At 37.3% G+C, this 72089-nt stretch overlaps 3 protein-coding genes across 4 annotated transcripts in view; 2 read left to right on the forward strand and 1 right to left on the reverse strand.

Moving 5' to 3' along the window:
* The first annotated feature begins 8765 nt into the window (after positions 1-8765).
* ppm1ab (protein phosphatase, Mg2+/Mn2+ dependent, 1Ab) lies at positions 8766-20312 on the forward strand. Of its 2 annotated transcripts, XM_058378740.1 has the most exons (6): positions 8767-9169; positions 9609-10472; positions 10628-10745; positions 15342-15453; positions 16343-16400; positions 16765-20312. In XM_058378740.1, exons 2-6 carry the CDS (start codon positions 9615-9617, stop codon positions 16810-16812), a joined length of 1194 nt encoding a protein of 397 aa, XP_058234723.1. In that variant the 5' UTR covers positions 8767-9169; positions 9609-9614; the 3' UTR covers positions 16813-20312. The 2 variants fall into 2 exon arrangements, with proteins under 2 accessions (XP_058234724.1, XP_058234723.1); XM_058378741.1 differs by lacking the exon at positions 15342-15453 and having other exon boundaries at positions 8766-9169.
* Positions 20313-47801: 27489 nt separating this feature from the next.
* six6b (SIX homeobox 6b) lies at positions 47802-50899 on the forward strand. Its single transcript, XM_058379344.1, has 2 exons — positions 47802-49077; positions 50145-50899. The coding sequence occupies exons 1-2, from the start codon at positions 48506-48508 to the stop codon at positions 50299-50301; spliced, it is 729 nt and encodes a 242-aa protein (XP_058235327.1). The 5' UTR covers positions 47802-48505; the 3' UTR covers positions 50302-50899.
* Positions 50900-70491: 19592 nt separating this feature from the next.
* The window catches only part of six1b (SIX homeobox 1b), a 2764-nt gene continuing 1166 nt past the window's right edge, over positions 70492-72089 (reverse strand). Inside the window, exon 2 of the mRNA XM_058378589.1 lies at positions 70492-71049. Within this exon, the coding sequence (XP_058234572.1) occupies positions 70770-71049 (280 nt within the window). The 3' untranslated portion in view covers positions 70492-70769. The remainder of the gene's footprint in view (positions 71050-72089) is intronic.

Here is a 72089-nt window from a genome sequence, read left to right on the forward strand (position 1 = left end):
CAAGGGCCAAATTGTGATGGCTCAAGGACTGTATCAGAGCATCTCCAAAACTGCAGCTCTTGTGGGGTGTTCCTGGTCTGCAGTGGTCAGTATCTATCAAAAGCATCCATTAAGTCCTGTAATTATGGAGGCCCCACCTCGCAACTTACAGGACTTAAAGGATCTGCTGCTAACATCTTGGTGCCAGATACCAAAGCACACCTTCAGGGATCTGTTGGAGTCCATGCCTCGTCGGGTCAGGGCTGTTTTGGAAGCAAAAGCGGGACCAACACAAAATTAGGCAGGTGGTCATAATGTTATGTCTGATCGGTGTACATATAATGACACATGTAATCTTTTATCTCAAAATATTTATGTCTTTGTGTCTGACTATTAAAAATAATTCAGAAAGATGATGAAATTGCTTCAAAGTGTTTGTTACTAGTAATACGTTTTCTGTGAATTATACTTATTATATAAATGACTCACTGCTTAAAATATGAGGTCAGCACATAAGTTGAGGCCAGCCAACACTACTTATCTCTCTCTGTAAAGGGTCATTCCTGTGCAAATGTGCAAAACATCAGGTGAAGTTAATAAACAACAGTTAAAAAAAAGGAAAAAATAGAAACTGGCTTAAAGGTCATTCTAAGGAGAAAACAAACAATTACCTCAGATGAGTTGACTGTGTTTTTGTACTGACATGCTGATTACTCACTCGAGGAGGAAATGAACAACCCCATTTGATGCAATCGTTTAACATTCCTAGTGGTAAAATCTAGCATAGTGTTTTTACTATTAGAATGAGCTATTCTCTATTAATTTCCTATTAATCACATCATGACCTCAGTGGAACATTGAATATTTATTTCTTCAACCATTTTTCGTAATGCAAAATTTGTCTTATGATGATTCCATTCAAGTTACCTTAAACTGTCTGTATATTCCCCGGGTTTGTAATCTTGATACATTTACAAAAATTAGACGTTATACACTTTTAACAGTCCATTTTGTGAGAGTTTATATATATATATATATAGATAGATACAGGAGACTGGAATACAGGAAATCTTATTGTAAACCTTAAACAGCCAAACAGGAAAGACTTCCTATATTGTGACAACAATGCTCCAGGCTCAAATGAAACTATAAATAGCCATTAAGTCCGTTGAGTTTTAATAAATAATTGAGTAATTAATCATTACTTAATTAACCATTAATCAGTTGTGAGGGTTTTCTTTTTCATTTGTATGAATTTAGGTACAAAGCAGAATCACAGTGTGTGTGTGTGTGTGTGTGTATGTGCAGTCAGTTCAATGTTTCCTGAAGCCTGTTGACATTTTCTAGTCTGTAACAGCTCAGTGTCTTGTACCTCAGCACTCCAGTAGCACACAGAGAAGTAAGGAACTCTGATACCGTAACAGTAACAGTATCTCTGTCATCTTTTCTGTCCTGATGTTTAGCTATACATTGTGCACATGTTATTTTAGTGAGATCACTATAAAGCGGTCAGTTTAGGAGTAGGGATGCTGCATTTTGAAGTCTGCCACAGGCTTCAGAAATTCCCAAAGGTCAAAGTCTCTTTCTGCTCCAGTTACTGCCAAGGAAACTATCCATCAACCCAACTATTATTCCAACCAGGAAAGGGTTTCAGTATTTACTGTTAAACAACACAAAGCAAAATAAAAAAAAGGAAGCAGAAAACGGAAGCTGTTTTGGTCTTGAAAGATTAATGTCTGAAAGTCATTTAATTAAATACTTCATGATACATATCTTTTGTAGTGCTTTGTAAAGAAAATTTAGAGCTATGTTTAAACTCTGTTTATTCTGTGTATCTGCAATCCCGTCAGTTTCAGTGATATTCACTGCCTTCGCTGTGGACCAAACAGTGAACAAGAGAAAAATAGTTGCTTTTGACGATTTCATATACACTATATTGCCAGGAGTTTTGGGACACCCCTCTAAATCATTGAATTCAGGTACAACTAAGGTGCTTAGTTCCAGTGAGTTCCAGTGAGATCCAGTGAAAGGAACTCTTAATGCTTCAACATACTAAGACTTTTTGGACAATTTCAGTCTCAGAAAGTCCGTAAAGACATGGATGAGCAAGTTTGGTGTGGAGGAACTTGACTGGCCTGAGTCCTGACCTCAACCTGATAGATCACCTTCGGGATGGATTAAAGTGGAGAAAGTTAGGAGCATGAAATTGTCCAAAATGTCTTGGTATGCTGAAGCATTAAGAGTTCCTTTCACTGGAACTAAGGGGCCAAGCCCAACCCCTGAAAAACAACAATTTAATGATTTGGAGGGGTGTCCCAAAACTTTTGGTAATATAGTGTAATTTATGTAACTCCTAGTGTTATACAAAACTCTCAACATCACAGAGCACAAATAAGTAGTTCATTTGAATGGCATTTTGTCAAATCTAGCCACAGATGCTGGGCACTTCTGTCAGATAAAGTGGCCAACCAATGATTAAATAATCCAGCTTTAAGCTCACCTCTTGGGACGCGTGCAAATCTGTCCAGATTCATATGAGAACATAAACTGGAAAGAGCTCCAAATGGATTGGCAGCTACACTGAGATTTCTGCACAGCTCAGATCTTTCAGTGCAGCACCAACAATCAGTAAATATAGCTGCTATTCTTCTATTCTACTATTATTCTATATAATTGCTATTATTCTTGCAGATACCTCGCAGAATTTTCAGTTCTCATTTTGTCAGTATTTCTATAGCAGCAGCTCTGAGAGTCATTCGGATTGCGAATGAATATAATCTAATCACAGATTTATATTAATGACCCTGCATTATTACATTAACAGCTAATTCAAATGGTAAACAACTTGTATGTAATGTACAGTCATGGACAAGGTGAAGCTTTCTGTAAGGGACTCATTTAGCATTTATTTATCAGTATCAGTAGTACAGTTGTTTAAGTTTTCATCTTAAAAGCTTCAGAATATAGGACTCTGCGGTTTTCTAGTAAAAATGACAAGCTTCATTTTTTTGTCATAAAAGAGGAAATAATTGTCCTATAGATGCTGTAAGTGATAACAGGAACTAATTTGGTTTAGCGACGTTCTAATGGTTAAAATCTTTGGCTTGTCATTCAGTAAAAAACAAAAATAAAATAAAAATAATTGGCAAAATGTTGTGTTATAAGAAGAGTAAATGACTTTGAGATGTTATGTCATTGGGAATTAATAAACTTTGCTCAGTAATGTCCCTCAACTTCATTTTTCTTATAGCAGCATGCTGTGTAGTATTTAATACCTTACATAACATGACACAACCCATATGTTTGTTATAATGATTTAATTTTAGATATTTGATTTGAAGAAAAATTCATGTACTTTTCACTTTTACATACAAAAATAAATGAAGGAGCTATAACTGTTATTAGCATTCCAAAAACACAACTTACAACATCAGGACCACTGGCATCCTGCATGGGTTGTAAATTGTGCAGTGTGAAGCCACTAGATGGCCCTCATATCTAATTTTGCAGAGTGTGAACAAATCCTGAATCACAGCTTAAACCATCATCACAGCTTAAACCATCTGGCAGAGAGGTTATTCTCTGGCATTTATTAATATTTACGGCACATAATGACATGAAAAAGCCTCTGCAGTCTCTTTTTTAAAATATTCAATGTTTTCATGAACATCATCAACATGTGTTGATGTTTTTTTATTTATCAAAATCTGGTGATAAACTGAACTAAAAAGTATTTAATGCATATAGGAGATATGGCTTAAGAATACATACACTCTCTCTGTAACCTGATTTGCATCTAACCCCCTTGCAGTAACCTCACATAATGGCTGTGTTTGCATATATTTTTTCTGTATTAATGCAAAGGAAAAAAAAAAAAAGATCCAGTTTGCAGAGGTAGTCCCTGATTTTCACAGAGTGCTGATTATGCAGATGCGAAGGGGCAGCCGGCCACGTTAATGGCCAATGAAATGAGAGAGCTTTGAATTAATTCATCTAGGCATTCCTGCACATAATGCAATCCCATGCTGAGAGTGCATGTGTGTGCTGCAGAGCTACAGTTTCTCCCTAATTTAAATGTCATTTGCATTAGGAGCATGAAGTGTTGATTGGAAGCATTCCTATTCCTATCCCTCCCTGTCTCACCCCTCCTACTCGCACTCTGATGAAGACACAAATCTTTGTGACCTGTTTAATGGTATGGAATTTGACAGGCCATATTTACATCTGCAAGACATTAGAGGCTTGATAGGGAGATAGCGAGAGAAATCAGAGTAGAAAGAAATATAGAAGGGAAAGCATTCCTCTGCCATGAATTATAGCTTTGTAAAATATTTATTGCTTCTCATGTACTGATTTCTTCTTATTTATTGACAAAAAATAAGAATAAATAAAGAAATTTCTAATACTTTTTTTACACTATATAAACTGCCTGCCAGGCAAATTATTATTTTTTATATTATTATAAAATTTTGTTTAACAGACCAATAAATGTGAAGTACAGAGGTCCTTTTTTGAGACTTAAAGCCTTGTGTCTAAGTCGCTCAGTGGTGTTGCTTTGCTAAATAATTACATACAAATAAAAATATAATACGAAAAATGCAATATTACTGTTTGACATTATAAAAATCCAACTGCACAAATCTCTTATAATTATTTCATTTCAAGAGATTACAATATAATGTTAAGAATAAAATGTAAGATCCTGTTGTTTAGTAAATTAAAATATTAAAGGAGACAGTGCCATAAAGTCAAGGTCAATAAAGGCCAAAAATTCTATGCACCCTAAATTTGTGGAGCAATATCAGTGCTGATTCTTCAGATAGTAATCTCTTTGGCATGAAGAAATATGTGTTTTTGCTGTTATGATATGATATTATCTTGCCTCTTTTAGAGTTATTCCATGCAGGCAGCGATGTCGGTTTCATCTTAATGGCAAGAATGGCAATATTAACAAAATACTTGAAGTAAATGTTATTCTGCTACTGCTGAAATCACAAAACAGAACACGAAATGTCCAGCAAAGATGTTTAGATTACACGCTAGCACCAGCTTTGGAATCAAATTTATCAACTATATGCTGTAGATTTCCCCAAGAATCCAGTTTACGCATTACACACAATCTTTTTTGGTGGCACAGACCTATTTGAGAACCTGACAACAAACACTCAACAAATGCTCAACGGAAAGACATGCCATTAATAATTCAATAGCAGCTAAATAAGGCATTGCTTACCAACCACAGCAGGCAGTTATTAGCCTTGGAGAGGCAATGCATGAAGCAGTCTTTTATCATGCAGAGATTTCAATGCTGGAAAAACATTATAATATTTAATACATTCTGGCAAATGTCAGTATGATGGCACAGTGTATACAATTGTGGCACAATTATATGTCCATCAATCCATCCATTTTTCCATCCATCCATCCATCCACTAATCCACCCATCCATTCATCCATCCATCCATCCATCCATCCAATCATCCATCTATTCATTCATTCATTCATTCATGCATCCATCCATCCATCCATCCATCCGTCCATTCATTCATTCATTCATTCATACATACATACATACATATACTGTATACATACATACATACATTCATTTATGCATCCATAAGCCAAACCACACCCATTCATCCATCCATCCATCTATCCACTAATCCACCCATCCATTCATCCATCCATCTATTCATTCATGCATCCATCCATCCGTCCATTCATTCATTCATTCATTCATTCATACATACATACATACATACATATACTGTATACATACATACATACATACATACATACATTCATTCATAAGCCGAACCACACCCATTAATCCATCCATCCATTCAATCATTTATTCATTCATTCATCAACCCATCCATCCATCCATCCAACATCTACAGTATAAACTCTGAGAACTCTTATTCTCCACTATTAAATTCTCAATTCTGATTGATCAGGTTTTTCTATAACACAACACTCTCAAATCTTTATATTGATTTGCTCATTCTAATACATTCTACTATTTCTATTGTTTCTATATTATATAAAGAGATAAAAAAACATTGTTGTTTCTACTTGTTGACACAGACTTGAGACACGTAACCATACTCCTCATCATAGCAAGTGCAATATCACATTTTATAATTACAGGATAATTGGTACACTTTGTATTAGTACTGGATTCACAGCAAATCTTTTTTTTATGGCAGAAAAGCATTAAGCATTGATTTTGTGTCAGTGCAGTGATTAAGTTGAGCAGGAAGACTCTGCTATAGTGGTGTATTTCCTTCCTGTAGCTGTTGCATCAAAAAGAAAAGCCCAAATACACTGTCTGCTTCACAAAAACATTGTGTGACACTTTGTCCCAGACATTTAGAAGCCTTACACGTGACTGACTGTCTGCAGGCCATCTCATGCTGCAGTGTGTAGGGGATGCTGGAATCACTGTTATCCATGATCATTTGTTCTCTAGGTCCTCACAGAAACAACCAGACTACAGACTAAATAAATAAATAAATAAATAAATAAATAAATAAACATAATTTAATATCATTTAATATTATATAATATATATAAACTGGAAGGTTGCTGGTAGTTATTCATGGATTTGCTTCAAACATATTTGTCCAGGTCATCAGAGGTGGAAGAGAAGTCAAAAACCATGCTGAGATGATAATATTATAATAATAAAAGTCTGTTGCAGTCTGGAGTCTTTTTTATTTGAAAGCTGTGCTGCTGTGGCTCAGGAGTAAAAGCTGATCATATGTGAAAGGTAGAGAGTGGGAGAGAAAGAGGTAGATAATGTATGTTTCATATAATAGTGGAAAAGCAGCATCTTTTATGTTTCCCTTGTTTGGACATAATGCATGTAGTGTTTAAAGCAACAAGGTACTTAGCCTAAGTGCAGACCACATTACGAGACATAATGCGGTCAGCCGGCAGACAACTGACCAGTCTTTAACATAAGATGCTTTTCATTTGGACCTCCAACCCAGGATGAATTATTTACTCCTGTAATTTACGTAAAATTGCAACAGTCTAACTACAGGGCACAAAAGAAGACCCCTCTTAACTGTACTATACATATACATTCACTGTCTACTTTATTAGGAACACCTGGATACCTGCTCATTCAGGCATTTATCCAGTCAGTGACTTATGTGGCAGCAGCGGCACAGTGGATAAAATCAAGTCAATAGCTTTAATAAATGTTCACAAAAAAACATCAAAATGGGAGAAAAAAAGTTTACTCAGTCATTTGACCATGACATTATGGTCTGTTTTTAATATTTCTGAAAGTGCCAAACATCCTGTGAGCAGCAGTTCTTTGAGCTTGTTGATAAGAATGGTCAAGGGGGAATGGTCAGACTTGCAAACAGGAAAGCTAAAAGGCTGTAAAGAGACGGCATTCCAATCTTTAATTTATCTGGATTTTTCTAGATTTCATAATAATATACATAAACAAATGACAAGCAAAGATTTATCCCATGTTTAAAAATCCATCCATCCATTTACTGTACTGCATGTACTTGCAGAGAACCTGAAGTCTATCCCAAAGGGGACTGGGGGCACAGGGTGGGGTCACCTTGAGTGGAGGGCCAACCAATCATAGGGCATAATCACACACACACACACACACACACACACACACATTTCTGACATACAGATTGTAATGCTGTTAGCAAATGGCTCAAAGTGGATTACTTTGGATTTTTAAACAATAGTAACATCAATGGTCTAAATAAAACTACTCACTTGTTCACTTGGTGAAATGTTCCCTAGATGTTGTGCTATAAGTCTCAAACATAATGCTTTCAAAATTGTAATGCTTGAGTGTTGCTGGTAGATATTACAAATATTATAAGATATTCTACACCTATTCCTTGTCTTAGGATGCTTTCACATATGCAGTGTTTGTCCACTTATTTAATTATCTAGTAATTTCCTGAGCACTGGATCTAAGTTATCTCGTCCCAGGTGAGATTTCTTTAAGCTCATGTGACCAATAAAAGAAAGAGTAAGAGTAAGGCTCTCTCTCTCTCTCTCTCTCTCTCTCACTCTCTCTCTCTCTGAGCACTGAGAGGTGAAGTGAATAACACTGATTATCTCCTCATCATGGCACCTGTTAGTGGGTGGGATATATGATGCAGTAAGGATTTTGCACGGATTTGACAAAAGCCAAATTTTGATGGCTAGACGACTGGATCAGAGCATCTCCAAAACTGCAGCTCTTGTGGGGTGTTCCCGGTCTGCAGTGGTCAGTATCTATCAAAGGTGGTCCAAGGAAGGAACTTTGGTGAACCCGAGACAGGGTCATGGATGGCCAAGGCTCAATGATGCACGTGAGGAGCGAGGGCTGGCTCGTGTGATCCGATCCAACAGACGAGCTACTGTAGCTCAAATTGCTGAAGAAGTTAATGCTGAAAGGTGTCCGAATACACAGTGCATGACGGGTCAGGGCTGTTTTGGCAGCAGAAGGGGGACCAACACAATATTAGACAGGTGGTCATAATGTTATGCCTGGTGGGTGTATCATGTGTTATAGTCAAGTGTCCACAAACTTTTGGTCATGCAGTAAACTACTAATAGGTGTGAAAGCAACCTGAAGGAAACCTGACAGCACCCTTAAAACGCGGTTCCAATGACTTACCCTTAAATACGGTCTAATATTCCCCCTCGATGACGTCACTTTGGAAGCAGAAACAGCCTACTGACATGGGCGACTTACATCCGGGGATCTGAGCGCGTCGCTGCGGAGATGTGCTGATGTGAGGTGGGAGTCAGCGGACAGGATCCCTCCCTCCCTCCCTCCCTCCGCGAGAGAAAAGACTAAACCGCAGCGAAATAACACACAGGTGCTAAAATGGACCTTACTGTAGACTTACCGTATTAGATTACAGTAATGCACTTTCGTATTTCTCTTTTGTTGCTATAGAAAGGGAGCTCTCTTTTTCCCAATTCCGTTCTTCCACCTATGCCATTTCGCAAGCTAGTGAGTAAGAGCGCTAACACGCTAGCCAGCTGATTAGCTAATACCTGTCTTACCGTTTACTTTTGGAGCTAGCAACTAGTGACGTTAGTTAAGCTGCTGGTTAGTCTGACCGCTGATCTGTGAGGTGTTGGCAGAGGTCATCTCTGCAGTTTTTTTGCATTTCGGCTTCACGTTCAACAAAGACCTTTAAGGAGATTGGTGAGTAACGTTAATATAACTCTTCATGTATTAGAATAAGTCAGTCGGGTTAGCTAGCTTGAATCTCTTCTGTATTAGCATGTTGGACATCAAGGTTAATTTAGGAACAGAAAACAACCTGGCATTTTTCGATGTTTGTGGCTAACATTTATGTTTTTTTGTTTTTTTTTAATATTTCACTTGCGGTAAAAACAAAAAAAAGTTAACTAGTTAAGTTGTCAAGCCAGTAACGCAAATGTGGGCGTGGCTGTCTGACAGGTGTTTATTGTTGCTGCTGTTTTTTTTTTTTTAACTGTTTGTGTATTCCAAATAAAATCTTAATAACACCGTTTTAGGATATTTTATATTCTGTTATCATACATCTAAGTTGTGCGAAATAGCGAAAATACCTAATTAAGTATTTCTGGTTGCGATCTTGGTTCGTTTTTGTTTAAAACAGACAAAAATGGGTGCTTTCCTGGACAAGCCAAAGATGGAGAAGTTTAATGAACACGGTGAGGGAAACGGTGTGCGCTATGGCCTGAGCAGCATGCAGGGATGGCGGGTCGAGATGGAAGATGCACACACAGCGGTCATTGGCCTTCCTCATGGCCTGAACTCGTGGGCGTTTTTTGCTGTATATGATGGGCACGCCGGCTCTCAGGTGGCACGGTACTGCTGCGAACATCTGCTGGAGCACATCACCAGCAACCCTGATTTCAGAGGCGGAGGCCCAGGTGGAGGCAGTGAAGTTTCTCACCCTGAGCCATCGGTGGAGAGCGTGAAGAATGGCATTCGCACAGGTTTCCTGCAGATCGACGAGCACATGCGGGCTATGTCAGAGCGCAAGCATGGTGCCGACCGCAGTGGCTCCACGGCCGTGGGAATCATGATCTCTCCAAGCCATTTTTATTTCATCAACTGCGGTGACTCACGGGCTCTGCTAAGCCGTGGTGGTCGGGTCCATTTCTTCACTCAAGACCACAAGCCCAACAACCCTTTAGAAAAGGAAAGGATTCAGAATGCGGGCGGCGCCGTTATGATTCAGCGGGTCAACGGCTCTCTGGCCGTCTCTCGTGCTCTTGGAGATTTTGACTACAAGTGTGTGCATGGGAAAGGCCCCACAGAACAGCTGGTGTCTCCAGAGCCGGAGGTGTACGAGATCGAAAGGTCAGATGAGGATGAGTTTGTGGTATTAGCCTGTGATGGAATCTGGGATGTCATGACCAACGAAGAACTATGTGACTACGTGCGCTCGCGGCTAGAGGTGACGGAGGACCTGGAGACAGTGTGTAACGAAATAGTGGACACCTGTTTGTACAAGGTATGGCCTGACAGATAAAGTTGCTAAGTAGTTTCAGGTCCGATAGATGTATTAAAAAAATGAGCATGTCATTTCGATCAGTAAACAGTGAGTCAGTGTGTATAGTTGGCATTGCGTGACTGTTTCCTTGTCCTTCTCTCTCTGTTTACGAACAGGGTAGCCGTGACAACATGAGCGTGGTACTGGTATGTTTTCCAGGTGCACCCAAGATCAATCCAGAAGCTGTGAAAAGAGAAGCAGAGCTGGATAAGTACTTGCAGAACAAAGTAGAAGGTGGAGCATCTAAAAAGGCTAATAAATAAGATATATTACAACCTCGAACATTAAAACTCATATAGGAGTTTTAGCAGTTTCTACCCTTAATGCCGGTCAGTTGATGTCTTTAAAGACCCAGATGTGTTTTATTATGTAATATGCCATAATGTGGTATCCCAAAAAGTGCCATAGAACCAAGGTCATTGTAAGATGATCTCCACATTGTGATACTTTTCGAAGCCCAACTCTGACGATTCAGTTGAGAATAAAAAACCTTTGATAACTTTGTGCCAAAGGCATTCCCACAGTTTGAATCTGTATTCCTGACAAAATGATTGTGTGTAGTGCAATTAGATGTTGATTGGCTTCCTCCAGGGTTCACCATGACTCTTCACTGAGACAGTCCAGTCATATAACAGGGCTTCGGAAAGCTGACTCGACTTCTAGCTCCATACTTACCTATAAAAGCTGCTATGTTTAGAGGTGTCTAATATAGAAAACAAACCAAAATTCAGATCCACATTATTTTGTGGTAGCTATATGTTTGAGAAATGACAAACTGCGTAGTGTAGTGATACATTTTGTTCGTGTTTCGCGTACTCCGATGGCCTTACAATGTGACATTCAGATTCTCTTGTGTAAGCACGTCTTTGAGTTTGGCACCATCTTTATTCGCACTTTCCTGAGTTGATGTGCTGAATGAATGAAACGAAAATGTTAAGAGATTTATCGCTGTAGCATTACTGAATTATTACAGACACAGAATGATGCGTCAGGTTCAGGGGTGCATTTTTTTGTGCATCTGTAGCTGTGATTGCTTTGGGTTGCCTTGATACTCCTTTTCTGCATGATTCTGGTTTCTGCCTGTAACAAGGAATGCCGTTGCCTTATCGCTAGTTGTCAGAACTAACTAGCTGGCTCGAGAGTTAAGCTATTTCACAATAGTCCATGGGCATGTACAATACCAGTAGCATGATTTTAAAGCATTCCTGCATGCGAAGCAGAAGACGTTTCCCTAAAAAACATTAAGCAGGGGACTGCTCTTGATAAGACCCGAGTTGTGTTAAATTAGCCTGAAAGAACTTTCTGAATGATGTACTATTCCTATATTTATTTTACCATTTCTTAGACCAGAGCAGAACACAGTATTTAATAAACTGCTATAAGAATAGCTCATCTGTTTACTAATTAATCCAGCAATGCCGACATTTTATCAACACAAGTTTTGCTCATTATTCTATACAGCTTTACAACAACAAAAAGTTTATTTCTGGAAATTCATAATTATAGCTTTTCTATACAGGTGACACAACCATTTAATGCAAATGTTGAGATGACCATATCATGACTTTAACCACACAAATGTGATATGCTCTCCTAGTTTCTCGAAGAACATACAAAGAAATCGTGGTTCGATGTGTATTACCATGTGATATTTGGTAGCACCTGCCCAAAAATACAGTGTTTGCAGGTAGATCTAAAACTACAGCTTTATTACTTTTGTTATTGCTAGTATTATTAATATTAACATAATAATAATAACAGTATCGATAAAAGTAAGGATCTTCGTGCACTCCCTCTCTGTTAGTTAATTGGACTGAGTGGAATGTGAATGAAGTGAAGGACAGAAGTGTGCCATCTCTCAGTATTTCACATTAACGTTGCTTAGACTGGCTTGTGCCTCTGATTGTTTGTTTTTTTTCCCCCCCATTCTTTCACTTTTTCGTAACTTGAAGCATGTGTTATTCACTTATTCGGTTCTGTTATTCAGGTTATTCAGTTTGAGGTTGTTGTTTTTTTTCTCCTTCCGTTAAGACCGTGTCTGTTATGGTTAACATTCGAGAATCAGACATTATTTATTCACTCTTCCGGCTCGTATGATAATGTGTCGTGTGGAATTATGTGTGGAGGTGTGTCTGGAATTATTATATGAGTTTGTAGCATATAGCAAAATAGTGCACTAATACTTACGTGAGAAAACAAGGATTTTACATTCATTTACACACACACACACACACACACACAAATAGTACTAGTTAATACAAAAGCAGGTACTAGTAGCTTGACTAAAACAAATGGTGATATTCACCTCCTTTGATTTCCACTCTAGGGCAGTTGTTCCTTTCGTGGAAGTGTGCTAAGTAGGAGACTAGCATTACCTGACACGTTACAGATAGCAGGTCTCTAATAACTGGAAGTGCAGTCGGAAAACTCATATTTGTTGAGTGTGTGTACAATCAGATTTGATTATGATTTCAATTTCTTCTTTGGCATAAGAGACAAATGACTCTTCAGCTCTTCTGTCTCTTATGCCAAAGCACAAGTGTATGATGAGATTTACTTCATCTGGAAAGGATTTTCTAGTGGTTTGATGAGATCGTCTCGTGTTTTGTAATTTATTGACGTGAGCGTGCGATGCTATGATTCGAATGTACAACTGGTCATCAGTTATATCATTAATGATGTGTTGGTTGGAGGTTTTTGTAAGTAGACAAATCCTCATTTCCACTAAAAAAAAATAAACGGACTTCGTAGTGCCCTGATCCATGGTATACAGATATGTCATGAAAATATCATTTGCGCTCATTGCCAATGAGTGCATTCATTCTAACCAGTCATCTAAAACCTATATTTCAGTAGACCTACAGTTGATTGATTTATTTGGCCGTTGTATGTGGAGTTAAATTGAGACTGTGCACTGAGATGGCACCCTCTATTAAAACTCAGGTCACACCATTAAAAGGTCAGTATGGATCCACTGACTTAAAATAAAATACGTAGCATTTTATGTGTTGCCGTGACCCTTTTTTTTCTGCCTTTCCAACGCCTGAAGCAGTTTTCCTTTGCTCTCACCATTGTGCAGAACTACCCATAGCTGAGCTTTTAAATAAAAGCTAAGTAAATGGATTCATGTGTCTAGTAATTGAACATTATGTATGTGCCCATTCCACTTAGGCTCAGGTGAAATTTATCAGATTTATCAGCAGATGAGGCCATTTTTGCACAAATCAGAGATTTATATGCCTTTGATAAATTGTATTTGAGATCTTTTCGTACCCTTTTATAGACATAGATAAATAAGGCCCAGTGTATTACAGGTTTTCTAAACTTTAAAGTTATTTTCCAACAGTTACAGTGATTATTAGAGAGGAAACCACCTTGGATTTGTTAGGTGTGACTGGTTTAAGACATTTTAACCATAGAACTCCAGTGTTTTCTGGCTGGACTCGTTGGACAGGTTTTGAACTGTAAAACACTGGTTAGGTAATATTATCTAAGATACATACCAAGTGTATTACCTTTAAACATATCAACGTAGAGAAATTTTCTAAGAGGTGATAGAGACGTTATTTTCCCATTCAGTAGTGCGGACGTCCCTAACGTTTCATATTTTTTGTCTCTCAGGATCATGACTGACGAGCAACCGAGGACACGTATTTATTTGAATTATTTATTCTAACAACATTATTTACCTCTTCTGAACCGAACCACCCAGGCATTCCAATTTATTCAGCCAAAAAACACTATTTTATGAACGATGCTATAATTCCTCCCTGTATTTATTGTAATTATCTGTAAGTTGTGTACCAGTGTCATGAAGCTTGTTTATTTCCTTGTAAACTGAAGGTTTTGTGAGTTGATCAGACATGTCTACAGACAATCCATCAGTCTTGAGTCCATCACCCGAATACGATTGCACACACTACATTTATTTCCAATGACATCTCAGTATTTTATCTGATCAGTTTTTTTTCCCCCCCAAGGGTGGTGACAAGTGTTACAGTCTTCGAGTCTTTTCTTAGCCTCAGCATTCTGTGTGTGTGTGTGTGTGTGTCTGCATTCGTTCATTTCCACTGAGTGGGTAACTATCATATAGCACTGGTTTCAAATTATTTTACCAAACTATTTCTAGAAGGGAAATTCGATAGAAAAGCATTTCATTAAGGGGGATGAGCACTCTATGCTTTATTTGTTTGATTTCTATTTTTGTATGTTAGCACCCGAACACTGGCTGTGTAGAGACGAATTGTGATGTTACTCTTAGATGTTACTGATGATTCAAATAAAAGTTACTTATTGAACTCCTGAGATTGTGAGCTTTCTTATTTAGACAAAATGCCTTGTTTCCTGTTTGTTTCCTCAGCATATCCTGTTATTATTACATCATGAGATGTTTATATTTCATGCATTAGCACTTCGAAGTAGGCTGGGGCACAAATCTAGTCATCTGACCTAAAGGATATGTAGATGCGTATCAGGGGCAATGCCAGGTTAGAATTATATCAGGGGGACTGATTATTATTTTTAAAGTCAAGTATTTGTTCTATGAAAACACAGGTAACTTAAGTATAGAAGGAAGCGTCTTCTAGGAAAAAAAGAAAACATTTATTTATACCTCGATTAGGGACACACTGGGATCGTCTGAGTCATAGAAGACAACCTTTGACAGGCTGCCTGCAAAGATGACTCACCCACTGAGTGCAGTTTTCGTGCAGTCTAACATCATTTCATTATGATATCTAGATACAAATAAATCCTTGTTGTTGTGTAGACATATAACATGCTTTGCCTGGACTAACCTGACTTACCCCAAAAGTCCTTGTGATTCCTCAGAACTCATTCAGAAGCAGGGTGTGGACAGCATTCCAGACTTAGCCCATGTGATGTGTGTGTTAGCGACGGAGAGCATCCCCAACCTTCCGCCTGGGGGAGAGCTGGCTAGCAAGTGAGTGCATTTAACACACACCCTGCAAAGAAATAGTGTTCAAACGACATTGTGAAGGTTCAATTTAAGGTGAAAATTTTGTTTTATTTTTTTTAGTTTTTAAACCTGACAGAAAATAAACCAGCAGATCATTTCTTTGCCCCTTTCATTTTCCTCATCGTCTGTCCTCATTACGTTCCTAACTAAATTATTTATGCCAAGCTGATGCATTTTTAAACTCTGTCCAGATGAAGAGTCATTTAGATTTATGGTTTGCATAATAAACAAATGACTGCGTAGCTCAGAGAAAATTCTCATCAGGCTTCTCAACACTCTCCATATCCCTATATATACCTCCATATCCCTATATATATTAAATTTAATAAAATAATAATAAAATTTGAATTTGTATATAGATATAGATATATACATACACACACATATATATATATATATATATATATATATATATATATATATATATATATATATATATATATATATATATATATATATATATATATATATATATATATATATATATATATATATATATACACACATATACACACATATACACACACACACATATGAGAGTGTGGTGTATGTATTTATATAATATGAAAAGTGCAGGGAGACATTTATCTGAATCATGCATCTGTTTGGCCCAGAACCTGTTAGGGATAGGCTGCTGAAATGTAGGTCAAGAGACACACTGCAACACAACACTTTACACAGTTTATGAAATGTTGCTGTGAGAATGCCACTGTCACTTTACTGCTTAAAGCAAAATGGGCAGATCTCACAATTAAAAGACACATTGTGTTAAAGATTGCTGTTAAAATACATACAGTATAATGGGGAGATATGTATACTGTAAGTCATGCCGTTTCCTGTTATGTCCCTGTAGACGCAGCGTTGTGGAGGAAATGTACAATAGACTCAACCCAAACCAAAGTGACAGCACAGTGAGTATCCTCAAGGCCAGCATTATTTTTGGTGCTGATGTAACACAGTTCTATACTACTTCTTCTTTTTTTTTCTTTTTTTTTTTGCCTGTTGGGGCTTTCTTTAATCATGTCTCTTGACTAGGAATAAGTAAACAGATGCATATGAATGTGTTAACATTCATATAAAAAAAAACGTGGATACTTTTTGATTTGAGATGTGTCCCCTTTTGCTATTGTAATCATTTTCATTAGACAGCACCTCTTTTCTACTAAGCCGCACTCATGTCATAGCACGCATTCATAGATCTGCACTTATACCTAGTGTTAAGGCTAGAGAAACAAGTTACCCCTGCACTAACCATGTATTAAACATGTTTTTCAGTGTGGAGCCACCAACTGGGGCAATGTATGCGGGTCCTCCAGGCTCTAAACAGGATGCTTTCCCTTCCTCATATAATTTTTACACACGTTTTGAAGAAAAAGATGCTGATATCATGATCCAGCAACACCAGGGGCTTCCAGTTTTACGACTGCTGTAAGAAGACCTACTGCTACCTCTAATTACACACTTTGTATACTGCCTTAAATACTGTCTAAGGAAAGACAGATACAGGTATAATAATGAGGAAAATGGAAGTCTGTGAACATGTGTATATGTAGCATGTGCTAAAAGCAATTCCTATTTAAGAATCAATGACTATTGATCAATGTATGGGCCTTCTTATAACCCTCTTTGTGAATATAATGAACAAATCCCTCACTGATGTATGGTGCAGTTGCTCCTACTCTTTGCATGTTAGACCTGAAATGATCCTATATAAAGTAAGATGTTTTGGTGAATCAGTGGGAAGTTTATATTTTGCGACCTTTCATTTTTCCCTATTAAGATATTGCAACTAAGGACAACTATATATCAGTTTTCGTTCAAATATAGAAAAATCAATGCAATGCCAGTATACATGAGGTGGCTCGGGAAAACCTGTCAGATGGCTGTGTGGCTGAACTCAAGTGGAAAGAATTTATGCAAATTTTTAAACATGGTTCATGTTTTATTTTTGATCAGCTAAAAAAGAAATTACAAAAAAAAAAAATCACTGTGGCCTGTGTACAAGTTTGGACTGGTTGTTATATTAAAAGATGTCAAAACAACTCACATCTCACAACTCACATCTTCTACTGTCCATCATGTCATTAAGAAATGGCAGTTAAGGGGAGATGTGAAAGTCAGGGCAAGATCTTGAAGACCACGATAGAATTGTGTAATCATAGTCTGCATGGAAACCTTTCCAAACAACATCTAAATAAGCTGGACTGATGAAGTAAGAATGGAGCTCTACGAACGCTACAATCACCAAAGGAGCAGTATTTGATGACGAGAACACCTTGCCAACTGTTGACATAGGAGCAGATCTATTATGCTTTGGTGTTGTGTGGCAGTCAGTGGCACATGCGATTTAATCAATCATCAAGCAGAAACTGTAAAGAGACTGGCTTCTAGAGAATTGAGGTTGCAGACATGCCTAAACTTTTCAAATATCCCTCACAATCTCCTGACATAAACATCACTGAGGTACATCTACATATTGGGCAAGATGGCACAGAAAACAAAAGTGTAAGCAGACTGTCATATCTGCTTACAGTAGAAAAATAGATTAATAGTACTGGATTAATAGGGTGTTTCAACTTTTGCACATGCCACAATGACTATTTTAATGTTTTCTATTTTTAATTTTTTATCAGATTTAAAGTAAACGTGCATTAATGTTTGGAGATTTCTTTAAAAAAAAAAAAGAAAGAAAGAAATTGCTTGCTGCAATAGTCTTTTCACTTTTTTTTCACAAAGGGTGCCCAAACTTTTGCATACAATTATATATGCAGGAAAAAAAAAACAGGACAATTCTCTCTATGCCATCCGATACGGTGCTATCAAGTCAAGAAATAAGCCATTTTGGGAAACCTTTACTTTATATCCTTATTTAGCAGTCTACTCTTATAAATTCTCTACCTCAGCTGACTTACCTCTTTTTATTAAGTGGTGTTGGTTACTCTGGTTTGATCGCTCAGATTTTAAAACGAACAATAATTAGCTCTCAGCAGTAAACATCAGTATCAATGATTTCTCAGTCACTGTATTTGTGTAATATCACTGCAATTGGTTGTCCTGTGTTTCTGCCACTCACAAACCGTTGTAGATGTGTATTGGTCAGTGATCATATTGAGGCTGTTTGCTTACCCTTTGCTTTGAACATCAAAGGAAGAGACTTTGACCGTCTGTGGCTAAAAAAAAGCTCCACTTCCCTTTGAGTGTGTCAGGTATGCACACCCCTAATTATACGACACTGACAGTGTTTCTCACAGTGCCTAATAATGCAATGCAAATTGAATAGAAAACAAATATAAGTGATTGATTTCTTGTGAACATGAATAGACTCCAGTTATCACTTCAGTAGGCTGTTCATTTACTTTGCTCTCTTGTATTTTTTCGGTGCACTTGTTTAACACAGTGGTGGTTAATCCATAGAGGCAGGTGGAGGAAAAACCCCAGCATATACAGGTATATCAACTGTAAAACAGATCTCCTCATTCATATCTCCATAGAATTAAATTCCATTGAAAGACTAATTACTCTTTTGATTGACCAAACCATTGTTCCTTTGATTTGGCTGGCTTTGTAAATGTTGCACAATTAAACTCATTGCCCCTTTTAGTTCCATAAATTACTGTTTTGTTGCACCTAGTGGTCAAAAATGAGAACTGCAACAAGTGCTAATAAAGGTTCATTGCTGCAGGTATCATCATGCTGCCTCATGCTCTCTCTCTCTCTCTCTCTCTCTCTCTCTCTCCAATGGAAGAGGAGCAACAGTTAATAACATGGTTGCCAGGGGGACAATTTAGTAATGCTCTGTGCTATCTAATTAAGTTCTGCAAGCAAAGGCAAACTGTTAGTTCAGGCAGTGTTTCTATGATGCACTGAACCATTTCTGTTGTGAGATATAGTGCAAAGGTTGGGAGAGGATTAATCTGCTTGACTGTATGACTGTATGCTGTCGACTGCATATTACATGGTTACTCTAAAAATGTAGAGTACTCTAAAAAACAGTCATGTGTGACATCCTCGTGACGTCCTTCTGTTTGAGGCTATGTAGTTATTAATATCATCCCACCCCACCAAGCCAAGTCACTGCTTAATAAAAGTAAAATGTTCTTTATTATTGTAATGGGCGGGGTAGTTTATCATACATTTTGTGTATTCTTTATGTAATATTTTTGAACATGTTCCTCAGTACCACTGTGTAAAGTATTTTTTATGAGCATTAATGTTCCCACTGATGATGCCAGTTTGAACTGTATAAACTTAATAGCAAAAGCTATGTGGACACCTTACCATCATACCCATATGTGTTTGTTAAATTTCCCATTTTCCCACTTTGCTGGAAATGCTTTCAACTACATTTTGAACATGGCTGTGGAGATTTGCCCATTTAGGCACAAGAGCATTAATGAGGTCAGGCACTGATGCTAGGTTGAGGTCAGGGCTCTGTGCAGGCCACTTGAGTTCTTCCACTCCAACCTTGGCTAACTATGTCTTAATAGATCTCTCTTTGTATACAGAGGTATTGTCATGCTGGAACACATTTGGGCCTCTTACTACATTAATCTTAAATCCGATGCATGCAAATATATTCTATACAACTGTGTGTCAACAATTTGGATAGAGTTTTGAGAAGGCCCACATATGGGGAATGATGCTCAGGTGTCCACATACTTTTGGTTACATAGTGGTTATATCATTAGACATAATAATCATTTTACATTTTGTGAACCCTGTATGTGGGTGTGTGTGTTTGAGTAATGAATGTTAAATATGTAAGTTTGGTATGACCAAGATCAAGATATTTATTCAAATATATAACACTTTTTCTCCCACTGTGTTTGGCTCTTCTGTTATTGCTTTGTCAAGCATGAATTTAATAGACTAGAGGAATTTTTCACTTGAGCTAATGATGGTTTTGTTTAAGTAATCATCTAGAAGAAAAAGCTAGAAGTGAATTTACAGTAGTAGTGACTTGGGATAAATGATACTCATTAGTTAACTTAATCAGAAGAATGTGCTAAACATTCTCTTTATGTGTTTCTTTTTCATTCAGCCAAAGAATACCATCCCCTGACTCACTGTAGTCTCATTTTGTTCATCGTTAAGAAATTTATCTTGTCTTCGCTGATGCCTACATGGTTGGTACATATTAACCGTCATATTTGCTGTGGAGTATTTTAAAATACACAACATTGAAGCTTTTTCTCAGTACTGAGATTAATAGTAATAAAATTTACACAACGGCGCTCATGAAATGAAGAATTATGTGAGTTTATCATTATCTGAGTTGCCCCAATGGGCATGGTAACAACCAGGGAACAAGCAACAGTAATTTTAAAATTAGAACTATCTGTATTAAACATTATTTCTTTATACGGTCAGTCAAGAAGTGGAAAATTTCAATTCTTCTGGTTGAGGAAAATCAAGCATTTTACATATTTTAAATAGTCAGCTTTACCGAGGATGATCCAACTTCCACTGTTTTCACTTTGAAAAGATTAAAAACCAGAATAACTTGGAAATTGAAGCTTTTCATTTTCCTGTCTTTGTTAATTGGTGTGTCTTGCAACAAAATGATTGAATTAGATATTTACCTCTCTATTGATTAAGCTATGACTAGTCAAGGCCATATGATTTTTTTTTTCTTCTTTTCTTCATATGACACCTCTATGGATTGACAGATTATGTGCTTTAAAATATATTAAATAGATAATTTATGTTTAGTTTTTACGTAAAACCTGCACAAACATTACACAATACCAAAATGTATGTGTGGCATTTATACACATATTTAAAATGTACATCATGCACAAGATCCATGTAATAGATTTAGCTCATCATTAACATGCGTGATCAGTACTGGTGGTAGTGGTTTACTGTCATCAAAGTCTCAGTCTGATTAGAACTGCTTTTGCTTTTCTTATTGTATAACACATATTGCAATGAAATAAAAATGAATGAAGAAAAAAAAGAAGCAATAGTAAAGGTCTGACTATACTGGAGGTGGCCTTCCATTATTTGTTGAGAATATATTGAGAGTATGCAAATGAACCTTACATGCTCATGCACACATTGTGCTATGATGTGAGGCCTCTATTGTTTTGGGTATGACTAATGAGGCTGCAGGATCACTGGGAGGCTGAACTCAGCAGGTCAGCTGACCTGGCCCTGTCTGTCTAATTACAGCATTAGTGGCCTCGCTGATCACCCATGCATGATGCTCAGCTCTATCTGGAGCACTGAGCTGCTGTTAAAGCCATATGGTGGCTTAGTGCTGGGCTGCTAGCTCAATGTGCTCTTGCCCTGGAGCAGCAGGCATGGGGTAAGAGAGAAATCGAGAAAGTGGGAGGCTAGTGCTAGTTTTGGGTTGTTCCCTGGCACGCATAATACAAACAAACATGTGTACACATCTGGTGATGTGAGATTGGCTTATTTGATTTATTTTATCATCTGATGGGTTTGAGGTGCATGTTGAACACAGCAGAGTATATTCTCAAGCTATAAATGCTCACATGGCTCTTTAATAGCAGATTCAATTTAATTTAGACGTCGAACAGCTCTCTCCGCTGTGACACAGCATTCACACATAATACATCAGCCTCTGGAGATTAACGATGATTTAATTGTGTTTCAGTGTTTTGGCTCCTGTTCCTGAGGGAAGAAATCTATCTTTGTGTTTTGTTTCCAGCTGTACCTCAGGCTGACAGTAGCACAGCTGAATGCCATGGCTAGAGGGAGCCAGAGATTTTCAGTTTTCTGCTTCAGTCATTATCAGGTGCACTCTTTCTGTAGTCCATCAGATAGGCTTTGGATTACTGCTCACTTCAGATGTATGACTGAATACGCTGAATCAAATCAAATGATTAATTCATTTCTGTACAGAATAGAAACTCTTTGTGTGTGTGTGTGTGTGTGTGTGTTATAGATTAATTTTTGAGATATGGCATTGGTTTACACACAGTGATACTATAATTACACAAAAAGAATAAATAGTGTACAGTCAACTGGCGGTTTTATACCCAAAGGCAAAACTGAATAAAATACAGTTATTACGCTACTTTTCTTATAACTCATAATATAATTGAGGAATAGTACTGAGCGGATACAGAGAGATGCTATTTTAACGTGGCTGTTGCTCTAAAGTTGTTTGCAGACAGGCTACAGTGGACACTGTCTGCTCTCCACAGGCATTCTGGCTGGCTCTTTGTTGTATACTGGTTTCAATAGCACACCAGCCTAAGCATACCCTGTATAGCATTTATTGTATACTGCATTCCTATAGCACACCATACTCCAGGGATAAATACACACTGTAACAGTTACCTGCCATTTAGCTTTATTTTTCCAAGGCTGCACCATCCAGGCAGCTTAAAGTGTGAATAAAATGGACAGTTTAAGAGACTTAAAGAGACTTTGTTAATTCTAAGAATTTTTTGTGCATATAAATGCCCACTCATAGTTGCATTTCAGGTCAATATGAATCAGAACATATAAGGAAATCAGAATTATCTACTACTGTACATTATACTGCATTATATTATATACATGTTTTTCATCTTTATAGCCAAAAGAAATTTATTTCTGACATGAAGAAATATTTATGAGATTATATTAAAAAAAGAAAGAACTGTCTTTTTTTAAGCTCCAGTAAATTTTTCACTTCACTCTATTTCCCAAATCTCTTATTTGGATTTTATGCATTGCAAGTTATTATATCCATAAATGTACAAGATTACTAGAATGGTCACAGTTTTCCCCAGAAGTATGAGCTGAGTATAGCTATGATGTGATACTCTCCAGTCTGAACCCTGCACTTTAAAACCAGCAGGACTCAGGCCTAGCCGTGGCTGCTTACGCTATCTAGTCCATGTCCTCATGCTCTGTTTGGCTTGTTGAGATGCTGAGACCATTAAGTGTGACTAACAAGACTGGCAAGTCTGCACAGCAGTTAGCCTGCTCAGTTCTGGGATCTGATGTCAGCCCTTTCTCCTCCAGTTGACTTCCATTCTCAGGATATCTTTATTTAATGAAGTACAACATATTTCTCTGTGTCTCTATACATATCTTAACCCCCACCTCTGCCCCGCCCCTTCCATAGAGTTGGCATAGCTCTATGTTTTATTGATTTTCTGTAAGCCATCTCCCAGCTTCAGAGGCAAATACATGCAAGGTCAAATCCAACAATTGCTTCTTACAGTGAAAAAAATGCCAGAGTCATACAACCTTTAAGTAAAGTACTAACAGGTTGATTGCATTACACATTGGTTAGATTCTTCAATCGTATTTCATGGTCACTCAGTAAAGAGAAGTCTCTTCATTAAAACTGTAAATTAGTTGTTTTGCGTCAGTATTGCCCTGATTGCGCAAATTCTCTGGCCTTTCCAAATCCTATGAGATTGCTGACCTCATTCTGGCTCAGTCGACACATAGACTTTACACTTCCATTTGGTTAGCTTTTTTATGTCCACTCTTTTAAATTAAATATCTGACTTTAGGATAGCAGCAGCTTTTCTTCCCCTTAATAAGATTGCATGAAATGGAGCATGTTGTTTTCTCCAAACTTTTATTTTCCTTCTCGCACTCATTTACTCAATAATAACCATATCAATATCAGCTATTCCAGAGATCTCAGACTCTCCCCTGTAGCCACCTATCTGTCTGTCATTTTCATACAGTGATGTTTCTGTAGACATGCCCAGTGATTTGACGGCAGGCCATCACTGCAGTTCTTGCTGGGTCAGGAAGTTACCCCCTCTGCTGTGCACCACACAAGGTAGAAAAGTTAGCATTTCAGCAAATCAAAGAATTCAGGGTCACAGACTCCCTGCTTGATATCTTTTCTTCTTGCATGTTAACAGCTTGTTTGTTATCGGTGAGACGTTCTTAAGCAACTTTGTTTTGCATTGTGTTGATTGTGAATTGTGCACTATTACCCCCTGTCATTCACCACCACTGCAGGAAACATTGCCCTTTTCGTGCTTTTCTGTCCCTATTGAAATCAGCCTGAGCAAGGACAAACAAACGGAAAATTTCAGCCTATTGCTCCAATAGGCAATAGGCTAAAATTTTCACATTAGAGTTGCATAAAAGTCTTTTTTTTTTTGTTCCAATAGTGGCCGGAACACGGAAACAAGAAGCTTCTGTGACAAAAAGGACCATGTTTATTAACATGGCTGAATACTGAGTGTTCAAGAAATCATGTTTACAGCATTAACTTATTCATACATATAAACTATCATGGTTAGCATTGGTGTAATTGTTGTTGAATAGTTTATATTTTGGAAAAGCATTAGGTTTATAGGAAAATATTGCAAGCAGGTACTGACAAACTAGCTGATGGGATTTGTGGTGGTATCAGTCTACAGAAATGGGCATAGGTGGTCAGAATTACTTCACCAGTGAATAATGAGGCATTTAAACCTAATCTTTTATTAAGCATTTTGCCCAAGTGTTCAAATAAATAATAATTTAATTTTAATTTCAGCTCAGTTAGTAAAATTAAGAAATATATTGTGTTAATTAGTTCAAAATAAATAACTGGCAATCATTTAATTAAAAATTTCATTTTGTAAAGCAAGAATAGGTAAGAACATAGGTTTTTCTTGCCTTGATTTGTATTTTTTTCCTACAATAATTTTGCAAATAAGCAGAATAATATTTAATAATTTTAATAGAAAATATTTTTTGTAGTAGATTTATACAATGTAGTTTTTTATAGCAAATGTAGAAGCTTATTACTTACATATATACACTATTATGGCATTGCAGTAAACCTCAGAAATAGTATATACTTTGCTTTTTAAACGCAATAAATCCATACAACAAAAAATACAGTACAAGGTTTATTGCGCTTTAAAAAAGATATCATAACATTAATAAGATTAATCTTATCATAGAAATTTTCATGTGTATTTTGTAATATACATTAACACAGTAACATGGTTTTGAGCATTTTTTCATGAACAAGTTTTTTTTTATTCTCTGCCTTGTCCTTGCCCTTTTAGTTGTATTAATAGAGAAGCTGGTGAGGTCTTTGTTTGAAGAGCATAGTACAAATTCAGGTCTAATGGCTCTACCTGCTTTTGTCTGTCAGTAATCTCACATCAACAATGATGTATAATAGACTTTTTTTTTTTTGCAAGCCTTGTTCTGTACTATTACATACATCTATCTCAGTAGGTCTTGTATTTGTATAAGAAATCATAGGTTCATAGGTATTTGGTTCAAGCTTCACAATTTTAGATTAATCACAGTAAACACATATAAACATTGTCTGCACTTTAATTAAAATATTCCATGAGACTCATTTGTGTTGCATACACAATGTTAAAGAAAAAACGCATCTCAGCTTTTCAAATGGAAAATATTATCAGTGATAGGAGCTGGCTGTTCATTCTGTGTGTGTGTGTGTGTTTGTGTTAGGAGAGTTATATTATACTCATTTTAGTCTATCTGTTGCTGTTCACAAATAGTCAAATGTTCAAAATTCTTTGGAAATGGACTGCTACAGAACCAATGCTCAACAAATATGAACTGGTTGTAGAAGTATTCCCAGTACAACAATAACACACACACACACACACAGGTACCAGTGTATCAGATAATCAGATACAGCAGAATATTTCTCTCTCTCTCTCTCTCTCTCTCTCTCTGTGTGTGTTGCTATACACCTCCAGCAGCTTGATTAGCATACACTGCTTGTTGGTTTTCCTTTTAAGTATACAGATAGAGACTGTATGGCGGTTAGACCCTTTGTGTCAAGTCACCCTCAAATACTAGTAATTCTACTGAACTTGATAAACTTGTACCTTGTAACTTGTCATGTATGTGTTGAGAATTGTCCACCACCCATTTAATGTATAGTCATCAAGTGTCTTATGATGGTTACTTTCCCTTTTTTGATGGGGGATGAGGAGAGGTGATAGATAGAGGCTATAGCTGGTTATTGAACCTCCAGAGTGTGGTAAGTGTAAGAAGACTCAGACCAGTGAGTGTAGACATAAATGAATGTATAATGTGTACGATTGATCGCTCGAATGCATGTTAAGATAAACGGTTTCTCCAATTAGATTAATTTTAATCTAAAATGAACCCTTAAAAAACATTTACCTCTCACCTTTCAACAGATTCTTCCTCTGCACAATTTCCTCAGGGTATGTGTATCTAGCCAAGCAGCATGCCTGTAACTACATACCACTAGTGTGGATGAGTGGATTTCCATGACCATACCATATCACATGCTGTTTGAGTTTATTGTGAATTTAGCTGGTTCCTCTGCCATCTACCTCACCTACCGGAAAACCTACATGTGAATTTCATTCAACATACAACTCTGCAACTGGAGTTCATTTTTGCTTCAACAAAGCTCTCATCAAATGCTTTACTGAACCATGCTGCAAGACTTTTGTGCTTTTGTAACCAGTGACTGAACCAGGGCACACAGTGCCTTGCCATTGATCAATCAAAGATACTTACTAAGTGACATAATGACCTGGTGGAAGACATGGCTAGGTAGAATTTGATGACACAGGAGTTGGAAGTTCATATCTTTCATCTCAGATGCATGAGCATACTATGTTTACAGCCATGTTATGTTTCCACGCTGAAAAATACCTAACAAATAAACTGCTGTGTTAAATTTTGGTCCCAACATCCAAATAAAATTGGTAGACACTCCAAAGGGTTGTCGTCTGAGTGGAATTAGATAGTGCTCCCCAACCCACAACTCCATAGGTGCTCTTTCACACAGTGCTGATAGAGTCAAGATTTAAATGAGAGCTTTAAAGAAAGTTTTGGAGATAAAATATTTTATTTAGCTAATACGATAGCTCACAAGTAGGTTGAGCTGGGTCTCATGTCTGCCCTTGATATATGTATTGAATCACCAAACACAGTAATGCCCAAGTAGATACACATAGAGTTCTACATACATTGGCTGTTTACTGCTAGCGTTGGGACAGTCAATTCTACGGGGGAGTTGAGTAGGAAAACCTAAGCCAGGTTAGGGTTTGATTCTCCAGCAACACACCACCAAAATGTGTGTCGCTGGATGTTTGCAAATCAACACTGAAAGCCTGCCCTGTGAGACTCTTCAAGCCTGCAACCATAGAAGAGTTATTATTATTATTATCCATCCATCCATCCATTTTCTATACCCGCTTTATTCCTAATTAGGGTCACAGGGATCTGCTGGAGCCTATCCCAGCACACAATGGGCGAGAGGCAGGGGTACATCCTGGACAGGTCTATTATTATTATTATTATTATTATTATTATTATTATTATTATTATTATTATTATTATTATTATTATTATTATTATTATTATTATTATTATTATTATTATTATTATTATTATTATTATTATTATTATTATTGTTGTTGTTGTTGTTGTTCTTTTTAACTTTTTAATGACTAAATCTATTTACGTTCTTGCTGTACTAACCTCCTTCTCTGACCTATTGTACTAGCATGCATGTTTTTACAAGACTGCTTCTGTAATATGTCACTGAATAAAAGTCTGCTAAATGTACTAAATACTATAATACATGTATTGAATGACTAATGAGCAAAAGGTTATTTGAACAGTACGATAAATCCTTTCATAAAAGAAACCAAATTACCCATAGCCTCTTTCAACGCTGTGTGTGTGTGTGTTTTTTTTTTAAGTAAATAGTGCACCTGCCTCTTGGATGCCTATTGAGCTGCTGGACATTGTGGAGTATCCGGAGATTCAATATAAAGACACTTCCCTTCAGGCGGATTTGACTTGTCGCTATCAGCAGCTGGTCAGTCACTGTTTAACAGAAACCAGGAAGTTCCTTTTTTTGACCTAAAGTAACAAAGGAGCGATCTGTGTGAACATAGACTACATGTGTCTGTCATTGTGAATGACAAACTTCTGTAAAATGGATCCAATTTCTTTCAGTTTTTTTTATTTTTATTGCTGTTGTTATTTTATGCAACAGTGATGTGATTTGACGTTAAATTAATACTTTGAATTTAAAAAAAAATATAACAGGGAATATAGTCCTTTATCCTTCTACCATCTTAAAACAGTTTGAAGCAAACAGACATTAATTTACAGGAAAGGGGAAAATAAAAAAAAATAAAAAATAAAAAAACACAAACCCAGTCCTTGATTTTGCAATGAATGAAATTACCAAGTTGGAAAAGAAAAAAAATGGACTGGGTTGAAAATTCAAGAAGTACTCCAAAGAGCATTGCTTAGTGTGTTAATCTATCCCTCTCAAGAATTGTGAGTCATTTCCAGAGGATGTTCAGCATTTATTATTATACACCGATCAACCCTGAGTGCCTGAATTCTTTGCAGGTTTCTTTTGCTTATTATTACGAGCTATGGTATGCTACATACATATTGGTGCATATTTGTATTCCTTTGTGTTGAGAACATTTTTACAGTTTTTGTTCAACATTGTTTCTGACTCTAATAGCTGGGGAGAACTGACAAAAATTTTAATTACATGGGAAAATCTATATTTCTATTTCAATTAGAAAAAGACATTATGCACAAAACATTAATAGAAAAAAGTTATTTTTCAAACTATGTATCAATTACTGTAATTCCTCTTAATTTCTCTTGAAAGCTAAAATGACAGGCAACGTCAATATTTCATTTTGGCCCAAGAAGAACCTGCTTACATGTAGAGTATAGGAATCAATGATGCACAAAATAAAACAGAAATATACTGAAACAAAATGTAAATATGGTGCCAAATGTGTGTGTGTGTCTGTATGAGAGAGAGAGGGGGGGGGCAGAATGACTGGAGAGTTTAAGAGAATAGATAAAGGAAAAAAAATCTGTGGTGAGAGAAAATGAGAGAAAAATTGAGACAGAAATATTGTCTATGGTTTTCATATTGTTGATGTTCAACAAAGGATGCCATGTAAATCATTTCTTGTTTTTCCATGATCAAAATTGCATTTCAAACCATAAAGCAATTTGCTGTGAGAAAAATGACCTTGACGTGTTTATATGCCAGGCTTGTATTGTGTGTGGACGAATGTTCAACGTTAATGCAAAAGCCAAAAATACCTGTTTGTTGTAATGGGATTCATATGATTGACAAAAATGTGTACGTCAGTGAAACGCTGCTCAGAGCAGATATACATCCTTTTTATTTTTCAGTCTCTGGAGCTATAGACACAATCACTGGGCTTTGCACAGGTGAAAAGAACAGAAGTGTTCAGGAAGTCACGCATTTGCTACCTGGCTTCTGGTAACCTTGTCAGATATGCTAACTGGCAAGGAGAGGAACAAGCACTGCTTTTAAACTAAGATATAATCTCTTTAATTGGCATCAGCTGAGAGATATGTGCAGAGAGATATGTGACGAGCTGTGGGAAGGAAAGCAGGTTTCACAACTCTGCACTCGACTGCTGCCCAGACACATTACTGAAGATGTGAGTGCTTGTCATAGCAGGAGCTCACCTGACCTGGACATGACCCTATCACCCACCTCTGTTCAATATGTACTATTGACCTTTTAAAGCTTATTTGAATTTTATTTTAATATCATTACTGAATACGGCAATGATAAATGTCTTCTCTCTTTCAAAGCAACATAAAAAATCTGATTCATCCTATTATGTTCAGTCTTTTTTTTTATGTGAGGAAGTGAAAGTGTTAAGATTATAATTGTTGTTGGGAAACACAGGATTTTTTAGTCACTAGATTCTTTCTTGCCATCTCTTGCTCACACTCAAATAAAATTGAATTGTACTGATAAAACAAATGTTGGCCTTAGCCCATGATAATGCACCACAGATACCAATTATCTATCAGATAATATAAAGCATAAAATATATCCTGATGTGCTGTTTAATTACCAACACTAATTTACTTAAACAACTTCTCTTTCTGGAAATCTGCTGATCTGATCTTATATATGGATGATGTTCTCTTTTTTTTTGGACAAAGTCCTGGACTGCCAGTTATTAACAAGTAGTAATGACAATGTCAGTCAATTCAGATTAAACACAAACATAGCATTCACAGCATTCATCAAATGTATATGCTTTAGATAAAATAAAATACAGCACGCATTTTCTTCATTAAAGAACCATTTTTGTGGCATTATTTAAACTTTAAAAAATCACTGTGTTCATTACATTGTACCAAAACATGTTCAAGATCATTCTTTCAATATGTATTTAAATACAGCATATTAAGACTTGTATGAAATAGACATAATCTAAGCAATTAACTGATTTTTTTTTCAGGTGTTCACAGACCTCATAAAAGTTTTTCAGTGTGCTTACTGTTTTACTCGAGGTGATCTTAGGCACACTGTAGATTCAAGGACAACTGATTTATTTTTCATTTTTCATTTTTCAATATATTTTTTTTTTTTTTGGTGAACAGTCCTTGGTCTTTTCACCTGTACTGGTTCCTCTTTTCTGAAAGTCTGGTCATTTTTTTGAAAGCAATTTAATGAGGTGATTCTCAAAATTTGAGCTCCCAAAGAGTAGCTTTAAAATGCAGCAAATGCTAGGTTTTTTAATGCTTTACGTTAAATTTTCTTCCTTAAAATCTTATTAAACTGTCTTACTTCTTATAAAAGCTGGCTGCCAGTGAATCTGCTCGCATGAAAGAAATTCAAGACTCAATGCATGCCCATGTGGCACACTGCAATTCTTTTGTATTTTTTGGTATCTTTTTTTTTATTAATCCCTGATGTATTTGCCACTCTCATACAAGCCTGCCTTTATATACACTATTTTGCCCATGGCAAGGTTGTCACATCCAAAATCTAGATAATTTGTCATTTTCTCCCAGCAGAGGTAGATGCAAAAACTATGCATAGCCAAGCCCAGCGATCTACCCTGCAAATTCACATTGCACAGCAAATTATAGACAAATGCCATAATGCACAAAAAAATACAGCTACAAAGCTTAAACTTCCACATTTTTATCAGTAAACACCAGCCAGAATAAACTTTTACACCAGAACAATACTTTGGAAACATTTCATGGAGCAAGTTCGTCTAATAAATACATGGTCCAATAGGTACTGATTGGTTTTGTGTGTATCATGAGTCAATATTTTGTTCATTGTACAACTATTGTACATTGTAGTTTGCATTTCACATCATTAGCAGCTTTAAATGTGCTAAACATTTCTAAAACTGATATAGATGCCTGTCACACTCTGATCAAAAATAATTGACATTAGGGTTTTTATGTTCCCTGTTCAACTTTTTCTACTTTTGTCCACCGAATATCAGAGAAGATGCCATTACCATGCTTGACCATACTGTACACATTCCTGTACTGATACCGTTGTTGAACCAGCAGTGAAATCTTCATCAATACATCATCTGGGATTTTTTTGGCTCATCACTAAATAAAGACAGAAAAACAAAACATGCATAAAGAAAAATTACATAATTTACCCAAACTTTCTGTATGTTTGCCGGTAATGTCATTTTCTGTCCCTCTGGTCCAGAGCCAGGGACCATGTACCCAGCTGACACTGGGTGTCAGCTGGGTACAGCGGACCCACAGAGGTGGGACAAAGGGGAGAAACAGTTTAGACAGCCCACTGACAGGAGAGAATGGTCACCAAGGTAATCCTGAAATTGGAAAGCAGCGAAAAACAACTTAACCTTGAAGGGGGTGGGCATGAATGTTCCCTATGAGCCCCCTGGGGTGGAAGTTTGATGGCAAATGCCTCCAATTTGTTGTTGTGAATGTCTCAATTGAAGCATCTATGGGAGCAGAAACTGTCCAGTGTGTGAGTGTGTAGCCGATTTCTCGAACAAACACACAAACTTGCACAGTCTATTAGCAGGTATAACAGGTTTATCCCATATGTATTCACATAATGGCTCGAACCTCAACACCTGTCAATATGTCCTGTGTATTTACAAGATGACAAAGTGTAGCTTTGTTACCTTTTATTACATGTGTAGAATCAGCTCTGTAATGAAGGTTCTCAGATACCCAGTTTGTACAATATGGGTGAGTTTGAGCATCTTCCCCTCTCCGTCTGTATGCCTTTCAGTTTTCTTGCCTATTTTCGTTTGTTTCCTCACAACTGCCTACTTATTTCTGAGGGTAAGTGTGAGATGGGTGAGATCTCCCTGCATTTTTGTCCTCTTTGTGAAAACACTTGAAGAGGTGCTCTGAGTTGTTCCTGGAGCGATCTCAATATTTGCCCCTCTTCTCAGCAGGAACGCTTTCTCCTCATTACAAGGTGACAAAGTGCAGGCTTTAACAAGGGTCCCTCTGCCCCTCCCCAGCGTTTAGAGCCCCCCATGAAAAAAAGAACATCATTTTAATTATGCAGTCAATCACAATTACAAGCAAATGTTTTCCCTGTTTGGTCTGCCCCTCTTTTCAGTGCTTTGTCCCCAAGCCCACTGTATGCTGGGAGAAAGGCCTCAGCGGTCAATGGGAAGGCTGAGTGGATGTGTGTAAGGTGGAGGCCTATGTCCTACAGCCCACCTCACAGTGTGCTTTGTCAGGGGCAAGGGATGTAAGGGGGAGAGAGGAGGAGGTGCACACATCCGTAGCACATTTACTGAATTAAGGAACACAGTGGGGAGACTTTGGAAGAGAGGCTGCAGGAGCAGGAGGGTGGGGGTGGGGGGGTTGATGGAGGACTTGTTGCTAGGTGACTAACAACTGCTGCATGTCATTTTTTTTCTTGCCCATTTTTACTCTTCAATCCTTCTTTTTGCTTGGATTGCTCCCCCTTCCTTTCCTGCCCACCCTCGCATACCACTTATTCTGAAATAAAGAGGTACAGAGGGGAAAGAAATTGTTCTTAACGTTCCCTTCTCTACTGTGTCCAAAAGAAGGGAGCCAACAATGGTATTCTGAACTGTAGCTCTTTTTACCTACGGAGCCAGCAGAGCAAACATTCAATCACAATTACTCTGTGAAATTTTAAAACAATATATAAATGACAGAGCTTACTCTTCAGACTATTACAGTATTAGAATTTGGCCCACTAGCAACTTTTTAGCTAAAAAAAAATTACATTTTGTTGAATATCGCATCAAGCCTAAAGCTCATTAATGAATGAAGGTTTATGGTTTATTACATAAAGTGACATAATACCTTCCCAGTACATGCCTCCTAATGAGAATCAAAGTATTTTTAAGTGAAACTATGCATTTTTTTCCGCCTAGAAAAGGCGCCACTGTTAGTCACATGACATCAGAATTGCGGCGCTGTCTCCGAGCTTATGGCATGATCTCACATTCTTAAGCCTGACATTGTCTCTCTGCCCAGCCCACTCATGACTGTTCTCATTTACAGAGTGCAGCATAATGTGTCACTCACTGCAGAAATCATGAACAGACCTCAAGATGCTGTACACTTGTTGTACACTGGAGAGCAGGAAGATGTAGAGGCCAGTAGACATTTTGTAGTGTACATACCACAGGATAGTACAGCATAAACTTCTAATTATAGCATCATTTGGACTGGATTTATTATACTGAAGTGAAAGTATACTGTTCCCTCTGAAAGTATTGTAATGGCAAGAGCAACTCTTGTTTTTTTTACTATACACTGAGGACATTGGGGTTTGAAATTATATGATAGATCAAAATGTCTGCTTCAATTTCCTTATATTTACATCTAGATGTGTTAAACAATTTATAACATGCCAACTTTTATACCAGACCCCATTTTATGCCAGACCCTATTTTTCGCTAAGAAAATTATAGGAACAGATAGTCATAAAGGAAATAAAGATGACTCACTGAATTCACCAAACTGCTGCATTCTTCTATTGTGATGCTTTTCCAGGCTTGTAGCGTAGCCTCTTTCAGTTGTGGGTCACCTCTTCAGCAGTTGAAGTGCATGCTAAATTGGGTGAAGGTCTAGGTTAAGTCCAAGCCATGACACTACCACTACTATGCTTGGCTGATGAGCTTGTGTTTTTCTTTCTCCATGCTTTGGCCTTTCCATCAATTTGGTAGAGGTTAATATTGTTTCCACAACTTCTGTCACTCATGTTTTTCTTCTGACTTTCAGATTTATACTGCTGATGAGTTGTTTGCATGTTGTAGTATGGTGCTGATATTTTCTACTCTCAAAATCTTCTATGAACTGTGGATTTAATACCATCACCTTATCTGCCCTGTGGAGGTTGCTGCTGATGCCACTGACTGTTGTTTTGAGGTTTTTTGTCACAGATCTCACAATGTCTCTGTTACCACCTGCTGCTGTTTTACTTGGCCACCCTGTTCAAGTCTGCTTGAACTGCTATGCTCAATACCTATGCAGTAGCTCTGATTGCTTTTCTTTCTTTCCTCAGCTTCCAAATGGCTTGTCTTTTATAGACAGATCTCTGTACTCTTCATGTTGGTTTTTCCTCAAGACCACTGATTAATTAATTGTTTAAACTAATTAATTGTTTAAATAAAGGACACTCCTGAGCAACAAGAAACACTTGCCAGTTACACATTTCAATATTTTTGATCACTTGAAAAATGGTTGGGTTCAAACCAAAGGTCTCATGTTCTAACTTATTTATACCTTCTTCAGTGTGTAGCTAAAGCAAAAGAATTGGCCTTGCTGTTCCAATACTTTTCGAGGGACGGTACTATAGAATGTGTCAAAATCTTAGTTGAAAGCATTGATATAAATGCACTCAGTTATTCAAATGAAATGATTTAACTTTATTAAACTTAAATAAAGTTTTTTTTTCATGTTATTGTAAAAGACATTTTTTTTTTATTTGTTTTAGAGCAATTATGCTGTTTTTGCATCTAAACTCTGTACTCTGTAACACTGTACACATCTTATATGTTCGCTTGTCAAATTATATCTTAAGTTCCTTAAAATGAATTAAAAGATGTAAATAACTAATATTTACCTAATAGACAGCAAGTCGGATTCTACCTAAAGGTAAATATTACCACCTGAGTTGGTTCCAATTTATGTTAGCTACTGGAAATGATATTGGTTTAACTTGGCATTAGTAAAGAAAACAAGCTAATCTGGTTCATATAGTCAGTTAATGTTAGCAAATTAGCAAAATTTACCTCAGTAGACACCTCATTTTATGTGAGTTTTGTTTACTCTAGCAAATCGAAACTTTTTCCTGAGGTAGAGTCATCCTCCAGGTCAACACTCCAGTCTAAAAGCTTATACATATTTAGACGCATGGACAGCTACTGTGTTATCTATATTGTGTAGCAGGAGAGTGTCACAGCAGATGCTAATCTGAACTTTAATCTAGCCTACAGTGTTGGCTAGATGATGGAACAAAAATCCTTTGTGATTGGTAATGAGTACTTTAATGGTAGAAAGTATAAATAAAAATGTAAGGTGTAAAAAATAACCTTTTTTTTTTTTAGTAAAATACTGCGAGTTTTAAATTCAATAACACTTAAGGAAAGTATAAATGCACCAGTTACATTAAAGTATGATTGTATGAAGTACAAGTCACTCAAGTATCACTCAAGTTTTCACCTCAATACTGAGCATCCTTTAAACACACTTAGGAGTTTTTTGCATTATAGGATACAGTTGTACAAGAGAAATTATTTCTCAGTGTCACCCAGAAGATTCTCCCTTGTCTCTGGCTCCTCTCAAGGTTTCCTCCTCATGCCAGCTCAGAGAGCTCATGTATATATATATATATATATATATATATATATATATATATATATATAGTGCATGTGTGTGTATTTATACACACCAATCAGCCATAACATTATGGCCACTGAGAGGTGAAGTGTATAGCTGTGGGATATATTAGGCAGCAAGTGAACATTTTGTCCTCAAAGTTGATGTGTTAGAAGTAGGAAAAATGGGCAAGTGTAAGGATTTCAGCGAGTTTGATGAAGGGCCAAATTGTGATGGCTAGACGACTGGATCAGAGCATCTCCAAACTTCAGCTCTTGTGGGGTGTTCCCGGTCTGCAGTGGTCAGTATCTATTAAAAGTGGTCTAAGGAAGGAACAGTCGTGAACCAGAGACGGGGCCATGGGCGGCCAAGGCTCATTGATGCATGTGGGGAGCAAAGGCTGGCCCGTGTGGTCCGATCCAACAGACTGTTGCTCAAATTGCTGAAGAAATGAATGCTGGTTCTGATAGAAAGGTGCGAGAATCACAGTGCAGGATGCAAAAAGGGGAACAACACCATATTATGCCTGGCCGATGTGTGAGTGTGTATATATAGAGTTGAATTATGTGAGTTTAAATGATCTAACTGTGGAGCAAGTTCCCTTAATTGTTACTGTTATGATATGGTAATATGGTATAGTGATTTACACTATGTAGTATGTTAAAGTAGCAAATATATAAAAAGAGAGGGGAGCAAAGTATGACATTTTGCATGCTCATACTGGGATGTTCTTGATGTTCCAATCCAATAACAAAGTCCAAATGTATCAGATGTACAACAGCTATCTATCTGGGAGTGAAAGCCTACCATTCCCATGATATGAGGCTACTGTGCTGAGCACTGACAGCTATGTGAGTGATTGCCCTCGGCAGATCCAGCCATAATATGGACCTGTATTATTATTTAACAGCAAAGGGCCTTTTCAGCTGTAAGTTGGAAGAGCATAAAACCTTTTAATTTATTAATTTTTTCTTAAAGCTTTGTTTATGCTTGTTAGGCTAAGAGCACAAACACACAAACAATGCAGAATGAAACCTTCCACAGCGTACTGTGTCTGCCAGTGCTGGTTAGTCACTCTCCATTAAGGTAGCCTAGAGCACATGTCAGTCATCCCTGGGCTACCGTTTTGTGTCTTAGGCAAAGAATCCCCAAACACGTAGGACTCTGGGCATTACTCCAGTAAAGCAGATCTGGTATAAAAAGCCTGGTATCATTACTGTTTGGCTATCCTGACCCTCCCTCCTGCCATAGACAAGGGCATGATTAGGCAGTAATGTCTGGTTTATGAGCTTATCCTCCAAGCCACTCATAATTCTCCTTAAGATCCACTGATCATATTAACATGAACCCAGGACCTTTCTCTTCAAATACTTGAATAAGCTTTGTCACGTGTGCCTAATGGGATCATCTCCAAACCTGGGATACAACAGTGTTGCATGTTTTTTGGCATGTGCATCGTTTGATAAATAGATTGTTTACTGTTTGTCTGTGGGACATTTAACTCAAATTCTTAAAGCATAATATCCCAGATTCTGTCTGCTTAGGTACATGATCAAAAGGCCACCTGAGTGAAGATACAAAACAATAAAAACATGCATTTTAATTTTCATGCAAGTTTGTCAAACGCTATCTTCACACTTCTGCTTTATACAGGGTTAAGAACATGATTCCTGAGACAAACAAACAAAATTAAAGCTTTTATTAAGAAAAGCTTCCTTTTGTTTAATGATGCTAAGTTTAGAGTTTATATACAGGTATAGGATTAATTTACTGCAATTAATAATTATACCAGTGGAAGGTCATCCCCAGGATAGTACAACAAAGTGATGATGTGTGTGTGTGTATGACACTTATCCTTGTGTGGGTTCGCCTGTGAACATCATCTCCCCTTTGGCCTTATCTTCTGAGTGGTACAGTACATATAACTCCAGAAGCTCAGCTACACTTAGATGGCATTATTGTCCCACACTGCAGGTCACAGGGGCATGTGTCACTAAGAGGTCAGTCGCCTACAGTCCCAAAAGACAGATTACATTCTTCCCTAAAGTGCTACCTTTCAACACTCACACACTAACACACCTGAATCAGGGAACATGGCTCAGCACTGGACGAAAGGCCAAGGTTTTTTAAGGTGCTTCACATATGCTAATGCTCAGAGAGACCTGCTTTTACAGAATAAGAGTGCTCTTGTATTATGAAATGCAGACACGATGTCCAAGCAATGTTAATCTAACTGGATAAACTGAATTTCAAGGCTCTGTGTGACAGAAATTAGCTCAATAAATATTTATACATGCTAGAATGAAGGATGATGTGAAAGGGTTTTGATCAGTTTTAAAGGTACAAACAAGGAAAGGTCTAATAGCTAACCCTGTTCCTAAACTTCTACCTTTACTTCCATAACATTACCTACAAAGTAAATAGTGCAAATTGTCAATCCAGGACTTTTCACAGATTTAGAAATCTGATTTTATGAATTTGAAAGGCTAAAATCCTGTAGAAGCACTACATTTTCATATTCTTTTTCTATTATTTCTAATTGAAACTTTTTCTAACTGAACACCTCCATGCTTGGCACCTGTTCCAGCTATAGATTTCCTAACTCCAAATTGAGGAAGACCACCTTTACTTGCTAATTGGCTCTGCCAGTGGGTTGTCCAGTGACCAGGTCAGACTATTTTCTCATTTCATTGACACTAATCCTGGCCTTACGAACAGCTGTACTTAATGAGTTGGCTCAGACCCAGTTTATGTGGTTGCCATTGCTGCCTTTACCCTCATGTATGCACATTTGTAAAATGTTTGGGAGAGTTGTTGGTTCCTGAAAGTAAAGGTATTGTTGCATATGAGAAACTCTTACCTTTAAAGGCAATCATTTATTACACTGTCATATTGATATTCTTGATTACCTAGAAGCAGAATTCTAAGCAATTGTTATTTTTGTCAATATTATATTGTGAAAAGAGGCGTTATGGTTGAAAAGAGTTTTTATTTGAGTTTCTATAGACTTCTACTACAGATATCCTGTCAGCTTAAGCAACTTTAGTCATTGTTCTCGAATCTCTCTTTCTTATCAAGGTGTTTCAGTCTGCAGATGCTCTGGTGCAACACTGCAGAATGTTTCCTGTTATTTTTCACACCATTCTGTCCAAAATTCAGAGATTGTTGTGTGGGAAATTCACAGATCAGCACTTTCTGAAATACTCAAACCAGTCCATCTGGTTTGTCATAGAGATCTTACGTTTTCTTCATTATGATGATTTATGCGAGCATTAACTGAAGCTTTAATTGCAAACTGCATGAATGTGCAAGTGCTCCTAATAATGAGGACAGCAAGTGTGTAAACATCAAATATAAACTTTACATATACCGCATTTTCTTGTTAATTTTATACATATTTATTGGAACACAGTATTATTAACCTTAGCAATACCGACCAGGCATAACATTATAACCATCTGCATAATATTGTGTTGGTCCCCCTTATGCTGCCAAAACAGCCCTGACCCGTCATGCACTGTGTATTCTGACACCTTTCTATCAAAACCAGCATTAACTTCTTCAGCAATCTGAGCAACAGTAGCTCGTCTGTTGGATCGGATCACACGGACCAGCCTTCTCTCCCCACGTGCATCAATGAGCCTTGGACACCCATGACCCTGTCTCCGGTTCACCACTGTTCCTTCCTTGGACCACTTTTGATAGATACTGACCACTGCAGCCTGGGAACACCCCACAAGAGCTACAGTTTTGGAGATACTCTGATCCAGTCGTCTAGCTATCACAATTTGGCCTTTCATCAAATTTGCACAAATCCTTATGCTTCCCCATTTTTCCTGCTTCTAACACATCAATTTTGAGGACAAAATGTTCACTTGCTGCCTAATAAATCCCACCCACTAACAGGTGCCATGATGAAGAGATAATCAGTCTTATTCATGTCACCTGTCAGTGCTCATAATGTTATGCCTGATCAGTGTATGTTCAGATTTGTTTTTCATTGTGTCAGTCTCTGTACATTACTAACAACACCCGAAGCTTGAGTTCCCTAAGCCTTTTAGTGATAATAGAATCCAGACGATAATCCTCCCAGATAAGCGTAATAGTTTGATGTCTGGCCTAAAACCGTGACACAAGGAAAAAAGTCTAGCAAGCAGATTTATAGTACAGAACCAGGTAGAGCCATATCAAGCTTCTATATGCTTGTGAAAGCAGAAATGGAGTTATGCTTTTTCAGGCAGAAATGAGAGTGTACTCACCCCCTCTGTATGACAAGCTGACACTTACTGGGTCTGCCAGTCCCTAAGCACAGACATGGAGAGCAGGCATTATGAAACATGCATGGGAGCCACTGCCTCCTCCATTATTCATCAGCTCAAGATCCAAACATGCCACCTTGGCAACAGTACTTTCTGACTTATATTAATCATACATATTATACATGAAAAAAAGACATTGTTAAAGGAGATCCACATTCTGAAGAAAAGGATGTATTGTGTTTGTATGTGTTTTTTGTTTTTGCTTTAGGCTGAGATGTTTTTTTGCACATTTTCTTCTCTGTGAGTCTTTAATCATTGTGCTGGAAATGTGAATTTCCAAAGTATCTACTTTAGAGCACTACTACAGTAGGGCGCTATTAATATGTCTTGCAACTGCTTGTTAGTCTATCCCTGAATTGAGAGTTCTTTAAAATTCACCTGCTTTGAAAAGCTATTATTCATACAAACGTCTATTATAGATTGACCTTGTTATTGGCCAGCTGCACAAGGGACACTTGGTATGCCTATGTCTATTTTGCTACTTTTCATTTTTTACTTTCTGCTATACACATTACAAAAGCTGGGCTAAAAATAACCCACTTTGGGTTAAATTGGAAACCCTCTCCTGGTTACTATATTGACCAATGTAGCATGGGTTGTTTTAACCTAGTGAAGTGTGGGTTACAATGCTGACCCAGTAACTCTCCAACCTGCAATGCAAAAAAAAAAAAAACACATCTCATTATAGGAAGAAATAGACAAGGAAACCGGTTAACTGTGAAGTCTCTGTAATCTCCTGAAACCCAAGCACTTATGCAAATAATTCTTTGTATAAGACCAGTTTTCAAATCAGGAAGCAGTGCCTCTACTTGAAATTGTTGATACAGTGGCCTGAAATTGCATGGCAACTAATTTGTCTCACATACAGGCTCAGGTTATGCCAAGATCCTTCTAGTCAATGTTTTAATTATGTAGTCTCGCAGCAACACTGCATAGTCTGTGTGAAGCTAAGCTGTAGGGAGTGTTGTCAGGCCTCTGGGTCAAGTTACCACAACATAAGCTATAATATAAAAGAAATTCTAGATATACCTGTATAAATATGTACCAAAACATGGATTTTTCCATGTCCTCTTCACACAGACAAACTATTATCAACCAAGCTGTGTCTTTTCTCAGCTTTCTCTCACACTGATATTTATGAATTGAACCAAATGAGCAATTAACGAATTTTTAATGTATTTGTCTGTGCCCACTACAAGGATTTGGTTAAATGCACATGAATGCAAATAAATGCTTGGAAACATAAAATGCAAGTAAACACATTCAGGACGCACACAGTTTCTTCTCCATCTCCCTACATAAAATGTTTTCAGCAGCACAAAATCTGATTGCATACTGCACACAATCAGCTGATTTCACTGATCACTGAAGAAGACAGAGAGACAAGATAATTTAGGTGTCATTTAGGTGTGACCTTCTCCAACTAGTGTACCATAATATTGTTATGTAGTCATCAGCACAGACCAACACTGCTATCCCACTAAAACTCTGAGTTCAGGAGCTGTAAAGGTTACATTATGTGTATTTCATTAAACACCAATGGCACTGCAGTAAAAACTGGCTGTGGACAATTATAGTTTAAGAAGAGCAAAATTAGATGTAATGTCCAGGTGCTGTATATGCAAGCACAAGAGCTGAAAATCATAGTCAAATATGCATAGAAATTGAGTCAAAAACAAGCATTTTAAAATCATTTGGCTATTCACTCTCACAGGCATGAAATACCATACGAAAATGTCAAAGGCATTAAAAATTATAAAAAGGAAAATTAATAACTAGGACATCACTGGTCAGAACTGTTACATGTAAAATACCATATAAATGCCTAGGTAAAAGAAGACCCTAATTTCACTGATTCACAGGGGATAACATGCTACAGTATAATTTTTTTAACATAGCATTGCGGTTACAAGAATTGGAGTAAGACCACAGAGGATAGATAAAGTGAGTAAAAGGTGACAAAAAAGGACAAACAGTACACAAGATTAGGAGTCAATATGCAGCTTTAACATACACAGCAGAAAAGCTGGGGATGTGGTAGCTTAGTGGTTAAGGCATTGGACTACTGTATTACTTACTTATATTAATTCAATCAGCTATAACCTGCTGCACCTGGCCACACCCCTTTATAAAGCCCTCAATTCATCACTCTGTGCACAGAGGCAACATTGAGCTCAGAGTTAAGAGATCTGATTTTGCAATAAATATTTGGGTCATTTAAGAGTTTCTCTATTATAATTTGGTGCCTTTAAGTCATTTTGAGTTAAATATGAATGCTCTAGACCTCACAACATGCCATCTAAGCACTATTACTCTCACATGCAAACAGCCCTATAGATTAGATAAGATAAGATTATTATTGTAAGATAACTTCTGCCGAGGCATTCGAGGTTTGTTTAGCTGGTAGGCTGTAACATGCACTTCTTCATCCTCCCCGCTTTCGCACTTGATTCCCTTAACTATATATCTTGCTTTAGAGGACAAACCTGTCCTACATTGTGCCTCTCTCATGTTCATGTTGGAACTCCATATATATGTATGTATGTATAACGGAGGACAAAACTATCGTGCCTTGTCATTCCCATTTTAACCTAGATGTGTGAAAATCTGGAGAGACACATGAACTTCCACTATTCACTAGCTGTATATCATGTGTCACACACAATAACGTCTCAGCTGGATTCTGCTATAAGTTCTGTAATGAATCGGCTGACTTATTAACTAGCTTCAAACCAAAACAGAGGGAAAATGCCAATAAGAGTGCTAAAAATACATCATGTTTTAATCCTTTTTCCTCCCATGATCTTTATTTACTCTCTTCTCTGACTGGCTGCTGGCTCTACTGGTTCTGTCACAGTATAATCAGGAGTCTTCATGTATGCCAGGAATACATGTATGCCACAATACATAGGGACTCACAGCAGCTCAATAGTTTTAAAATTCATCTTATTATGAAATATTTTGTCCCCTTCTGACTGTCCATAAAAGAAAACAACAACAATAGCAACATCAACAGCAAACGTCCAACATACTCTAGGATTTAGGTTTCTATAAAACTAAATAATATTTCAAAATATCACCTAGCCTTGCTAGTTTATTAAAAGACTTATAAAGTACTTTTAGAGCACTCCTTCATGTATCAATATATCATGGCTGAGATGACCACTAATTTTTGTTTCTCTATTTATGCACAAATTTGGATGTGTCTTTGGGTCATTATCATGGTGAAAGATTATATTCATACTCCATCTTCACAAGTTTGAACCTCAGGTTACACTATCCTAGATCTCGAAAATTCATGATGTTTTCAATCTTCGGTACTTGTTGTTGATCTTTGTTGATGTTGATCCCTACGTGTGTGAGGGGTCACAGGTTTTATGCTGGATGCCCTTCCTGACACAACCCTCCCATTTCATCTGGGCTTGGGACCAACACTGCATCCAGTGGCTGGGGTTTGGGCACTGGCTGGGAATTGAACCCAGGCCTTCCACATGGTAGGCGAGAAACCTTCCACTGAGGCACCAGTGCCCTGAAAGAGCTTCTGAACTACTAGTGAAAAATCAGCCGCGAATCAACAGTTATTCACCTTCATCTTTTACGCTGGGTATCAAATGCTTGTTCTTGAATGCAGTCAACATTTTTTTCCAAACACGCCGATAATGTGCTCAGCTAGAATACTCTGGTCTCATCTGGCCACGATTCTAATGACAAGTTCAAGCTATGCAATTTATGGTACACATTCAGAAAGGGCTTCTTTTGTGCAACCTCTTTAAACATTTATTTGTTAAAATGGAAGTGTTTTCTAACATTTATATTGCCAAACATCTATTCCACCCTGTAATTCTGAAGCTGTAAGCTTTTGGTTCTCCTTTGCCTACTTCTCAGTGTGCATGAGAAAGGTTTGGTAGGTTGGTGATGTGTTTATTTCTTGGTAAACAATTTCAAATGTTTTTGAAACCTTTTCACGGCACAGATTGATTTTAATGGCCATTTTTAGATGCTTACAGATTTTATATCCATTGCATGTGTAAAGCTTTTTAATAGTTTGTTTTTATCCTTCTTTTTTAAAAATCACAATTTGTTTTTCATGTACTCCAATAGCTTTCTTTGTGCTAATAATTCTGGCAAATATAGGTTTCACAGAAAATAGCATGATTCGCTTTAATAATTACAAAGGAATGTACTTTCTCATATTGTATGAGTGGGAATTTTTATTTTATTTATTGTTTATTATGTTAATTTTATTTCTTTTGGTTGTTGCTTTAGACTATGTCTACTACTATATTAAAATGTGATTATGGTCAGCTTAAAAAAAAACTGTGCAGGCTATTGGTGTTTGTCCAAGGATGAAGTTCAAACAAAATAATAAGCAACCTTTTGACCTGTTGCAGACAGTCATTTTAGCAGACCAGTGTTGCAACTGGTTCTAGATTCGAGAGCTACTTGTAAATTCTTATTGTGTTGGGAAAAAATAATATATGTGGACATTTGTCATCTTTGTATTATAGACTTTAGGAATACCATAATACAACAATAAACTGAATTTGAAATATTCCAAATTTTGGGAATAATAATAATAAAATAAATAATTAAGTAAATTAATGAATGAATGAATGAATGAATGAATGAATGAATGAATGAATGAATAAATAATAATAGTTTAGTTCCAGATAGAAGCATTGATTTTCATTAATTTATTCATTCATATTGAATAGCCATTTTAGACACCTATTTATTGCTATCATCTATTTATTGCTATGATCGATCTTTATACATAACAAAAAAGTTTTTTCTTTCTTTTTTTCCACTAAATGAAGTAGAATGCAAAATCATCCCAAGTCATATATATAAAAAATTATATATATATATATGCCACTGTAACACCTAGCGTGATAGATAAATAACACGTTTAGCTTTTAATTATGTGTTAAACATCTTTCAGTTGTCTTCATGAATTGTCTTCGAGTTCTGGGGAAAAGGGCTTAGCTTGAAGTCAGGAAGTGATTGTCAAGCACAAATGAATGGGAAACAAATCTCCCAAATGATCCTCTAATCCTGAGAACTAACATGCTTGTGTTTGGAGAGAAATCATGGCACATGTAGGTCTATAGAGAAGAAAATCCGAGTCGGATTTACGACTTTGAAGAGTCGTTTATGGCAAAGTGACTCAAAAAAAATGTTGTTGACATTCAGTGAAGATTCGGCGAGTCCTTCCAGTGTATTATTCTCACCTCGCGCCCAGTGATAAAGGGATCCACCTCAACCCTGACCATGATAAAGCGCTTTCTGAACGAAAGCCCGAACTAACGAATGAATGAATGAATGAATGAATGAATGAATGATTTATTTTTCAAGCCGGATTCATTTGCAGCCAAATCCGCATTTCGGATACATTTAAGAGTTCTGTTTTAAAGTTGGTGTGTTAAGTTAAAGTGTTTCTAAAGCACATTCATAAAATATTCCCTTTAATGAGTGACCTTGGGCTTTCCGTCGTTGGTCCTCCAAAGGCAGAAATCTCATGACAATGACAAAATAATAGGTCTCGAGACACTGTCAATTATTCTAAGGCTAGAATTATTTCATTCGCGTTCGAGTATTTGACTATGATTAACGAATGAGCTTTCTGTTCGCCTCGGGCGATTAAAAAGCCATAGTGACCGAAAAAATGTACAAAAATAGCATTTGATTAGCTGTTGTTGAAATTATTGTGGAGGGATGGCTCACAATAGCCTAATCATTTTTGTTACAAGGTTGCTATGCTTTTATTCTGCTATCCTTAAGAGTGTCACACATATTTTTCAAATGTAGCTACAAGAGATTACATGAAATATGACTAGATTATTATTAACGTTTTATTCGGTCATACAGTCTAGATTTAGTTTGTAGACTACATTTGAAATGAATTATTTATCAAGGCATTAGCCTAGTTTCATTTCGATTGCACATCTTCTCACGTAAGGTGTAAAATATTAAATTTTCCTGTAAAAACAAATAAATGATAGGATACATAGGATTTAGTATTCTTGTATTGTAAAGAAACCTAGTAGTTTTGAACAGCCTCCGAGCAGTTTATAAAAGGGGCCTTTTTCTCTTAATAATAATAATAATAATAATAATAATAATTATTATTATTATTATTATTATTATTATTATTATTATTATTATTATTATTATTATTATTATTATTACTATTACTATTATTATTATTGTTGTTGTTGTTGTTGTTGTTGTTGTTGTTGTTATATAATAATAATAATAAGAAGAAGAAGAAGAAGAAGAAGAAGAAGAAGAAGAAGAAGGAGAACATATTTCTAAATAATAACAATAACATTCTAAATCATAAGGATAAACATAATACTTTTAAATTCTACTATCTTTTATTATAACAATATATTTTTTACAATACACTATTTTTATAATAATAATAATAATAATAATAATAATAGTAGTAGTAGTAGTAGTAGTAGTAGTAGTAGTAGTAAATAGTGCTGTTGTGCCTATATGAAGTGTAAATATATACATATATATATATATATATATATATATATATATATATATATATATATGTGTGTGTGTGTGTGTGTGTGTGTGTGTGTGTGTGTGTACTAATTGTCACTGATATAACACTAAGAATGACCATAAATTTGTTCATTATTTCGGCATAAACGGTGGCTTCACTTGCGGAGCTGCGGCTCATTCATGATGCAGAAAGGGCCCGGGGGTTTTCTTCAGCTGAACTCTGTGGATCTGCGAGCACAGTATCAGGGGCTTTCCGTTAGAATGAACTTTCTACTGTATCCAGCCGTGAAATAATCTGACCCGACACTTCAAACCATCTGCGCTATCTATCCGCCGTGTTCCTTACCGTCTCATCTCGGTCACAAAGCGAGCTGTGGCTGACACTAAACTGCGGCTGTCCGCCCGACGAGCTGGACCTGACACGATTTTCTCATTATCTATCTTTCTATCATCTAACAGCACGGCTGCACCTTCCTGCAAACGCTCAGGCACCGTGTGAACTAGGACTATCTGGATATTCAGATATTTTCCCAACAATCAAAACCAAAACCGGCTGAAGTTAATTACCTGTAGTGCATACCCAGGCGTTTTAGGCCTAGGTTATCACTATATACCGATACAAACTGTATACCACTGTGTGCTTTAAATCTGACTGGCCATTGAATTTGCTCTTGACTGTCGACCTTTTAAGCTGTCCGTTTTAATTTAATACATAATTGAGCCTTGATTTGTTCTTCCATATCGTCAATCTGACGTCATTACGTCTCGTTTGCTAGTACAGTTCATAAACCAGAAAGATGAACTGGTTTCTTATCCTATGTCATTTTATTCTAGCAGTTTCTACCTGGTCGGTGGGTTTTGGACGTGGTTTCTACAAACGTATCAGATGTGAACTGCAAAAGGAACAGTCTCTCTGTCGTCTCACATGTGTATTGGGCCGCGCTATGAAAAAGACCATGTGTGACAGCTGAGATCTGCTTTTGACAGACAGGCTGTTCCGTGGATTAAACAAGATTTATACCGAAGACAGTTCTCTGCAATATTCTGTCCAGAAGCTATTAGCTAAACATTATAGAGGCTACACCGAAACACAACGCAGTTAAATGAAGAAATGTACACAAAATAAAGATTGGCCAGGAATGCAGAAACGCATTGGGAGATGCTGAAAGGTGCTGAAAGGTGCTGAAATCTATTTGCACCCTATTCCACGTGATTGGCACAGCTTGACAGTGATTGACAGGAATTCATGGCAACTACGCAATCAATCTGCCAGGTCCAATAGAAAATCAGACAAGGACAGAGCGTCTTTTCCCCCTCCTCAAAAATATCGCCGCTCCTGCGCTATATTCTCGCTCACTCCAGCTCTCCATATTGCCTTCCGAGGCTGAGACAGTCGGCCAAGTGTGGCACCATCCATTTCTGCTCAGCATCATCTAACGGCTTGTCTCCTTTCTCCGCCATTGCTTTTCTGCCTGTCTGCATTCGAGAGGGAGTGAGACGAAGAGGCACCATAACGCGACACAAGTGTTCGCGAGCACGAAAGACGGAGCACCTCGAGGCGGGGAAAAAGTGCAGCCTTCATGTTTCAGTTGCCAATGCTGAATTTCAGCCCCCAGCAAGTAGCGGGGGTGTGTGAGACTCTGGAGGAAAGCGGCGACATCGAGCGCCTCGGTCGGTTCCTGTGGTCTCTGCCTGTGGCGCCCGCCGCCTGCGAGGTACTAAACCGGAACGAGTCGGTGCTGCGAGCGCGCGCCATCGTGGCCTTCCACACTGGCAACTTCCGCGAGCTTTACCACATCCTGGAGAACCACAAATTCACCAAAGACTCTCATTCGAAACTGCAAGCTCTGTGGCTTGAATCGCATTACCGGGAGGCGGAAAAGCTCCGGGGCCGCCCGCTAGGGCCGGTAGACAAATACAGGGTGCGGAAGAAGTTTCCACTGCCCAAAACTATTTGGGACGGAGAACAAAAGACGCACTGCTTCAAAGAAAGGACCAGACATTTGCTGCGAGAATGGTATCTGCAGGACCCTTATCCGAACCCGAGCAAAAAGAGGGAGCTTGCACAAGCCACAGGACTTACTCCTACTCAAGTGGGCAACTGGTTTAAAAACCGAAGACAAAGGGACAGAGCAGCAGCCGCAAAGAACAGGTGTGTTCTTCTATCAACTATCAATAAACAAGCACATGTCTTTTGTGCAGACATATTAGGCATGACTTAAAATGGTTTAAGCTCTTAAGCTCTCCATGTACACAACTGAGATGTTTGCCTACTACTAGTACTACTACTACAACTACTACTACTACTACTACTACTACTACTACTATTATTATTATTATTATTATTATTATTATTATTAATTACACCCTCTTGAAATACTATAAAATCCAGTGTGACTTGTGATGTTATAAACTAAAGACATTGTTATTGCTATTTAAAATAAAATAAATATTATTTAATAAGCTTTTAAAAATGATAGCATGACGAAAGTTCAGCTTTCTAATATTTCCAATACATCGGCCTATTGCAGTATTTAGTAGAAATGAAAAGGCCGCAACAGAAACACCATAATGGCAGACAGCTTATTCATTATCATATTCAATAAATAGAAGTTAAATAAAATGTTATTTCACTGCGGCCTAGCTGTGGTATATTTATGCTTTTGACAGTTACATAGAGATTAATGCTAATGAGGTGCTACGCGTTTGTTTTGCTTTATTTTACATTATGCTTGATCTCTTTGTTCCAGATCAACCCAGCTGCCCAATCTTTTGTAGCTTAATGCAGGCAGTAATGCAAAAATATTTATTATATATATGTATTTAAAATTCCACCACACTCCAAATGTTTTTTTTAACATAATTCAATCCATAAACGTTTTAAAATGATTAAACCACGACATTCTTTTGTATAGGTCTACTAAAAAAAAATCATGCAAACGTTAAATAAAATAGCTCGTGTTACTGAAATTTCTCAGAGGCTCGTGCTGTGATACACGGAGCTCTTCCGGGGCATCCCGCTAGCTCGACGGTTTATGTTGTCTTACATCATTCTGCATCAGCGTGTGTTTACACAAACATGCTCAAAACTAAACATATTGACCCTGAAGAAAATGAAACACGTCTTGCAGGATGCACTGTTTTTTTGTTTGTTTGTTTTTTAACAGATGCCCGCGCGTGTAGGCACACATCTAAACCTTTATTGTTTCCCCCGAAAAGGTTACAGCAGCAGGTGTTGACTAACGGCTCGGTTACGGCGGAGGACGGCGCCGCGGATCGGCTCGGGAACGCGTCCAGCCCGGAAGCCGGCCTGTCAAGCCAAGCTGCTGCTTCCGCCATCTCCATCACGTCGAGTGACAGCGAATGTGACATCTAACGCCGCGGCACGAGCCTCCCCGCGGGAGCACCACGCAAAAAATTAACACATTAACGAAGGAATTGGAGACAGACAATCATCAAGACAAACAAGCACATCGGTGCCTGCCTTAACGTATTAAAGGCTATGTTTTTGTTGTTATTGGATGGCTGTCAAAAGAGCCAGAGATAAACGGAATGCTCTATCTTTAAAAAAAAATGTATTTATCATTTTTTTCCATAACCAAGTGTGAATACACGAGGAGACTCGCGGGAATAGATAGAGAGAGAGGGAGAGAGATCCTCCTGCCCGTGTTCAAATTACATTAATCGAAATCGGACACGTGGGAGAAATATGAACAAGGCAAAACAACAACCCTTTTTTGTTTGCTTTCAGAAGGACTTCATGTTGAGTCGACATTTTTTCTAAGATGTTTACGTATTAAAATTCGTGGCTCTAATAGAAATGTTGATTTGCTTGCTTTTTTTCCAAGTCCGGTTGTTTTCGTGTAAATCGTTGGGCTTTTAGAGTGCGATGAATAGTGGACATATGTTTGATTTAATTAAGGACGTTAAGTTAATAAAATGTTTGATGATCAAAGACGTATTGTCATTAATACTCCAGGTTATTATTATTATTATTATTATTATTATTATTATTATTATTATTATTATTATTATTATTATTATTATTGCTGCTGCTTGCATCTCTTAAAATAAGACAAATAAGGCAAAGCCATATATTTAGCTTTTTTCGTTTGTTTGTTTTTACTCGTTTGGATAAAATGTAGGTGGAGCATTCATGTGTAATCACAAACATTGTAAACACTTGAATTTACCCCCATTTTATAGAAATCGACCGTGTCTTTTCAGTCGCCTTAATTATTTGCAAGGCATTTCAAATTAGGCAACACACACACATACAGTCCAATTAATGTGACTTGAACGCCTCACGATACGGGTTTAAAACGATGACAGTGCATGTGCAAATCTGTTCCGTGAATGCTGTAAATCTGACTCTTTGTTTAGATGTGCACATTACTGGAGCCTTTGCTTCGGCGTTGTTAGAGTCCATGTTCTGTGTGTGGTTCATGCATGGGCGTTAATGGGTAAATGTGGGCTATAGTGGTGATACCTTACTGCGTGTCTGCTCGTGTTAACTGTAGCGTTGTCGCCATTGCGCACCCTAATTCTCTCTGACAGGAGAAGGTCAGCCAAAGGGCGCAGCGCCTCGGTTTCAACACGAAAAGGCTGAATACACATCACTAATAGAAATTCCATAATCCTCACGCGCAAACTGTAGGCTTTGTCAATCTTGGGATATTCTTTTCATGGTTTGCTATTTTGTTAGAAACAAATAGTTCATGCGTTATTTTGTTGGATCTTCTGCACTTTATTCTAAACAATGCTACGGATTCTTTTTTTTATAATATAAAATTATTTTATACCATTTGTTTGTCATAAGACATGTTACACTAGTATTTTCTATCATGAATATTTTGCATTTGGCAAGCATAGAAAACCTATATCCGTTGTCCAAACGAGGCTGTACATTTGAGACCACAATGTTTTCAAAGGTACACTGTGATTTATTTAACACTAATACGCTTCACTGTTGCAAACACCTATTTAATATGGGATTTATTTTACTACTGGTTCCGAGTAACTGAATGTACAGGAATAGTTTTAGCATAGCTCACTATATTTACTATGGCAGTTCATCCTAGTTATGCTAATTTGTTTAGTAATTCAACCATTCTGAATCCGCAAAAGCCTGTTTTTCGTTTGTGCATCGGCATCTGAAGACATAGACAAATCTAGGAAAGTTCACAGTTTATCACTATCCAGAGTATAGGCTGGTAAAACATTAACTGGTCATCTAACCCTGACTCAGAGAATAAGCAATGTCGCGACAAACTTCATATAATACCTCATTCTTCCTGTTGCTGAAGTTCATGTTCAATTATGCGTGTGGTTTATTTCTTTCTGACATAGGCCTAAGTCATAACACACAGCAAGAGCTTCTTTTATCTCCCTTTTGTTACTGGAATGGGTGGCAAGCTGTGGCAAACTAATTGTCACTGCGACGTAAATGGAGGAACAGTCGAAGTAGGAGAACGAAGAGAGAAGCTCATTGAATTTGTTCAGGGACAAAAGCAGAGAGGTTAGCTGAAAAGAGTGTTTCTGGCAGTCAATAAGGCTGTCAAACTGTTCAGCGCTAATCAGCGGTAATGATGGCCTCTCAAGCCCAACGGGAACAAAAAGCCTTCAAAAGTTCTGGGATGGGGTGAAGAGGAGGGGGTGTAAAAAAGCATTGTAAGGAAAAAAAAATCTAGTCTACCTGGCTAGCTGGAAGTTTTACCACACACTACTAGTACTACAAAATCTACTACTGCTATTACTAATATTATATAATAAAATTAATGTAATTATTCTTCGATATGTGTGCGTATAATAATAATAATAATAATAATAATACAATTGTTATTATTATTATTATTAGTAGTAGTAGTAGTAGTAGTAGTAGTAGTAGTATTCCATGCTAATGATAACATCATAATTGGATTTACGTCTCCAAAACTCAACCATGTCATGTTTTTTCCACTTCATATTTTTTCCTCTTCCAATAGGAACTCATTTCCCAGGGACTATAATGGACTGTACAAATTGCTTCCGAAAATTAGCCTGCAGGTTACTCATTATCACTCCAACTTGATGTTCACTGTTGTTTACAGTATGTTGCATTGTACCATGAGCCTTATTTCACGGAACCTTTTTGTCTGAAATTCTTATAGCCAGCTTGGTTCAAAAAGACACAATGCGGGTTGTGGTGTTGTACATCACGCACCGCTGATGTTCAATTCAAATCTCGGATCTTTTAAGTGAGGTGATGCAAATAGACATTTTAACATTAGAGAAAAAAAGCAGGATTTGTTATATGTTTTTGGCCTCATATGAAATCAAACAGGGACGTAATGACAAGTTGTCCACATAAATTAGCATCTGCAGTTAGGATGTGCTGGACACATTTTGTTAGTCTGACAATGTGTAATATCCTATTTGAGAGGTTGTGTTATGTTAAGCACTATGAATTTGACGCTCCTCGTATAGTTTTATTGTGAAACTGTCTTGGTAATCTTCACTCTTGTTTTTATCTTGTAGAATCTGTACTCAGGAACAGAAACTGTTCAACCCGAATTTCTCTGTGTTATTGTCATTAATGAAATTATTTAGAGAAAAACGACAAGCACTGTTAGGAATCTACAATATGCGCTGACAAGACAAGTTGACCACCGAATTAGTTATTAGTTATTAATCAGGCTTAGAAACTATTAAACTGATAATCTCATGAAGAATTTTACAAAATTAAACCAGTCCCAAATAGAGCATATCTTCCCACTGCCACACGACTTATACATTAAACTGGTGACACTGGAGTCCCTTTTTTTACCCAAAGTGCTCTCTACCTACCTCAAGGGCAAAGCAAATTACACTTAAGTCGTTCTGTCTACCTAAGTCTCTTACCTTAGGCCATACAGAAAACGCCACACAAGACCTTACTATTCTGACTCCTTATTAATTGTTGCTTAACTGTAAATTTCCCAGTTTTAACATATGTCTGGCTTCAGATGCAGACAGCATTGAAAACATAATGATAAGTCAAGTGAGCCAACTTCCATAAAGACTCACGTGCTTTCTACAGATGGGTTCTATAAGAATCTAAGTTGGCTTTACATAAAGCCACTTCAGCTGGAGTTGTAACGCATAGTAATTAACGGATGATATGAAGGTCTTATTCTTCTGAAGACGTGAACGTCTTTTGATATGTATTGCTTAAAAGAATGTACTGTCCTGAGATTACTCCAGGAAAGAAAACGCGTTGAAGCAATTGTGGTAGACTTAAGGATTTGTAGCACGTGCCTATCAGTTTTAGGCGCCATTATACTTTGCGTTTTGTGCTCAGACAAATATAGTGCAATTTATACTCTTTTTTTTTTAAATTCTACTTAAGCCTGCAACTTTGGTGCTCATGTGCTATAGCTAACAGGTCCGGCTGATTATTTAATTTTCATTTATTTACTTTGCTGTTTTGTGTAACTGTTCATATTCATTTTTTTTTATCAGAGAAACCTGATTTTTTTCATTCTGTTAACAGCTTTCATGCCTCAGTATATTAAAGGAAGTATATTAAACCAGAGTCAGTTGCCACGTTAAGCCTTTTCCATATAACGGTTTTCTATGGGAACAAAACGCTTAATGCGTAATTAAATGCGTTGGGTTCTTATTCTGGGCTCATATGCTTGTCTGTACATAGTATAGTTTATTAATAATGTGTTCACCGAGTTTGGTGTGTTTACAACACTGTTTTAATGCATTAAGCCACGTTAAGCGTTTTTCACGTTGAGCGTTTTAGAATGTCCCAAGTGTTTCGATATTAGATATACTAAGATCAGGAAATCTTAAGTCAGGAAATGGCAATAAAAATGCCTCAAGATAGTCAAATCCAAGGCAAAGATTAGGTATTTTGGTTAAGGCCAGGTTTGCGTAGCATAAAGCAGTGATTATTTTCATATCCCATGAAATACCGAGATTTTCCAGACAAATCGCCAAATGCGGACCAAACTAGGACTTGCGACAATGACCACTGCTACTTTAGAGTGAGCGGCTCTGAGACTTGTCCCCTGTGTGTATCACCTACGTCACACCAGTGGTCACTTTTAGGACAGGAGAATATCGATTGAACTGAGGAATTAAGCATTATTTATATGCGATTTCAAATTTGCACACCCAGTTTTCTTCAACGACCCGTATATCATCTTAATCTCTAGCTACCGGTTGTGTCAGCACTCGTGTAATATTTATCATATTTTGAAAAATCAGCACTTTCACTGTTTTTCAAAAGCCATAAATGGATGGATAAACTGACCCAGTTCGATAGCATACAGTCTCTAGCTAGGTGAGAGAACAACAAACCACAGAGACACGTAAGGAGTACTATGGAGGCCTAAACAAAGATATTTTATTTCAGTATTATTGAGTGCGAACACTTGATAGCACATTTATTCGCTCACAATAATTCTCAAGTAAAGTACAAATAAGTAATTAAGTATTGTAATTAAGTATTGTACAACTGCTCAAATATTGTCCATCCATAGCCTATAGGTTGTAGAGAGGGGCCGGTAATGCTATTTTTAATCACTGGGTGGGTCGCTTGTGAAATGGATTCTTGTGAAATAAATGGTGAATGGAAAATGATCCTGAAAAAAATGTTGAATGTTGTGATGTTCATTCCCGTTGGCGCGTGTTCTTAGCGGTATCTTGGACCCTTTGATTGAAAAAATCAGTGTGAATTCTCAGCTCAGATATTATAACCTTTGTGGAGTAGCGCGCTCTCTACTGGTGAAACCATGCTGAAAAGAAAATGGAAAAACAACTACCACATGCTAAAATGTAGAATGATGCCATCCAGCTCGAGCCCATCATCCTTACTACTCAGCTAAATCGATCAATAGATGATAAAAGTTTTGTAATTGCCTTAATGTTTCTTAGAAACACATAATCTACAATATTGAACGAGTAGCTGGTAAGACTGAGCTAGATTTTTCAGCATGGACCTTTCAACATCTAATAACGTGCCGCTCTGTTTCAGCACCATGGCCAGAGTCAATGAGACGTGTCTATTTACTGCCTTTGAAAACTCATTCTGTTATAAACATCCACAAACCACATAAAACATCCACAAACATCCACAAACCACACAAAACTGTAATGGTGTATATTTTTAACAAAACCTTTACTGTATTGTGACTTCACAGGAAAAAAGTGAAAAAATAATAAACTGCATAGTTTTAAAAGAGGGTTTATTATGTACACACACACACACACACACACACACTACTACTACTACTACTACTAGCTACTTAACAAAAGCTTGACTAAACAAATAGGTGAATTCTGGCTTTGACCTCTGCTACATCAATTGAGTTCATAATTAGTCTTAACTAAATATGAGGAGGATGTTTTTTAATCACAGTAATTATTTTTGCTTGTGCCTGAATTAAATTCAATTTAATTGAAATCGTTTACATTCCCTATATATATATATATATATATATATATATATATATATATATATATATATATATATATATATATATATAAAGTGAGTTATTTAAGCAAGTCAGTGGAGGAAATGTATAGACATTGATGTCTTTACAGCAAAGTCATAAAACTAAAATCAAGCTTTGTGGCTGGCAATCATTTTTGTATTTTTTTTTTTTCACATCGTATTTTCTTAGCACATTGAAACCTCCCCTGTGACAGTTTCTCAAGCTGATTTACGTCACCATCCTCACTTTGCAGGCATAAAGATATTGTGTGCCAATTTATTGTGCACCAAGAAGAAATAGAAGTGTGCACGTATTATTTATTATAAGATCAACAAAAAGACGACACACAGCTTCTTTTGCACCTGAACTCTGTACATTGCTACTGCCTGTCAAATTTAAACAGATCTTTCTCTGCCTAAGAGCTCCCCCTTGAGGTGAGTTAATCCCTTACAACCCCTTTCTGCTGCAGTCAAATATTTCTGTTATAGATTTACAAAATTATATTCTCTAATATAAGGTTAAAGCCAGGGACTGTGAAGAATGGATTTTAATTGTTTTCCCCTTTGACAGAAAGTTAGCTGTTAGCTCTAAATAATGTCAAAATGTCAAAGAAAGTTGGAAAGCAAATTCCACTGGTGCTTTTTTTTAGGGTTTCAGAAAGCCCAAACCTGTCAAAGTCTCTCAATAGTGGCAGGGGACGTGGTTTAAAAGTCTATTTTTGAATGTAGGTGGGGCAGTTTTAGGAGTAATTAGTGTGTGATGTAATAAATAAGCATCCACTTGTGTTTAATTAACAGTGGTCTGTATTTCCCCTCTGTGTTGTCCAGTGAGTAGTCAGTGCGTAATAAAGAGAAATAATGGCGAAGAGTATAGTGATTTCCTCTGAATTCTGTTAAGACTGTGTGTTCATAAGTGTCAAAGACTTGAGTTATACTGCCATTGACAGTGTTGGAAGATTAGACACTTCTATGTTTTCTACCACATCATACTAGAGTATAACTGACTTTGTCCTATGTTTGTATAATTTTGCTTGAACATATTTTTATGTTCTATAAAACATTTACCTTCCCTTAAATTTGATTAATGTTCCTTCTCCCCTTCTTTTTCTTTTAGGTTATTTTCCCCATAAGTATATATATATATATATATATATATATATATATATATATATATATATATATATATATATACATACATACATACATACACTATATTGCCAAAAGTATTTGCTCACCTGCCTTGACTCGCATATGAACTTAAGTGACATCCCATTCCTAATCCATAGGGTTCAATATGATGTTGGTCCACCCTTTGCAGCTATAACAGCTTCAACTCTTCTGGGAAGGCTGTCCACAAGGTTTAGGAGTGTGTTTATGGGAATTTTTGACCATTCTTCCAGAAGCGCATTTGTGAGGTCACACACTGATGTTGGATGAGAAGGCCTGGCTCTCAGTCTCCGCTCTAATTCATCCCAAAGGTGTTCTATCGGGTTGAGGTCAGGACTCTGTGCAGGCCAGTCAAGTTCATCCACACCAGACTCTGTCATCCATGTCTTTATGGACCTTGCTTTGTGCACTGGTGCACAGTCATGTTGGAAGAGGAAGGGGCCAGCTCCAAACTGTTCCCACAAAGTTGGGAGCATGGAATTGTCCAAAATGTCTTGGTATGCTGAAGCATTCAGAGTTCCTTTCACTGGAACTAAGGGGCCAAGCCCAGCTCCTGAAAAACAACCCCACACCATAATCCCCCCTCCACCAAACTTTACACTTGGCACAATGCAGTCAGACAAGTACCGTTCTCCTGGCAACCGCCAAACCCAGACTCGTCCATCAGATTGCCAGATGGAGAAGCGCGATTCGTCACTCCAGAGAACGCGTCTCCACTGCTCTAGAGTCCAGTGGCGGCGTGCTTTACACCACTGCATCCGACGCTTTGCATTGCACTTGGTGATGTATGGCTTGGATGCAGCTGCTCGGCCATGGAAACCCATTCCATGAAGCTCTCTGCGCACTGTTCTTGAGCTAATCTGAAGGCCACATGAAGTTTGGAGGTCTGTAGCGATTGACTCTGCAGAAAGTTGGCGACCTCTTCGCACTATGCGCCTCAGCATCCGCTGACCCCGCTCCGTCAGTTTACGTGGCCTACCACTTCGTGGCTGAGTTGCTGTCGTTCCCAAACACTTCCACGTTCTTATAATACAGCTGACAGTTGACTGTGGAATATTTAGGAGCGAGGAAATTTCACGACTGGATTTGTTGCACAGGTGGCATCCTATCACAGTTCCACGCTGGAATTCACTGAGCTCCTGAGAGCGACCCATTCTTTCACAAATGTTTGTAAAAACAGTCTGCATGCCTAGGTGCTTGATTTTATACACCTGTGGCCATGGAAGTGATTGGAACACCTGATTCTGATTATTTGGATGGGTGAGCAAATACTTTTGGCAATATAGTGTATATATATACTTCACTGTCAGACTCTATTCAAGCTCAAAGCTCTACTCAAGCTATTTGTGAATCAAATTAAAGGAAAAGTCAAAATATATATAAGGTTTAAGAATTATTTCTGAACTATTGCCATTTTAAAGAACTAAAACCTCAAAGAGGTTTAAAAAATGTGTGCTTACGTACAAATTGAAGGTCACTAGACGCCATATTTTTCCTTTTTGCAGTCTACTGATGGGATAAATGGTGCATAACCAAACCAGGCACTAGTGGGCAGAAATTCTTCCATACCCCTCTTTGCAAATTCATTGTAATACAAGTTATCACCAGCAGATGGAAGCGTAGTCATGATCTTTTAATGTGCCTTGCTTCAATATTGTTGGCTCTTGTAGAATATGAGCATAGGTTTTCATCAAGTTCTTAAAAATATATTTTCGTATTTGTTTGACTCGGATATATGCGTGTGGACAAAGTGTGGGCTTCAATATGCTATTGAAACATGCTATCACTATGTACAAGGTGTATATCTTATATGACAAGCTACTTATTTAGATTAGTTTTTTGATTAGTCTATCTGCACATTTCACATGACTCTACACTACATTAGTGTATTAGTGCCTAATTAATAATGATAACGTGACCCAGGGCTTATGATCTCAGGAATGATCTCGAGGACATACTGAATTGAATGGATAACATCCTGGAGCTAGTTGTCCCAGTACCCTTTGGCTGTGTGTCACCTGGTTCTTATGGCAGCACATAAAGGATACAGAGCTAAGACAGAGCTGACCTAATTACCTCATATGCCTGTAGTCCATCACTGCTTATCATATTGCTGTTTCAGGAGCCTATCAAATGATCATTTTAAGCAAGGATTAATGGTAACTGAGTGCTAACCTGCATAATCAGTATGAATCAGTTAAATAGTTATGTGTCATCATTCTGATTCCGAAAAATGATAGAATACACTGGTGAGCTCACCTGCCAGAGGGCCACTGAAAACAACTGTGATAATACAATATAATGACAGAAGATGACAGAAGAATTGTTTCACTGGTGAAGAAAAGCCCCTTCACAGCATTTCCATCAATGTCAACATTCTAGAGAAGCCTTCACCAGTCAATACAGAATGTTCACCTCAAGATACCAGAGGTAAACCATTCTAAAGGCCCTTAAATCCTATGGTAACTTTTAATCAAAATGTTGGGAAGAGAAGTGTATGGAGAAAGGAAGGAAACTGCTCATGATCTGAAGTGAACAGTTTCCTCGTGTGGCTCCCCGTAGAACTCATTCCCATGTATTTCCTAATGATGTGACTGCTGACAAAAGCAATAGTATGAATTCTGAAGTGTGTATGCTGTATTATCTGCCAAAATTCAGCCAAATGCTTCAGATATCACTGAACAGCACTTTACAGTGCAGATGGACAGTGAACCAAAGCCAACAAGCAAACAACAAGGTTTCGAAATAGGCTTTTGAAAATAAGGTTTATTGTCATTGTCAAGGAGACTGATGTTTTAGTGAGATCTTCAAGGCATACACAAACAGTGCTTACATCCCAGTCTTCCTGTACGTCCTCCCATTCACCCACATTGTGATATTTAATATACTACACATAACAAAATACAAGCACCATATTCATTATTTCACTTAAATTCTAATAAACTGTGGTAGACAGCTAAAATAATAACTTTGTCAATATCAAAATAATAAAAGAAAATAGTGCTAGAGACAAGAATCAAAACAACAGGTAAAACCTTTATTTGATTTTAAAATTTGTTGGGAAGCTAATTAATAATAAAAGTCAGAATATCTTCATTGTAGGGTTTGCATTTGAGATGTTATTGAGTTCGAGTGCTTCTGACAGCCTGTAAAATGTTTAACAGGCCAACAGTTAATGTTGGTGAGTTTCACCATATTTTTGTATTTAAGACATATTGGATGAGAATCTGTATATCAGATGAGAATGAGTAATTGGAGCATTCTGCTTGCCTAATCTGTATCTTTTCATGCCAAACCTTTTTGCTAGACCGGAGAACAAAATACACAGATTAGATAATGAAATACACAGAGAAAGCAGATCAGCAGATAACAAAATAAAATAGTATCAAAAATGACTTCCAATATCTAGTTAAAGTTAGCAAGCTAGCTGCTGCTACATTATGCCAATGATCATGTGAGATTAGAGCAAAGCAATGCTTTTTTCCTCAACCAAAACCAGAACCTGTAGCTTTAAATCTACATCAACCTTTTCATAACTCAAGCAATCACAGAATGATGGATGCTATGCAAGTCTTTTCAAATGTAGGCCAGGAGGTTTACATCAGCTATGTGTTGTACCCTCAGTGGAAGCCATTTAGAAAAAAGAAAGTGACTAAAGTGACAGTGAAGGCTGATTTAATAGACTATCATGATGACAGCTGTTTGTGGTTTTCTATATCCATGATACAATAATGTGATCCTGCACCACTGCTCTGCTCAGTTTATTCAAATCTGATTGGTCAGAATATATTTAAATTGAGCTCATTCTAATTTTGTTATTGTAAATGTAAACCTTTTCAAGCTTCAGGAGTCGGATGAGGCCAAGAATATGAAAAAAATCCTACAGAATCCTAAACAGGTACTCTTTATTTTGGATTAATCAGACTAATTTTATTGTTGACAGCTGTATAATAAATTACCTTTAAATATGAGACTGAACATGGTGTGGTTCATTCTGATTACTACTACTACTACTACTACTACTACTACTACTACTACTACTACTACTAATAATAATAATACTTTTCCAATAAATGTTTGTGATTGTTATTTACTTAATATTTGTATGCTTTAATTTCACATTGAGAGTGGAAAACCTTCTAACATGATTTATCATTTTATTATGTTATTTCTTATTATGATAAATATGTTTAATCACAAAAACCTGCCATTTTAACAGGCTATTAATATTCACATCACATCAGCAAACCTTCTTGTGCTTTATTTCTTTACACATTGTTATATTTTATTCCAGATGGCACCATGAGAAACTAAACATGTATGAGACTAAACTGAAAGATTTGGATCAATTTCTGCAACAATATTTTAGCAGACTCACGTCATAAGATTACAATATGACATTTTTTTTTGACAATTTTTAATTTTTTTAAGAAGCAACATTATCTGCCAAGATTTTTTAAATCTAAAAAAAAAAAAAACATTTCTAGAATTCAGTTTTATAATCTTAATAAATCATTATTTCACTAAAGCACGTTTTTAATATTTTTATTGAAAATATTAGATAAATATATTAGAGATTTTTTGCACTTGATGTCGTTTTTTTTGTTGTGCACAGTGTTAATATCACTGTCACTAAATCTGTATTTTAGCATTTATGATGGGATTTTACTTTGAGTTCAGTTTATCAGTAAAATATAATGGAGATAAGGGAAATTTTGAAATGTTTTCTAAAATGTTTACCAGAATTTGTGGTATGTATTTATATGTATTGCTCTTTTAGCAAGCTAAAAGTGAGAACTGAGCTGTCTGGTTAATAGAATCACTATGCTTTTCACTGCTGTGCTGTATTTCAGTGTTTCTTGTAATGTTTCCTGCTTTGCACCTGGCTTTTGTAGGCACACCCTTCTCTCTGTGCAAATAATCATAATGAGTGTTACTTAGCACACCCAATCAAATCCTGAGTGCATAGTTTAGATGCTGTCCATCACTTAAGGAGTTCATTTCAGTGGAACTGCTCAGCAGTTCATCTGCATTCTGGCAGCAACACAAACAGGCAGGATAGTTGTTTCATTTTTATTTTGCCTCTGTAACCTTAATTCTTGTTTGACTTCCCGTGCGAGGTTTGCTTTTGTTTTCATCTATTTTTTTCTTGTAACAAGGTACCTGCAACTCAGCGTTAAATAAACAGTTTCTATGGAGCAAATAAAACCACCTGCATGCAAAAAACAGACAGTATACACACTGAGACTTTGACACTGAGACTGGTTGTGCTAGTAAATGAGCATGCACCTCTGAGAAAAGATACTGCCTTAAAGTCTACCAGAGGTCTTATAAATAACTCGGGGTCTCTGGTTACTGCAGCTGTTATTGTGGATGATTCCTGCTTCTTGCTCTGTGAGAGTGCTTAGTAAAAACTCAACAAGGCTGGGTGAACTTTTTGTAGTCATGCTATTTATCCTAGACCAGACAAGAACAATGTTTCTTAAAAAGGAAACAAAACATATGGCCTATGGATTGTATTCATATAAAGCAACATAAAATTCTAACTATATATCTGTCATAAATTCATCCACAAGGCTAGTGTATTGCCCAGTCTCATGTGTTGGTTGACCAAAAACATAATCGACTGGGCTAAAAAGTGCTGGCTGAATCTAATAACACATGGCAAGCTAGTTAGCTAGTTAATTGCATTAATACAGACTAAAGGTAAAAAACCTAATTCCCAAGAGAGAGGATGACTCTAAGTAGCCATATCATTACTGTCTATTGTGTTTGCCCTAACCCTAAAAAAAACAAGCAAGTTGTTGGATAATAAATTCAGTTAAATATTTATGATGTTTGCACTGAAAAACGTTACTCAAATTTTGTTTATGTGACAAAATATATATGTCTTCTCATTTCAAGAATTTCTTGTATTTCTAAATTGAGGCATGTCATGCAGTGTGACCTACATGATGGTCAAGGTGTGTTAAAGCCCTGTGTGGCCTGGTAATTGAGGTGGAAGTCTGGCAGATGCAGGCTGAGCCACTGAATCTCTTGCCTGGTACCCATGATCCCCTTGTTGTCAGTGAAGCCCTGCTGGCCCTTGAGATGAGCAGCAGGTGCTAACGAGTCTAAAGCACTAAAGCAGTCCCTTGATCTGAATACAGTGTACCGCCGGTAGCACAAAGATTTTTCCCTATCTCCTGAAATCCCACAGGAAGGGCTTCCATAAGGATAACTGCGGCTGATTCAATTAACATGAAAGTCCACATGAAACCTAGCTGAGTCCTCAGACTGTGCCGCCTAAGATTAATATGCTATGCAATGAAGCACTAACAGGCCAGGGAAGTGGTCATTTGTTTTCCAAAGGTGTCTGCATTTGTTACATCTTAAAAAATGCAAAGGACATCAAAGGTGTTTTAACCTCATCCTGTGATTTTGTGCTGCCACTCATCCAGTTTTCTCCCTCACTTTAGCCAGATGTGCTTCAATGGAGCATGATCAGTGGTGTCAAGCTCTGAGTTACTACACCACACAACAAAGCAGGGAGAAGAGGGCAGGTGTGTGTGTGTGTGTGTGTGTGGGTGGGTGGTTAATAGAGGTAGAGGTAGAGGTAGTCTATATGTTGACTGTGTGTTACTTCTGCTTTTGTATTTACTCAAACCCTCTATGCTTTAATAATACACACCATATTTAGGAAGGGGTGTATGTTTAATTCTTCTGCTTTTGTTTTTTTCTTTTTACTCCATCACTCCTTCCTCCCATCATCTGTAGGGTAAAATGCTTGCTGGCTTGTGAGCAGCTTTTGTTTCAGTGTAGGTGTGGGGGTGGGGGCCGGGATGGAGGGTTGTTGGCTCAGCGGGATCGTGTTTCAAACTTTCATTTCCTGAAATGTTTGAGGGAACATCCAGGGTTTTATCAGTGCCCATTACACTGAAATGGAGGGAGGGAGAGACAGGACTCAAGTTACCTGGCCTGTCACTCAGCTATCAATGGACAAACAGTATTCTCATAGCTCAGACCTGAAAGCTCTTGTACACTTCCAACCATACACATACTTTTCGTTTTTTTTCCCCCAAAACACATACAGGTCATACAATTCACATGATGAATAAACTATACGCACATCACATTCCAAAAAAAGCTGGCTGTGATTAAAGATTTGTAAAGATGATCATTTAAATCTTAAAGCCTTTGGAAGAAAATTACTGTATATTTGCATTATTTTTCATGCATTGTGTCTCGAGCACAGTGACTGTACAGTGCTTACGAGTTTGGCTCCTTCCACAATGCTCATATTCACCTGGTTTAATCATGCATGTCTTCAGCTCTGGTTTCCACAGGATTTGCTGTCATACTACACCAAGAGGATCAGGAGAATCTTTTGTTTTTTCTTATGTAAAAAAAAATGTTTGCTGTATGTTCTTGTATTATTATTTACAGCTTCAGTGAGTCCTGAATTTGATTCTGACCTTGCGTTACTACTAGATTGTTTGAATGTCTACATGAATGGTATCCTGCTATTAAACAACAAATAAATAAATTAATTAATTAATTAATAATAATAATAATAATAATAATAAGAAGAAGAAGAAGAAGAAGAAGAAGAATATATCTAATATATCTAATATTTTCATTAGATTCATTAAGAAATTTTTATATTACCTGGTTAACCATTTATATTTCTATCAATCTATATTTGTAATTTTATTATCTTTCTTAATTATATATATATTTTCAATTATTGAGTTGATCTTTTTTATACATTTAGGTGCTTATTTATTTAGTATATATTTAGTTTGGTGCTTTAATTCGAAACAATATACAACTCTATCCAATTATGATAAGCAGTAGATAAGCAGTTGAGACTTTTAGGACCTTGCTTAAGGCTCGAGACGAGGCTCCCTAGTTGCAGTACTGGGATTGAAACTCTTGCAAAATTTTACGCTAGTGCTCAGTTTTCAACCTTCTCTCTATCTACCACTACTGTAGTCTATGGAAAAGGAAACATAAAAATCTGTTCACTCAAAATTCACTCAGGTCAGTGAATGGTTGAAATTCAAAAAGCACTTTAAATATGATAAATAGGATAAATATGTTAAATATGACCCAAACGTGGTTCACATTTGAAATATGTGATGGAAGAATGCAACAAATATCTTTCCAAATCGTAGAAAGCTGATTTAATAAAATAAATGTACTTATAAATTAAATTGTTTTTTTTGTTTTTTTTTTTTCAAAATTACAAAACGCTGCAGATATACTGCAATAAGTACCTCCAGTTATTTACATGTTGTTTTTTTTTAATAGATAGATAGATAGATAGATAGATAGATAGATAGATAGATAGATAGATAGATAGATAGATAGATAGATAGATAGATAGATAGATAGACTCACTCTGTCTTCTTCTTCTCTGTCCATACACACACACACACACACAGGAGTATAATATACAAATATTTTAGTAGATGTCAAACATAGCCTGTGCCACCCACTAGTAGTATAGTGTATTTTGTGTGTGGAATATGATTTCTCACTCATTTCATATTTTATGTGTATTTCCTTAATGTGTAATTTAATTTAATATTAAATTCATACATAATATACTATCTATGAATTTAATATGAAATTTAATTACACATTAAGGAAATACACATAAAATATAAAAGGAAGGATAAAATATTATAAGGAAGTACGAAGAACATTAGCATAGATTATTTTTAAGTGGACTAATTGAGTTTAAGTGTGTGTGTGTGTGTGTGTGTGTGTGTGTGTGTGTGCAGCTGTGTGCACTGTGTGTGTGTCACACATTTGTGCTGCTGCTCTAGAGTTGCTCTGCGGTCATCACCCACACATACCTGCTGTGTGAACCCAGCAAGGGGCTGACGCCAGGCAGGGTGAAAGCAGGAGCAGAACCCTGCTATATCACCTTAAACCCTGCTGATGGAGAGCTCCCGGCCTGTGAGACAACTGCCTCCGCTCGTCTATCAGCCTGCCTGGACTTTGAAACCTGAGCCCCTGTGACCGCCTCGCTGTAATCCGTTATCCAGCACTGCACCAATCAGCCATGACCAGAGAGACTACGGTGAAGAGCGTGTGACCCTCCACTCCTGACCATTACAAGCATGAAGGGAGGCCAAAATGATAGTGCAGTGCATGCTGTTTTTCTGAAGCATCTCTAGGTGACATACAGAAGACCAGCTACTGAAATCAGCTGTCATTGTCCTGGCAAGAGAGAGTGTAGATAGAGCGGCAGGTGTGCAGCACGGGCCAGTCGACCTGCTTTTTATGCATGGGTCTTTGTGTCATGTGTTTGTTTGGGTGCTTCTGTCTGTCTGGTTGTGTTTTGTTTGTCTATGAACAATGCTCAATTAATCAACAGTTTTACAACATATTAAACTAAATATTAATTTGTAGGGTGGCTCTTTTCTTAAGTCACACTTTCCCAACTAACGCCTATTAGCATAAGCATTATCATATTGCCAGTGAAGGTCTGCAAATGTTCATGTTGTTTTGTTATAGACAAAGTTGGTCTTGTGAAGTGATAAACTCATGGTGATGACAGCATCAGTCATTAGACTTGTAAGCTGATATGATATGCTAGATTGTTCCCACTCAACTGCCTTGATTTTTTTGGTCAAGGGCATTTCAGAGTAATTCTACTTAAATCACTTGCTCAGAACTTGAGTTCTCTTGATTTATAGATGAATTTAAAAATATACACATGATTGCTATATTTTCAGCAATTAGCACCAGTCATGGTCTTTTAACGTAGCTCAGAACAAGAGCATAAGCTATTAGTCCTTTGGGTTCGTAAAATCCATATAGCCAGTCTGGCATTTCAAATGTCTCCTAAAGGTCAAACCCCTTGATGCACCTCCATATGGAAAACTACTTTAACATACCTTTTTAAAATGCCTACCCTATTCCCAGAACTGCAATAACTTATAATCAACTGCTGAACAAAACAGTTAACAATTTTGTCATGGTAATACATCAATAATTTAAAAAGCCTTAATTATTCAAATTTAGAAATGTGTTAGCATTTATGATGTTGGAGCTCTAATTGGTGATATGTTTTTCTCATCTTAGATTTTTTTATTATACAATACATAATAACATTCCATAACTTACAACCCTGTAGGTATTTAAGTTAAACTGCCAATTAGGCAGACACTCTTAGTTCTTAGTGTATTGTTTGTCTCAATATTAGTCATGGTTTGTAATCCCCTGATGCCTCACTGAGTCAGAAATTGAGGTCAGACATTTATGGACAGAGAAAGATTGAGAGACAGAAGGTAAGAGTGTAGGTGGGGGAAGGGAGGGATATGAGGCCCACCTGTTCTATTTCTGCACTTTTCTCCCCCCCACATTATGAGTGAAGAGAATGGGACTCACTTGTACACCCAACCTCACCCCCACAGGGACTGCTCACATTACAGCCGAACTCTTTTCTTCCCACAGAAGAAACTCCCTATATGTCTTATTCACATCCAGCACAGACTGACGCTTTGTGTGCTCACCTTGATTTAGTGGTGCAGCAGAGAGTTGGCTCTCAGAGGCAGCAAGGAAAGAGAAACCTGAACCATCTTAAAAGCTGCCTTGGCCAACCACCAAAGTTTGGTACCAAGCCCACTAGCTTTCCGGGCATTAACTAAATAATAGTTCAGCTGAGAAAGTGCAGGAGTCAAAAAGCTAATTCTGAAAGTTCATCCATGGTTTAACATCAGTAGCAAGTAATATTTTAACCTTTACAATTTGATGATATTGCTTATTGGCCCATACATTTTGTCTGAAACTAAGTAATTATACAGTGAATTTTTAGAGCTGTCTTCATTTGATAAATGGCTTAATATTGCTTTTGATGTGATGCTAAATAAATAAATGTTATTTCAGCAGTACACAGCAAGTAGGCTGGATCACAGTCTATTGTATAAGAAAACAACATTAGAACCAAAAAAAACACCTTGATGATGGTTTAAATCACAAAAAAATACTCCAATGAAAAATCCAGATTGCTCTGACCAGATAGTCCACTAGCTGCCAAAACGCAGGCTGAGTTGGTCAAGCTTAGGCAGCTGGTAAGTTATTTTCCAGGCTCCTTATTAAGCTATACTTGATTAAATCAATCAGTTCTTGAATCAGCCACACTGCTGTGTTATTTTCTTGAAACAACTTAGAAACCTTTTCCATCTACAAGCTAAGCTGGTCTACCAGCTTGACTCTGTTTTATACCCACTGTGTTTAGGCAGCTGGTAGCCCGTCAGACCATGCTAGATTTTCCCCAGGAATTTGGCACTAGTCAGTTTAACTCTTTTCCGGTTGAATCTAAAACAAATAATATGTCGAATATGACGACTAAAATGTCATTAGAAATGTTTAAACTTTTTAATTTTACTGTGAATATCGTGCATGCCGTGTTCTTTAGATAATTTCACATGGGTGCTGAGCAGAAAGGAATGTAACAGGGTCTCTGTATATGGCCAGCACTGGCTCTCTAACACAGCTCAGTACTGCCTCAGCGCCTGGTTCTGATTAGCGACCGGAAATCCGCGGTGCTCTCTGCGCAAAACTGAGTGTGACATGCGCGCGTCGGGCTGGGTGGGAGGCCGTGGGGTACCAAAACTTTAAAGCAAACAAAGAAAGAAAAAGGTTTGCACGTCTAACAGATAAACACAGTTTGTCCAGTATCGTACCCGAATAATTGGGGCTATATCTTAGTTCTCATACAAAACTAAATACTGTGTATTTTGACGCATTTGTGTTAGCGTCTTTAAGCCTTGGCCTTCTAAATAGTATGGATGCTATTGAAATGGCCACGATCATATTTGCCTCAAGGGATTGACGCCCAAGGTCAAAAGGTCCAAATCCTTGCAACTCAGCTGAAAATGTTCTGCATATTCCCTTGAAGTTGCAGTCAGGCTTCGGCGCCATGTCAACATAACGAACTGCGTAAACAAATAATAAAGATTTTAAAATGATGTCACCAATGAATTGTAATAGATCTCTGTATGCGTGCGGGTTATTTCTGCTACTTCATTTTCTTCATTTTACTTCATTCATCTGCTTAACATTTCCTAGCTGTATAAACAAATGCATACGGAAATCGGATGACAAAACATCCGTTTTTTGTAACATATTGTGAAAGGTTGTGTAGACCACATTTCAATAAAACGCATTTAAAGCTTTAGCCGAGGCACAAAGTTATCAACCCAACCAACTTTGCCTTAAATATGTTTGCATTCTGCTTATTCTTTGGTTGTACATCAAAACTTATGAATGAAGGCGCGTGAGCGCGCTTAGGGCAGCTAGTGTCTTCTCTCTGGCCCTGAACCACCAGAGCAAACAGTGAGAGAGCGCAAAGCAAACAGCAGCCAAAGAAACGGAACGAGGCGCTGCGAGCGGATAAGCAGCACGCGCCTCCCGGGGCTCCGAAAAGTCAACAAACCTCCCCTGTCTCTGTCCGTGCGCACTTTCATAAAGACATCTTTTGTATAATAAATTACAGACAAGTGTATTGTTGTTATTATTATTATTATTATTATTATTATTACTATTGTTGTTGCTGTTGATGTTGTTGTCACACTTTAACGTGTATAATTTTTTTTATAGTTTATTATTAATGTATTAGAATTATGACCGCAGGGTTTTGACCTGAAGTGGAATCTGGTGGGAAAAAAAGCGACAATATGTTTTCACGGATTTTGTCTAAATTAATTAACAAAATCAAAATAAATATATAAGGTTATTACGGTGAAATATTGTTGCACATCGTGTTGGTTTATATGTGACTACTAAAGTATACTAATCTGCGTTTTTTACGATCTTGCATCTTGCAGTCGCCACCAATTAAAAAGTGTAAATTGTTTCACATTTGTAACTGTTGTATTTGAAGTATAATGGCTGCAAGACACACGCGCTGCAAAATCAAACAGTGGAAAAAAGGCGTCATGAGAGTGATGAAGACTGGTTTTATTTACTGATTTTGGTTTTGTCCTCTGTCCAGTTTAACGACTTGGCAAATGTCAGTCCATGCGGCTATTAGCCTGCTACTGTGGTATAAACCTACTGTGAAACTGAACCAGGGAAAAAAAAAATCTACAGATTCTGGTGTTCACATTATACCTTTCGAGGTTTATATCTACAGTAAAGTGGCAGAATAGCTCGCTCTATTGATCCGTACAAAATAAAACAACAAAAAAAATAAATAGGATTTTAGTCTTAATGGCTTAAGAGCCCAGGTCCACCAGGCTGGAGGTCAGAGGTCCCAGTATGGAGTCGTGGAGCTGGTGCTGGTGCGGGTGACTCTGCATGGCCAGGCCGCTCATGCTGTAGGTGGAGGCGGGGTGGTTCATGTTGGCCTGCAGCAGGAGAGCGGAGTTCTGCTCGGGACTCTGAGGAGGAGAGAATTCGTCCTCTTCTGAGCTGGACATTAGCGACTTGCCGCCGTCCAACGGAGACAGCTGGTTCTGTTTGTTCGCGCCTGCGTTGCTGTTCTCGCTGTTCTCTCTGTCAAAGTTAGAGAGAAACACAAATTACAAAACTGTTCCATGAGTAGACTATTCAATGAAGCAGCTATGCTAGGATTTATAAAGACCTCAAGTGTTCTCGATGAGGAGACCGAAATGCGTATTTCAGATAATGTTTAATGTTTAAACCAGCACAAATTTATTTCTGGAAACACTTAAACCAGTGAATAACATGTGACGTTCTAGTGTTCATTAAACACTAGTTAAAGAAACTGGGAATTTGGTGTTGTGCATTAAAATCATATCTCAAAAATACTGCTCTGTCAGAGAAAAAGCCATTTAAAATATTATGAACTGTAAGAATGTGTGTTGCATGATATTTTGAACTATTTCTAAACAGTTTACATATGAAATGATTCAGTGTTTCGTGGGGGAAAAACAATAGTTAATAGAAAAAAATGTTTTAGTGTTCTTCTGTATATTCTGAAAGCGTAATATTTTCTGTTGACAATGACGTAGGAAAATGTCACGATGATTGGCTTTCAAAGTATGTAAATGTCAACTGGAAGCTGATAAGGGTTTCCTCGTCATTCTCTAGTGAAAATAAAATTGTTTGTTTACCAGTTTGTTAGCCTACAAAACCCTGTATTTATTTATTTAAAAGATTTAGTTATTTATGGCTCCCTGCTTGATATTTAATGTGTAGGCTAACTGATACAGCACGTGATAGTGACCCAGCACAATTCCTGAAATATGTTAAAACAGCAAATTTTGCGGCTAATATTTCTCACACACTGCAAATACACCAGTAATAAATGACCTCTGGTTTTCAGCCGAGCCCAAGAAATGCGCCAATTAATCCAGTCAGCATTAATTCAAAACTGGGATATTTTTATGGATATGTTAACAAACACAACTGTCTATTATATATATATATATATATATATATATATATATATATATATATATATATATATAGATAGATAGATAGATAGATAGATAGATAGATAGATAGATAGATAGATAGATAGATAATAAGACGAAACAATAAGCTGTGGTTGGTATGAACAATTCTGAAAA

The sequence above is a fragment of the Hemibagrus wyckioides genome, linkage group LG25 (assembly GCF_019097595.1).
Source record: "Hemibagrus wyckioides isolate EC202008001 linkage group LG25, SWU_Hwy_1.0, whole genome shotgun sequence".
Lineage (NCBI taxonomy): Eukaryota > Metazoa > Chordata > Actinopteri > Siluriformes > Bagridae > Hemibagrus > Hemibagrus wyckioides.

Bases quoted from the DNA above. Each gene is read 5' to 3' on its own strand.
- ppm1ab (XM_058378740.1), top strand. From the start codon at position 9,615: ATGGGTGCTTTCCTGGACAAGCCAAAGATGGAGAAGTTTAATGAACAC. The intron at 10,473-10,627 runs GTATGGCCTGAC...GTTTACGAACAG, and splicing joins TGGACACCTGTTTGTACAAG to GGTAGCCGTGACAACATGAG. The intron at 16,401-16,764 runs GTGAGTATCCTC...CATGTTTTTCAG, and splicing joins CAAACCAAAGTGACAGCACA to TGTGGAGCCACCAACTGGGG.
- six6b (XM_058379344.1), top strand. From the start codon at position 48,506: ATGTTTCAGTTGCCAATGCTGAATTTCAGCCCCCAGCAAGTAGCGGGG. The intron at 49,078-50,144 runs GTGTGTTCTTCT...TCCCCCGAAAAG, and splicing joins GCAGCAGCCGCAAAGAACAG to GTTACAGCAGCAGGTGTTGA.